General features: G+C 39.5%; 6 protein-coding genes across 6 annotated transcripts in view; 3 read left to right on the top strand and 3 right to left on the bottom strand.

Moving 5' to 3' along the window:
• The window catches only part of LOC106947850 (serine/threonine-protein kinase 35-like), an 11575-nt gene extending 6734 nt beyond the window's left edge, over positions 1 to 4841 (top strand). The window contains exon 2 of the mRNA XM_015033126.1: positions 4165 to 4841. The gene's annotated coding sequence lies outside the window, so the exon portion shown is untranslated. The remainder of the gene's footprint in view (positions 1 to 4164) is intronic.
• Positions 4842 to 20820: 15979 nt separating this feature from the next.
• LOC106947848 (mitochondrial carrier homolog 1) lies at positions 20821 to 28240 on the top strand. Its single transcript, XM_015033124.1, has 12 exons — positions 20821 to 21243; positions 21581 to 21665; positions 23050 to 23156; positions 23480 to 23539; positions 23700 to 23757; positions 24278 to 24329; positions 25748 to 25807; positions 25886 to 25979; positions 26467 to 26514; positions 26599 to 26666; positions 27365 to 27440; positions 27523 to 28240. The coding sequence occupies exons 1-12, from the start codon at positions 21142 to 21144 to the stop codon at positions 27595 to 27597; spliced, it is 885 nt and encodes a 294-aa protein (XP_014888610.1). The 5' UTR covers positions 20821 to 21141; the 3' UTR covers positions 27598 to 28240.
• A 2569-nt stretch (positions 28241 to 30809) lies between these two features.
• Positions 30810 to 33503, bottom strand: ndufb11 (NADH:ubiquinone oxidoreductase subunit B11). The gene is made up of 3 exons (XM_015033125.1): positions 33286 to 33503; positions 31320 to 31450; positions 30810 to 31015 (listed from the first exon to the last, which is right to left on the bottom strand). The coding sequence occupies exons 1-3, from the start codon at positions 33457 to 33459 to the stop codon at positions 30886 to 30888; spliced, it is 435 nt and encodes a 144-aa protein (XP_014888611.1). The 5' UTR covers positions 33460 to 33503; the 3' UTR covers positions 30810 to 30885.
• A 1481-nt stretch (positions 33504 to 34984) lies between these two features.
• tbc1d25 (TBC1 domain family, member 25) lies at positions 34985 to 48891 on the bottom strand. Its single transcript, XM_015033120.1, has 7 exons — positions 48639 to 48891; positions 46311 to 46420; positions 46048 to 46202; positions 45800 to 45927; positions 44180 to 44368; positions 43048 to 43323; positions 34985 to 40813 (listed from the first exon to the last, which is right to left on the bottom strand). Exons 1-7 carry the CDS (start codon positions 48681 to 48683, stop codon positions 39176 to 39178), a joined length of 2541 nt encoding a protein of 846 aa, XP_014888606.1. The 5' UTR covers positions 48684 to 48891; the 3' UTR covers positions 34985 to 39175.
• A 905-nt stretch (positions 48892 to 49796) lies between these two features.
• Positions 49797 to 60989, top strand: ccdc22 (CCC complex scaffolding subunit CCDC22). Its single transcript, XM_015033122.1, has 16 exons — positions 49797 to 50242; positions 50323 to 50500; positions 51156 to 51288; positions 52370 to 52476; positions 53495 to 53573; positions 54231 to 54400; positions 54680 to 54895; positions 54968 to 55138; positions 56665 to 56784; positions 56861 to 56977; positions 57051 to 57152; positions 58596 to 58703; positions 58875 to 58970; positions 59125 to 59184; positions 59280 to 59354; positions 60372 to 60989. Exons 1-16 carry the CDS (start codon positions 50193 to 50195, stop codon positions 60483 to 60485), a joined length of 1896 nt encoding a protein of 631 aa, XP_014888608.1. The 5' UTR covers positions 49797 to 50192; the 3' UTR covers positions 60486 to 60989.
• Positions 60990 to 62239: 1250 nt separating this feature from the next.
• The window catches only part of slc38a5b (solute carrier family 38 member 5b), a 12786-nt gene continuing 4560 nt past the window's right edge, over positions 62240 to 70465 (bottom strand). The window contains exons 5-16 of the mRNA XM_015033123.1: positions 68429 to 68502; positions 68243 to 68335; positions 68056 to 68137; positions 66960 to 67042; positions 66434 to 66492; positions 65854 to 65970; positions 65598 to 65677; positions 65192 to 65292; positions 64139 to 64263; positions 63898 to 64042; positions 63067 to 63170; positions 62240 to 62972 (exon numbers count right to left, since the gene is read on the bottom strand). Coding sequence (XP_014888609.1) covers positions 62868 to 62972; positions 63067 to 63170; positions 63898 to 64042; positions 64139 to 64263; positions 65192 to 65292; positions 65598 to 65677; positions 65854 to 65970; positions 66434 to 66492; positions 66960 to 67042; positions 68056 to 68137; positions 68243 to 68335; positions 68429 to 68502 — 1168 coding nt within the window. The 3' untranslated portion in view covers positions 62240 to 62867. The remainder of the gene's footprint in view (positions 62973 to 63066; positions 63171 to 63897; positions 64043 to 64138; positions 64264 to 65191; positions 65293 to 65597; positions 65678 to 65853; positions 65971 to 66433; positions 66493 to 66959; positions 67043 to 68055; positions 68138 to 68242; positions 68336 to 68428; positions 68503 to 70465) is intronic.

The raw sequence follows: 70465 nt of genomic DNA, 5'->3' as shown, positions 1-70465 counted from the left end.
TGTGAATAATAAAGCAGAATAGCCGTCTCTCTAGGTGTAAATAATTGATGAAAAGGGGAGCTGGCAGCATTTGCTGAAATAAGGAGGGATTTGGAAGACCTGTGTCTCTGCTGAGTGTTTAAACTGGAAAAATTATTGTATATTTTCATGCTTTTAATGTTCAGCTAAAAAAAAAATTAAGCTAGACTGTTTTTGCGGTTGTTTGTGCCCCAAAAATTAAATGGGATAGTCAGATTTTTTTTCTTTTGTCAACATATGGCTAGTCCATTGGGTTTACCAATCTTTTTTTCTCTATAGTTAAGAAATAAGAGACTTAACACTTATTGCCTGGTTTTACTTATACTTATATAAAAATTAGTTGCATTTTTCTGCCAAGAAGATCTACATTTTGTAAATATTACAACATGAATATTACTTCAAAACCCAGGTATGACGTAAGATGGCGACAGTCATAATTTGACATTGTGAGAATGAAAAGGGTAGAGTATCTGTTCTGGTTCGGGGAAGAGGTCCTGCTCCAAGTGGAATAGTTCAAGTATCTCAGGATCTTGTTCACAAATGAATGAATGAAAATTGGAGCCGCGTCTGTAGTAAAGCAGGCGCTGCAATGTTCTGTCATGGTGAAGAAAGAGCTCAGTCAAAAGGCTTGACTTTTCAATCAATCTGTTTTCTCTACTTGGGCTCCTTCCCCCGCGACCCGACCCCTGATCAGCAGAAGAAAATGGATGGATGGATGGATGAGATTTTCCCAGTGCAATAAAAATTTAATTTTGAGTGAAAGTGTAACAGTTTTGTTGTGATCTAGTTGTTTAGACGTCTTTCACGCCGGATCGTTTTGAAACCAGATCCCCCACGGAGGCGTCTGCAGGCGTGAAAGCGCCCAGGCGCAGAATGAATGATTGCAGGGTTCATTCTGCACATGCATAGGTAGATAACAAAAACAATGGCGGACAGCATTGTGCTCTGCTCTGCTACTTAACCTGTTGAGTTTAACACAATCCCTGCTGTAGAATAGATCTGTGTTGCTTGGTTGGATGGGTTGCTGTTTACGATGAAGTGGAAGCGAGTGAAATGGAAGCTAAGAGTTAAAAGTTCATGCATGTTCAATGATGTGCAAAAATCATAGCACCATTTAGCGGCTTGGCATGAACAATACAGCTGACTTGAGGCGTCTCAATGGTCTCAACATGGAGCTTTTCCCCAATCAACATCCGAAAATACCAGCATTTTCCAGACAGCGGTCTCGTGGAGACGCAGCCTTTAGATCAGGACTTTAAGCTGTGAAGTGCACTTGAATTGCGAGATGAACTGGAACATCTGCTTTTAATTTGAAAGCCTCTTATTTGTGTGCTAATGATGCTAATAGTTCCCTTCATTTCCATTAGTGAGGGAGTGTTGGCATTCCTGCTGGCTCTCTGTTGTTTTGAGGTCGTAAAACATGCAAATCAACACATTCCATCAGCATTTCTATGAAACTGCTGATGATGTAAACTTGGCTTCATGCCATTGAAAGGCTGGTGATGCAGAGCATCGTCATAAGCAAATTTAAACGCAGATAAGAGGGAATACTATTTTTGCAAATGTTCTCTTCCACTTTTTCTTATTTGGGCTTCTTTGGTTGTTCTCCAATCATTTCTTCTTGCAATTAAGCAAAAGACATTTGAAACATTACATCAGAACTGGTCAGGTCAGGCATTAGTTTCAGACATGAGCAGGACCAGTTTATTGGAGGAAAGAGACAGTACTCTGAGAACATCTGACAATGCTGATCTTGTTGATACTTACTGAAGAACTCTTTGCAGGCGATCAGATCGTGACTAGTGTTCACCTAAAATAATCAAAATGTTCCTGAAGCTCTTTTAATTGCTGCTGAAACTTACGGTCAAATGGAGACAGTCTTGTTTTTCTGTTGGGAAGAAGTGAACTAAGCCAAAAGTTGATGTATTATACTATATCCTCAAATTAGATTTTTAGTATCTGGGTTGCTTGTGTGCACTCTGTGTGTTTTTTTTCTCTATTGACAGATTTAAACAAAAACTAAGCGCACATTTAGAGGTGTTGGACTAGAAATCCTGAGTCAGCAGTATGGAGTGGATGCTGTAGTTTTGGATGAGGCTCTCCAGCTCGCATGCCTCCTGCTGAGCTTGTGTTCCTAACATGTGCACTGCTGTTATGCAACCTGTAAAAGGGGAACGAGCCGCTGCATGTCGGCCGCTGGGCTATTCTTAGAGCCGAGCGCTGAACCCAACATGGACGCAGGTTCAGCAAGATTCCCTCCAGGAACAAACTGCGGCTGAGACTCTACCCCACAATAACACTTGGTCTTCTTCCCTTCTGTTCAAGCATGGCCACATATCCTGTTTGATTCCACACATACTAACATGATGGATGATACATACATGATGATTGATATATGGTACATGATGGATTTAGCATTTTGGTGATATATGGTGCCAATACTTGTACAGTTGGTTAGGACCATTCTAAACTACTTATTAGAGATGTGGCCTATGCATGCAACAAATTTATGTAAGCTGAATGTTTGTTTAAAAAAAAAAAAAAGTCTATACCAAGAAGTTTCAGAAAATAATTTCACGTGAAAATGTAGATGATTTTACTCTGGAATATTGAAATCTCTTTATATGTAAGTTGATGTTTCATCTATATCTTTAGATGTATTTGACAATTTTCTCTGCCAGTCAGTCTGTTGTCCAGCAACACCGTCTTTGGAGATGTTCTGGAGAAATCAAACCTAAATCTGTTTATGTTTTGTGAAACCATGGTTTGAAAGTTTTGCCCGAACATCAACTGAGAACAACACAGATCAGCTCTCACAATGCTAATGAGGAGCATGAAGTCCATGGTCTTCATGGAGCATGAAGTCCAAAACTTTGTTGACATTCCGCTAAAAACCCCACAATTTTATAATTGTGGGGTTGTAATTAAACAACAAACACAATTAAAATAACATGTGAATAAGTTTGTTCACGAAATAAAAACCCTGCCATGATGTTCCAACTATTTCCTGTTGTTGTCTTCATGGTTTGCGCCAGTGACAATATCCGGTTGTTGATCACATGACTCGTGATTAAAAAAAAAAAAAAAAGGGCTTCCATTTGCAGTTTTACAAAATAAACTACTTTTGATACAGCTGAAAAATCACTTCGTTCTAACACAAAAACTTTTATTGAGAAACGTGTTCTGTTGAAACTGTAGCCATTAAACAAATTTACTTTTGCTATTCTAATTTTTGTAATTTTAAGGCCAATGGAAGCACAGCTGTCTTATTTTTGCTGTACATATATTACTGTATATTTATATATAAGTGGATCTATATACATATTGTTTTTGTACCTTTTTCACCTACCAAGGGGTGTGATATGAATTATTTCTTTTATAGGGCTCAAAATAAACAACATGGAGCTTGCCTTTGAATATGTAGGGTTTTCTAAAATGACTGTGCCACAGGACTAAATATATACACAAAAATTATAGCTGGATAACTGGACAGACTATTGTGGTTGATGGATATTATCTCACCCTATACCAGAACCAAAACCAGTTCTTGAAATGTAAACCTGATATTACAATTTTAAATATTAAACGTCTAAACAAATCCTAAATGCACAAGGTGTGGCAGTTTCTTTAGTTGCACCTACAGCAAATCCCAACATTATCGGTTCAATGAACAGAAAACAGGACATTTGTCCAGGAAGGTGATTCCAGTGGAGCTGCTCCTTCCTGAGGTCGTCATTTCCTACTGCTGCTCCTCTGCAGGATAATACTCGAGCAACCTTGTTTTGACGTCGCATCCTTGTTCAGTTTTGATTTTGAATAACTGCAAAGGGTAAAAAGGAAACCAAAGACGGATATTGAAGCATCATTTAAAACCACTTTTTACCACATTAGAGGGAAACCTCTCTGCCTGTCAAAAAAGAAAGAAGATTTTTGCTGAGTAAACTCACAGGGCTCAAGGCTTTGAGGAATAAAAATTTAACTATGGTTTCGGATACTGAATGAGACAAAGCAAAGCTGAAGGTGGATTGTAAAAGTTGGGTTTCTTCCATCATAAACAGATTCTTTGACAGCAGGAACTGACAGCCTGAAAAAGTAACTGTGTGTGTCGTCGCCTCTTTCTGACCTCTTCACTCTGTTTCTCTGCAGACTTGTCGTCTCCATGGCGGTGGACGGGGAAGGAAAAAGGACTGACAACCTGAAATGTGAAGACTCATGATCTAGAACTGAGGCTGCAAGACAAACTGGAGCATTATTCCAAACCTCTGGGGCAGAAAAATATGCAAATAAACTCGTTACAATCTCATTTTTATTTTCTATTAGCTTACTGGGGAGATGGACAATGTCAGAGTGAAGTCAGAGTGCTGGCTGGATCAGAAAGCAGCTTTCATTTTGTAATCTAGTTTGTTTTATGAGTTTGTTCTTCCTTAACTTTTGTACTGTACTGAACTATGAGGCAGGTTAGCTGTGTTCTCACTGATTAAAGCATTCGTGGGAGTAATAACTCTGAAGAACAGATGACTGCTACCCTCAAACATCCCTGTGCCTTTAAGAAGATTCACCCCCGAGTCGACTGGATCTGCGGGAGAATCCATCCTGAAGGTTCTGAACCGAGATGGGAACCTGAGAAGTCTGTGAACTTGTGAAGTTTCAGGCTAGCAAAATGTGCAAACACTTTTGTTTCTAATGTTGTGACACTTTTTGAATGATTCATCAAGCGGGTATGATATCAGAGGAGACGGTGAGGGGTCTCTTGGAGTTCAACACTGAGGTGCAATTAGGAATCAGAAAAATCTCCCACTAGCTGAAATACAGAGAACGACAGCGATGTGTGCTGCTAATGATCTGCGCCACATTCCAGAAGTAGAAGGATGAAAATCTAATGGGTTTTCAGAGTTGAGATGAACTCGTCATATCAGGCCTTTCAACCTGTGCAGGTGTAACCAAACAAGAGAGTTTAAACTTGTCTTACTGGGCATTACTTCCTGTTTCAACCAAAGAGCCCCTCATGGACCAAGTGCACACGGTTTTTCTTTGCCATAAGAGTTCTTCTTGACCAAGGAATCGGTTTCTGATTATTTTTTTCCAGCGCTAGCAGATGTTTTAGCAACTGAATGTTTTTTTTGTTGAGGTTGAGTGTGGCATTTTGGACAGGCTGACAGAAAACCTCAATATACATTAGAAAATGTGCAGATTTCAGCCATTTCCAGCATTGCACCTTTTATATTTTCAAGCTTGTAATGGGTTTGGATGGTGTGAAGTGGGTTACTTTGTAGCTTTTACAACGTGAGCAGTATTGAGTCTTTAAATATTTCACTGTCTCTGCCATTTGGGGGTTTCTTCAGGAAATTGGAAGCTGTACCATCTGAGAATGATTCCAAAGGCACATGGAGACACTCGTCCTTTTCTCTGGCCCCTTCCCTCTTCTTATTGAAGTGATTTGAACTCTTTCGGTTGTAGCCTGCTGACTGGTTAGACAGGAAATCAACGGTTGGACTTGTCTGTTATAGAGCCCTAAAGGCAAATGAAAAATCCAGAGCTTGAAGGACTTCCAGGGAAATACGACTGAACAAACAGCCTACACAGAGAGAGAGAGAGCATGAAATGTCACCAGCCTCTCTTTGGGACACGAGTGTCCTTCAGTGACTTGGCTCTGCAGCCACAGCAGTTCTGAGACTTGTTCTAGTTCTTCTGTAGCGTGATCCTACCTCGTGCTTAACACTCGTCACCCTCAACTGTCTGTAGTAACGTCTTAGGTGTGAGGATAGGATGCACAGTGGCTGAGTAGGAAAGCATCTTACCTCATAGTGTCTTATTCTTCCTTCTGTGGTTCTGGCTGGAAGCCAACACCCGTCTTTTTCCCAGAGTTTTGACTAAATGTACATCTCACCTAGGAGCCACAGTATGTTCATTTAAAAACTAAGGCTCCAATAAGGGTTTTTACCAGGAGTTTATTTAAAGGCAGACGGTGGTATTTTACTCCCTTCTGGGTACATCTGGATGCTCAGACTGGCATGAGATCGACAGGAAGATTGAAAATCATATGTAGATTAATTCTGCATGGAAGTCTGAGAAGGCTGCTTTTGTTTTGAAAGGCTTCTGTAGTTATTGGGAAAGCTTCAGTGGGCCAAAGTCAATGACTGATCCAGAATGTACCATAGTTAAGTCTATAAGCTCAGGTTGTTGAGAACAGCAAATGAATTACATAAAAGTTGCAGTATGTAACTCATAAAAATATTTTTAATATGCATTTAAAACTGTCACCATGTCGTGAAAGTCTGTTATGAGACAGTCTGTTAAAAGATTGATCTCCTCCACCTCCTTCCTGTGCTGCTGTTGCCGCCTGAAGAAATGCCGACCAAAAGCGACCAATCAGAGCCAGGAGGTGGGTCTAATGGCGGGAAAATAACTAACCGGTACAATAAAACCTTTTATCCGCCGTCATTGGTGGCTATGCTAACAAGTCTTAGCATTCACAGGAGGCTCTGCTAATGGGGAGTAGCTGTTGATTGATGGCGCTAACACCGGTCTTCAGGTTCTGATTAGTTGTTTCTAGTTAGCATTGGGAGAAGGCAGGAAAACTTTAATTGTTTTTTTGTCCCTCCACAGATCATCTCTTGTATTACACTATCGCGACTTGGTGACAGTTTCAACAGATATGTAACAAAATATTTTTTTTAATAAAAGTTATATACTGCAGCTTTTAATTCAGCATGGCGGGTCATGTTTTCCTGCTCAGCTCTAACTGTGTGTTTGCTCTCAGTAACTTGTGTGGTCAAAATGTTAAAGGGTACCAAACATCAAACTGTGAAGGTTTCAGTTCTACGATATAATAGAGATTTTTTTTATTTTTTATTTTTTTTTTACCTGTAAGGTGTTAATTCTGTCCTCTGTTTTGTGTTTCATCTTTATAGCCACCAAACGCAGTGAAAAGTCATAGTTCATGTCACAGTTTGTGCTCACTTTCTCTGCTGCTGTTTTTCCATGTACCTTTGTTGCAGAATATTGATAACTTCACTTGAACACTATGCAACAAAAGATTTAATTGCCTCACTGTAAATGCTGCACAGAGCCACACCCTCCTCGAACTCTTGTGGATGATATCTTGAACTCTTTCCATGTTTTAGTGTGTACAGAATTGTCTTTCAGGTGTAACATAGCAAATTTTTTGTTGTTAATAAAGCTGGCAGGAGCCATTAGATGTTTGAGGAAAACATCTGTTATTTTGCTGTAAATATCTTTGACAACTTTTCTGCAAATAAAAGCTTAAAATGTGAATTCGTGGAAGTCGGTGTGTGATTCGGTGATGACATCCTAGTCTGGCAAGTAGAAGATTGGTTTGTTTTACAGCGACTGTGACCAGCTGTGTGTTTTCAAGCAACAGGAGGTTGAATTCCTGCTGGATTAATTAAGTTTTATCTGCCTAGAAATACCAGATGGCCTTTGATCGCTTCAAGCTAAATCCATCCTGTAGTCTGGAAATTGTTTTCAAATGCAAATGGAAGATCTTTTCCAGATTCCACCAATCGTTCTGGTTGCATTTAAATGTTTAGAAAATATTAGGTAACACTTTATTTGAAGGGGGGTGAATAAGACTGTCATGACACTGTCATAAACACCTGTCATGAACATGAATAAGCCTTCATGAATATTTATGACTGTTATAAAGCCTCATTCGGTAAATTATGACACTTTTAATACAAAGTTGACATTATTCAAAATGTCGTTGTTATGACATCTTGACATTAACCAGGAAATCATTACTTATATCAATTTGTTCTAAAAGTATTACTGATTGCACTATTTTTTTTGTTATTAAAGGTAAAATTTAAACAGTAATCACAATTATTCAATCAAAAAACCCGAATCTCTAATAAAATAATAAATAAAATTGTGATCAAAACTTTTAGAACTGTAATGATTTTTTTTAAAAACCAAAAAAATTATTTTTAATTTTTTTTAAATTAAAATCTCAAATTTTTGTCTCATGAAGTTAAAAAGTTATTTGCAAAATATAAACTTTTATTTGCGCGTGTCATAAATCTTTGGTTGCGATTTTCTTTTCTTTTTTGGTTGCGCTTCTCCAACTTTTGCTTGCGATTCTGTTTTTGTTTGCGAATCTACGCAGCCCCCTTTGGGACATGGGGAATTTATTTTTCATTTGTGTTTTCTAGCAAACATATGCGTTACATCGCAATAGGTTTTGCGTTCTCTCGCAAGAATACTGTAAGGCTTTCTTATGTGTCTATTGTACTTTCTGCTATATGGTTACCTATGTTAATATCTCGTTGTGAAGTTTCTGAAGTTTTATCTTTTTCTTTAGGATAGAAATGCATCACAAACCTACGATATAAACAGAAACTTCCCGTAAAAAGGAAATAAATAATAAATAAAAAATACTTCCACACTATTTGGATCATTTCTGAGTTATTTTCACGGGGTAATAAGTCATCTGACAGTTTTGATTGTGTCTCTTTTGTGTTGGTTGTCTGAACGCTTTAAATGAATGTTTTCATGTTCAGTTCCATCTCAACTATGCAAACAGACATAAACATGCAGTGAATAAATCGATTTTCAATCAGTTTTTTTTTTGCACCAAAGAGTTAAGAGAAAACACTGAGGCTCTTTAAATGTGTATACATTTGAAATTTTAAATTGACATTTGTGACTGTATACAAAATAGACCAGCAAATATTGCAGTAAGCATATTGTGAGGGAACGCAGAAGTTTTGAGAGGTAACGCAAAAGAATATTTTTTCTCCATGAACCCCTAAAGGGCACCGTACATTACCGCCACCATCTGGTCTGGAGTGTGAACTGCAGCTAATGCCATTCACTGATAGAATTTACATCTGAAAATGGATTGGGTAAATATAGCCTCCGTGTTTTAGTTAAAACAGATCATATTCGGAGAAATGTGAAATTGAAGATAACTTCTATATTTAGTATTAAGGACATGTTTAGTGTTTTTGCTGTAGAACCTCTGTGTTGTGGAAAAATTACTTTAACAAGAGTCTGAATGAGAAGAAAATAAGAAATGTATTAAAACCTTGCAAGGTGAGAACAAAAGTACAGAGTCAAACAGTGAATCTGGCTTCTTTTTATAGGTTCTGGTCAGAGAAGAGAGATTTGATTGGACAAGAGGTGTGGATTCCTGATTGTGATGTGCCAGAGATTCTGTGGAGCCCCACACAGATGGTCTTGCCATATATTGTTAAAGATAGGGGGTTGTTCTTTGATGCTAAAGAGGGCAGATAAGTTCTACGTTTGGGAAGTAACACTTTAGATAGTCTCCAGGATCAAGGAGCTTTCCCCTGCTGTTATATGACATTGCATACTGTAAGTCTTGAGAGCAGCTTGACCAATCTAATGATAAGACTATGCAGAAATGCCTAAAGCAGGAGAGAAGTGAGGAGCACATTACAAAATTTTCCATTACATTACAACGTACATTTAAAATATACATGTATTTGAATGTATTTTAAAAATGATTATCCAAAGTATAACTTTAGTAATATATTTAATTGGAATTTAAAGTATATTTTAGAAAAAATATACTTTTAGAAAGTGTATAAAAATACATTTAAAAAAAATACCAAGCATGTTTTAAAAAATGTATTCATTTTACATTTTTAGTATAATCTTAGCTTAATAGCATACTAAAAAATGTAATTCAGAAAAATACAATGTCTACGCAAAAATATATGATCACTGAATCTAATCAGATAAAAACTAAAATAAATGTAAACTGACTGACGTAAGCTGGACTCCAGTGAACAGATTCATCATAAAATATTGAAATACTAATTTTGAATGGAGAACTGAGATGAGCAAGACAAAATGTCAGGAGTGTGTGGGTGCTGGGAGAAGTGACAAGTAAACAATAATTAAAAAAAAAAAAGCTGTAAATATCTAACATTTTGAGCTCCACACATGGGCTCAGCATATTGATTCCTGAAATATATTTGTTTTTCTTTGTCTTATTGATCATCACGTTTTCCATTAGATTCTGTCCTTTCAACCATATGCCGTCTAATGCGTGAAGACTTTGTGATCTTTCTTGTCAGTGTGGACATGTAGGAAGCCAAAACAATATGCTCGGCGTCCTGTTTGATGCAGTTGAGTAATCTTTAATGAGCCTAATGGCTTCTGCCTTTCTGTTCAGGCCTCAGCTTCTCATAAAAGACTTATTGATCAGTTCCTTTATCTGCTCTCGAACACTGCACTCTGACGGTATCAAGGTGTTTCAAGTATGTTTTAATGAGTCATTTTGTGAAAGGGAAGAAGTCCAAGATGTAACTGATGCTGCTTTCGATTTTTATGGTTGCTAAAATAGATAATGTCACCTTTTCACATGAATCCTAATAATGCTCTCTTTGCATGTTCTACTTTGTCCCTTCATAATCTACTCTGGGCAGAGCTCACCTAGCCAGCAGACTAGCTAGCTAGCTAACGTTACCCTGAAACGTCGGGTAAAAACTTGCTAGTTGTTTATTACAAAACATTTTTGATTGACTAAAAAGGCTTTATTAGTGTTTTAATGATGAGAATTTCAAAATGTCTTCAGTTTTAAGGTCTGCGAGGTTAATATCTAGAGCTAAAGTGCTAGAGCCATTCCTAGACATGCCAATGGACAGGACAAAAACTAGCCTGCTCTGGTGGTCAAGTTTTGGCTGACAGGGTGGCTCAAAAAGCTTGGACATGGAAGTAATTTGGAGCGAATATTTAAAGATTTCCTCTTTGAAAACGTAAAATAAGGCAATGGTTTAGTGCAATGTTATTCTTCTGAATTATTTTTCCTGCTGTGTGTTTTGAGCTCCATTCATAGAAATAGTCTGTTTACAACATTTGGCCTAAAATCAGCTTCTGTAAGCTATCTGTCTGTCTGTTATTTTAGTTCATTTTAAGCAAAATGAACTAAAATGTTAAAATATATCAATTTTAAACAGATCATTTCAGCGATGAATATAAAAATGTGTTAGTGCTCAGCCTCAGCATATCCATGAGGAGATACTGATGACTACACAGAGAATCTTCTATTGTCAGGTCTGCTGTGTTTTTATGCGACCCCTATGTGAACTGTGTGAACTCTCCATGAACTCCTCATCAGAGATTCAGAGTGGATAGAGAAAAAAACCTATCCTGTGCATTTGGTAGGGGAATGGGGAAGACATGAAATCTTCAAGATACAGATCTGACTAAGATAGACCTACAAGACATAGATCTGACTTTAATCGTAGAAGAAAATAATGTAGACATATTTCATTTGGGAAGGCTCACTGAAGACTGACCTTGCAGTAAAATCACAGAATTATGTAAAAACTTTTATGTGCTCTCCTAATCTGAGCCTTTTTGTTTCTGAAAGGATCATTATAATCGAGGCTGCAGAGTGGAGGAGTTTAACATCGGGTTAGAACCACGCAGACAAGCTGTCCTCAGAGTGTCTGTCTCGCTCAGACCAGGCTGACCCAGTTCTGCTGTGACGCCTTGTTCCAGGAAGGCACGTGGCGCCGACCGTTCACTGTGACGTAAGCAGAATCCAGTCTTAGGAAGGTTCCTCCAGAAAAGCCTTTCTGGAATATCTGTCTTTATTTCAAAACTCAAAATTATCTCCAAACTATTAGCAGATTTTAACTGCAGTGCTGAGGGATTGATTTGTGCCTTACAGATTTCTTTTGTTTGTGTTTTTTTCCCCNGCCTTCATGAATATTTATGACTGTTGTCATGAAGCGTCATTCGGTAAATTATGACACTTTTAATACAAAGTTGACATTATTCAAAATGTCGTTGTTATGACATCTTGACATTAACCAGGAAATCATTACTTATATCAATTTGTTCTAAAAGTATTACTGATTGCACTATTTTTTTTGTTATTAAAGGTAAAATTTAAACAGTAATCACAATTATTCAATCAAAAAACCCGAATCTCTAATAAAATAATAAATAAAATTGTGATCAAAACTTTTAGAACTGTAATGATTTTTTTTAAAAACCAAAAAAATTATTTTTAATTTTTTTTAAATTAAAATCTCAAATTTTTGTCTCATGAAGTTAAAAAGTTATTTGCAAAATATAAACTTTTATTTGCGCGTGTCATAAATCTTTGGTTGCGATTTTCTTTTCTTTTTTGGTTGCGCTTCTCCAACTTTTGCTTGCGATTCTGTTTTTGTTTGCGAATCTACGCAGCCCCCTTTGGGACATGGGGAATTTATTTTTCATTTGTGTTTTCTAGCAAACATATGCGTTACATCGCAATAGGTTTTGCGTTCTCTCGCAAGAATACTGTAAGGCTTTCTTATGTGTCTATTGTACTTTCTGCTATATGGTTACCTATGTTAATATCTCGTTGTGAAGTTTCTGAAGTTTTATCTTTTTCTTTAGGATAGAAATGCATCACAAACCTACGATATAAACAGAAACTTCCCGTAAAAAGGAAATAAATAATAAATAAAAAATACTTCCACACTATTTGGATCATTTCTGAGTTATTTTCACGGGGTAATAAGTCATCTGACAGTTTTGATTGTGTCTCTTTTGTGTTGGTTGTCTGAACGCTTTAAATGAATGTTTTCATGTTCAGTTCCATCTCAACTATGCAAACAGACATAAACATGCAGTGAATAAATCGATTTTCAATCAGTTTTTTTTTTGCACCAAAGAGTTAAGAGAAAACACTGAGGCTCTTTAAATGTGTATACATTTGAAATTTTAAATTGACATTTGTGACTGTATACAAAATAGACCAGCAAATATTGCAGTAAGCATATTGTGAGGGAACGCAGAAGTTTTGAGAGGTAACGCAAAAGAATATTTTTTCTCCATGAACCCCTAAAGGGCACCGTACATTACCGCCACCATCTGGTCTGGAGTGTGAACTGCAGCTAATGCCATTCACTGATAGAATTTACATCTGAAAATGGATTGGGTAAATATAGCCTCCGTGTTTTAGTTAAAACAGATCATATTCGGAGAAATGTGAAATTGAAGATAACTTCTATATTTAGTATTAAGGACATGTTTAGTGTTTTTGCTGTAGAACCTCTGTGTTGTGGAAAAATTACTTTAACAAGAGTCTGAATGAGAAGAAAATAAGAAATGTATTAAAACCTTGCAAGGTGAGAACAAAAGTACAGAGTCAAACAGTGGATCTGGCTTCCTTTTATAGGTTCTGGTCAGAGAAGAGAGATTTGATTGGACAAGAGGTGTGGATTCCTGATTGTGATGTGCCAGAGATTCTGTGGAGCCCCACACAGATGGTCTTGCCATATATTGTTAAAGATAGGGGGTTGTTCTTTGATGCTAAAGAGGGCAGATAAGTTCTACGTTTGGGAAGTAACACTTTAGATAGTCTCCAGGATCAAGGAGCTTTCCCCTGCTGTTATATGACATTGCATACTGTAAGTCTTGAGAGCAGCTTGACCAATCTAATGATAAGACTATGCAGAAATGCCTAAAGCAGGAGAGAAGTGAGGAGCACATTACAAAATTTTCCATTACATTACAACGTACATTTAAAATATACATGTATTTGAATGTATTTTAAAAATGATTATCCAAAGTATAACTTTAGTAATATATTTAATTGGAATTTAAAGTATATTTTAGAAAAAATATACTTTTAGAAAGTGTATAAAAATACATTTAAAAAAAATACCAAGCATGTTTTAAAAAATGTATTCATTTTACATTTTTAGTATAATCTTAGCTTAATAGCATACTAAAAAATGTAATTCAGAAAAATACAATGTCTACGCAAAAATATATGATCACTGAATCTAATCAGATAAAAACTAAAATAAATGTAAACTGACTGACGTAAGCTGGACTCCAGTGAACAGATTCATCATAAAATATTGAAATACTAATTTTGAATGGAGAACTGAGATGAGCAAGACAAAATGTCAGGAGTGTGTGGGTGCTGGGAGAAGTGACAAGTAAACAATAATTAAAAAAAAAAAAGCTGTAAATATCTAACATTTTGAGCTCCACACATGGGCTCAGCATATTGATTCCTGAAATATATTTGTTTTTCTTTGTCTTATTGATCATCACGTTTTCCATTAGATTCTGTCCTTTCAACCATATGCCGTCTAATGCGTGAAGACTTTGTGATCTTTCTTGTCAGTGTGGACATGTAGGAAGCCAAAACAATATGCTCGGCGTCCTGTTTGATGCAGTTGAGTAATCTTTAATGAGCCTAATGGCTTCTGCCTTTCTGTTCAGGCCTCAGCTTCTCATAAAAGACTTATTGATCAGTTCCTTTATCTGCTCTCGAACACTGCACTCTGACGGTATCAAGGTGTTTCAAGTATGTTTTAATGAGTCATTTTGTGAAAGGGAAGAAGTCCAAGATGTAACTGATGCTGCTTTCGATTTTTATGGTTGCTAAAATAGATAATGTCACCTTTTCACATGAATCCTAATAATGCTCTCTTTGCATGTTCTACTTTGTCCCTTCATAATCTACTCTGGGCAGAGCTCACCTAGCCAGCAGACTAGCTAGCTAGCTAACGTTACCCTGAAACGTCGGGTAAAAACTTGCTAGTTGTTTATTACAAAACATTTTTGATTGACTAAAAAGGCTTTATTAGTGTTTTAATGATGAGAATTTCAAAATGTCTTCAGTTTTAAGGTCTGCGAGGTTAATATCTAGAGCTAAAGTGCTAGAGCCATTCCTAGACATGCCAATGGACAGGACAAAAACTAGCCTGCTCTGGTGGTCAAGTTTTGGCTGACAGGGTGGCTCAAAAAGCTTGGACATGGAAGTAATTTGGAGCGAATATTTAAAGATTTCCTCTTTGAAAACGTAAAATAAGGCAATGGTTTAGTGCAATGTTATTCTTCTGAATTATTTTTCCTGCTGTGTGTTTTGAGCTCCATTCATAGAAATAGTCTGTTTACAACATTTGGCCTAAAATCAGCTTCTGTAAGCTATCTGTCTGTCTGTTATTTTAGTTCATTTTAAGCAAAATGAACTAAAATGTTAAAATATATCAATTTTAAACAGATCATTTCAGCGATGAATATAAAAATGTGTTAGTGCTCAGCCTCAGCATATCCATGAGGAGATACTGATGACTACACAGAGAATCTTCTATTGTCAGGTCTGCTGTGTTTTTATGCGACCCCTATGTGAACTGTGTGAACTCTCCATGAACTCCTCATCAGAGATTCAGAGTGGATAGAGAAAAAAACCTATCCTGTGCATTTGGTAGGGGAATGGGGAAGACATGAAATCTTCAAGATACAGATCTGACTAAGATAGACCTACAAGACATAGATCTGACTTTAATCGTAGAAGAAAATAATGTAGACATATTTCATTTGGGAAGGCTCACTGAAGACTGACCTTGCAGTAAAATCACAGAATTATGTAAAAACTTTTATGTGCTCTCCTAATCTGAGCCTTTTTGTTTCTGAAAGGATCATTATAATCGAGGCTGCAGAGTGGAGGAGTTTAACATCGGGTTAGAACCACGCAGACAAGCTGTCCTCAGAGTGTCTGTCTCGCTCAGACCAGGCTGACCCAGTTCTGCTGTGACGCCTTGTTCCAGGAAGGCACGTGGCGCCGACCGTTCACTGTGACGTAAGCAGAATCCAGTCTTAGGAAGGTTCCTCCAGAAAAGCCTTTCTGGAATATCTGTCTTTATTTCAAAACTCAAAATTATCTCCAAACTATTAGCAGATTTTAACTGCAGTGCTGAGGGATTGATTTGTGCCTTACAGATTTCTTTTGTTTGTGTTTTTTTCCCCGTCAAACGCATTTTAATATTAGACAAAGGCAACTGCACATCAGCTGGAGGTGCAAATACTAAATACTGACTGGAAGAGCTGAATAAAGGCTTTAAAATACAATTTTTTTTTTATTAAATTGTCATTATTTTTTGCAGAAATCAGTGACAAAGTTTTTTGTTTTGGTAATTTGTTTTGTCAAAAAGCCAGATTTGGTTAATAATAACTGATTTTTTAAAAAAATAGGAAAATAATTATCCTAAGGGATGAATGCTTCATGACCTCTGACCTCACCTCAAAGACATTCTGCTGAGAGCTTTATGTAATATCCTGGGTTCTTTGTGACCTCCTGGGTCAGTAGCCAGGGTCATTTTGGTTGGTCCACTACTGGCAAGACTAACCACTGTTGTGTGTTTTCTCTGTTTGTGGGTCTCTCACTGTGGATTACTGGAGTCAAAAAGCATTAAAATTATTTTGTAGACGTCAGTTTCTCAACTGCTCTTAAATTCCTGTTGATCGGGGAAATGCTGGGTTGGGTTTTTGTTTTCAGACCTGTAGATTTCCTGTGAGCCTACTTTTTGCAGTCTTTAACATATTTAAGAGATTTCCTGTCTCCACACGTCTGTCAATAAGAAGACCTGGGATCTGCTCATGAGATTGAACTGAAATGTGATTAGTCTCTCTGTTTCTCTTTGTGTTTCCATAAAGATCTTCATCACAGATCTGACATATTTAAATGTAAAAAAAAAAAAGACATTATGCAAAACACGCAGCTGGAAGAACCTTGCAGATATTTTATAATTGTTGAATTCATATGTTTACAATATATTTATTGAATCCCAGAACTTCCTGCTACTATCAGACCCAGTCAGACTGATGTTGACATTTCATGACCAGCTCTCTTTTAACATCAGATTGTGACATCATGTGTGTTTGCGGGGTGTGTGTGTGTGTGTGTGTGTGTGTGTGTGTGCAGTTGGTCTGTCCTTTGACCAAAGTCAGGGCTTTAATCCCAGCGCTCGTCACTTCCTGACCTCTCTTCTCCTGTGAGGCAGCTGGAAGTGTACACAGACACACATGGATCTGAGTAATCCTAATCCACCTGCCTTTAATCTGAGAACAAACTTTAAATGCCCTGTGGCTTGCTCCACATAGCCTGGACTGGCCTAGTTGATGGTTATTCTTTTAAGGTTGACACGGCAGGAAAAACCAAGTTATCGCTCCAAACAAGTTTGCATTTATGGCACAGTTTGTCTCATTTCCTATGGATTCACCTTGCAGTGCTTTATGATTTCAACGGAGTACCACGTTTTTATATTTTCCTTTCAAGCAACCAGGCAATCTTTTCAATTCATTTCAGTTTTCTTTTCTACACCACCAGTATTCAACAAATGTTGCCTTGAGGCACTTTACAAAAAAAATTCATTCCATTTGATCCTAGTTCTCAAACAATGCAGTAAGTTCAGTTCATTATTAAAAATCCTTTCAAAGGTTTTCTATCTAAGGAAACCCAGCAGTCTGCATCGAGTCATTGACTTGCAGCCTTCACTCCTCTGAATCAGATCAGAATTTCTTTATTGTCGTTGTGCAGTAAAAGGAAATTTAAAAAATAGCAACTCTCAGAGGTAGTGCAAAAAAAGAGAATAAATAATATTGCAGAGACAAATATAAACAACCAGGAACAGAATCTTAATGTTATTATTTTCATCCCCTTGTGCTGTATTTATCTGCACTGACTTATATCTAACTCTGGTCAGCTCAAGTGGCAAAATTTGAGATGACTGGATTCATTGGATTAGGTCAATATCCTTAAAGAAAACTGAAGAGTGGGTCGACAAAATGACAAATGACAAAATGATTTGTGATATATTTATTTGGCTAAATTATGACGGTCCCATGTCAGTGAATGGAGCAATGAACAATATGCCAAAAGGCCGCTCATGTCCTGGGTAGAAGGTAAAATAAATGCAGCAAAAACTAAAAACCATGGAGGAAAATGAGCTTCCATTATAGAGCGACGGCTTCAGATAACATTTACCATCCAGCCAGAGAACAACCTGAAGCATCCAGCTAAACCTAGGGTTTATTTTAGGTTATATATTTTTTTTATCTAATGTTCATTATTTTGTATAAATCAGGTTTTTTTTTACATAATTTTTTTTTTCTATCAAAAATGTCACATTTTGCTGCTCATGACTAATTTTAAGCACAATAAAAAGGTAAAACTTTCTAAGGGCCTATGCTTTTTACAGGCATTGTATTTTTGCATGGTAAGATTTTAAAACATGGCAGACATTGTTGTTTTGCACACACAGTGTTTGCAGCGACTGACCTCGATACGAAGCCAGTAGACATAATTTCACACATCCAATCCGCCGATGAACTGAGGTGCCGGAGTGAATGCATTGCTTAGTTTAACGGCTGACTTTATAGGGTTCGATGTGGCTCGGTCTTTTGTTGTGGCACACTGTACAGAAGCACACAATGTTCGGGACATGATGTCCTGTCACATTTACAGCTGCGTCCTAATCCTGGGAACTCAGTGTTGTAGAAAAACATTCAGCCTGAAGGAAGCATTGCTGCCCTCCGTCGGCTGGAAATCAGTTTGACACTGAAAATTACCACCAACGGCAGTATGGCAGGAAGTATTTTTATTTTAAAAAAAGTAACAATAATTTTTGAAGTAATAGTAGTTTTGGTAACACTTTATTTGAAGGGGTTTGCATAAGACTGACATGACACTGTCAAAAACATGACATAACATCTGTCATGAACATGAACGAGTCTTTATGAATGTTTATGACAGTTGTCATGAAGTGTCATTTGGTAAATAATGACACTTTTAATGCAAAGTTGCTCTAAAAGTTGTATTGAAAGTCCATTAAAAATGCCAACTTTGCATTAAATTATCATAATTTACAAAATCACATATTTACTTGGATAAACTTAATTACTTATGACAAATTAAGTTTTATTTAAGTTAGAACTACTGCTTCTAGTTCGATATACCAACCTTTTTCAAACCAGATAATGACGAGGGTCAAAAATCACAAATACATTTAAGCCATTCCATCCCTTCCCTTGACCTGGAGATAAAGCAGATCTATCCGTGGGAGCTCCAGATATTAGCCATATCCTAAATCACATGCTCTGCAGACGAACCTAAAGCATTAGTTTTATGTGTTCGAAGATAAGGGTCAATATGCAGGATTAGAGCAGGAAGATACAGCTCTACTCAATTTATATGTTCCATTAAAATAGGCCTTTATGGCCTGCACTCTATAAATAACACCAATAAATATTTTGATGCCGTGATTCCTTTAATACAAAGATCTATAAATGTCTGACAGAGAAAAGTCATTTCTGCTGGAGCAGAAACAACTCCAGTCATTCTGACAGGGATTCTTGACAAAAATCCCTGTCAAAAATACAGATTTTTCCTTTTTTTTGAAAATAGGGAAAAATCCATCTTCCCCACAGATGTAGCAGTAACCTGGTCACAAAAAGCTGCATTTTTCTGAGAGGATTGAGATGCACATTTACTAGTATGTGGGGGCTGACTGAACTTGCCAACATGGATAGATTTAGGCAAAACAGATTGTTTCTGACCAGACTGAGCAGTGGTAAGAGCAGCCAACTGTTTGTGTACATTAGCTAACTGCTTGAAGGTGTTGGCTAGTCAGGTTATCATAAGCACTCTTTTGTTCAGCTGGTGCATAAGCATGATGTGAATGCACGCTAGCTCTGGGTTTCATACGCTGAGCTTTACCAGCTTCTCTGTCTTCTTCTGTTCTCAACATTAACAGTTCTGCAAAAGATGGTGGTTTTGACTTGCGCTGCTTCAGTTGTCGTGGCTGTTATCCCAACAGCCACGACAGAATTGATTCAGCAAATGTTTTTCAAAATCAGCAGCTAACACTCCACCCCTCCTTACAGTATAGTTTAAAGTCACTTGCAGGCATTGTAAATAGACTGATGGTTTTTCACCTGCATCTTGGAATTGCTCCATAAGCTTTGCATACAGTTCATCACTGTCTTGGATTGTTCCATAGACAAGAGTCATGAATTTTGAGATAAACTTAAAGGGGGGGTATCTGGTCAAAGATGTTTAACCATGTCTGCAGCTGGTGGTAGTAGACTATCAAATATCTTTCTGGAATGCTGCAGGCCTGACACAGCAGGATCTTTTAACAGAAGGTCAACATCAGAGGATCAAGTTTCAAAGTCTATTTCATGTTGTGGTCTTGGAGTTCAACCAGAAAATAAGTTTTAATGAGGAGATATGTATTGCATTGTCATTGCTTTTTTCATGATGTGCTCAACCACATACCTCTGCACTCCAGGTGGGTTGATATTTGAGAAAGACATGGCTAGCAAAGGTCTTGAAAGTCATGATGTGGCAGCTCCAGAGACATCGTCTGGTTTGAGATGAATAGCACTCATAGTTGTCATCTTTGATGTTTACTGGGAGCAGCCAAGGCCAAACCCTCTTCATCTGAAGGAGTCTTCAAAGAAGATGATGCTGGACAGAGTTCAGTGATGGACTGGCCCAGTGGAGACATATGTAGCATACTGTATGTGATAACAGTATAATACTGTTATTAACAGTATTATTATACTGCTAATAACAGTATAATAATACTGGTAACATAGTAATAACAGTATTGTTATCTTAGTAACACAATAGTATGTTATTAAGATAATATATTATCATATTATGTTATCTTAATAACACAATACTGTTATTAAGATGACGGTATTAAGATACTGTTATCTTAATACTAGATAACAGTATCAGTGATCAGTGTGTTTAAAGTTATAATGTCAAAATTGGTACAAGCATACTGTTAGTATACTTCATTTATATGTACTACACTTAATAGTTAGTACTTAAAATGTACTTACACAAATGTAAGTATGTTTGAAATATACGAAAGTATATGTATTTATTTTCACTAAGGTCTGAATGTAAACCAGACGCGCCTGACGCGAGAAAAGCCTTTGGTGAATGCACCATATATAACATCTGGCCATCTTGACGACCGAACGTCTGGCCGCCTGAGATCATAAATTATGTGACGTCAGCGGATAGACTCCGCCCAGTTGTTTTTGTTCCGCCGAGAGACCCCAGCCATCTGTTTTAAACCTAAATATGATGTGATAAAGGATATAAGCTACTTTTTGTTTTGCTTTTCTTTTCTTTTTTTTAATTGGACACATTAATTTAGCTGAACTCGGTTTCACCTCAGAGTTTGAGACTGAAAGCTCAGAGCGGAAGTCATGTTAGCTCCAGCTGATTCTCTCCGGAGATGATCCAATTCTGTGAATTTCGGTGACCAAAGATGGATCTCCGTGAAGTCGATCCCAAACTGGAAGCCTACCTTGACCAGGATGTCCTCTACTCCCGTGGAAGTGGACGCTGCCGTTGTGCTGCTGGGGGCGAGTGTTACTGCCATCACACACCCGCTCCTTTACGTCAAACTGCTAATTCAGGTAGCTGGGCCGACCGACCGAACGAATATATATATATATATATATATATATATATATATATATATATATATATATATATATATATAACATCTTTCTTTGTTAAAGCTGTTATAGATCATCAAACACATTCGATGAGCTCATCCAATGTGTTTGATGATAATACTGTATCATAAGTATGATAATACTTAGTGTCCTTAAAATGTACTTATGCAAATGTAAGTATGTTTGAAATATACTAAAGTATATATTTTTGTTTTCACCTGGGAAGCAGTGCGAGTATCACCTCCGTTTCCATCTCAGATCAATTTGTATTTTCTCCCTTTTTTCGTTTTTCCAGGTGGGACACGAACCTCTTCCTCCAGCTGCTGGGACAACAATGTTTGGAAGACCAGTTCTATACCTGCCTGGTTTCTTTAGCTATGGTGAGTTATGGCTGCATATATGGGACATCCAAAGACCAAAACACTCTTTTGTGGGGGCGACTGTGGCTCTGTGTGTACAGTAGCTGTCTTGTGATCAGAAGGTTGTAGGTTCAATTTCAGCTTCCTCCTGTCACATGTGCAAGGCACCTAACCTTGGTTGGATATAGTTTATGAAAATATCAGTATCAAAGCACTGGGATACACTGTGCCAGCTACGTCACACTAGTGACCTGAAGAAACTGCTACACAAGAAAAAAGTAAGGGAGAAACATGGGCAATTACTGAGAAGTAAATGAAGAAGCTGAAGAGTACCAAGCAAGTATTCTTTTGTGCATCTCTAAAAGTCAGGTGAAGATGTAGCTGAGCGAGCCGGAGAATATCAAATATATTTTGTCAGAGATGAGGAAGATCACAGTCTTCAAGCAGAATGTCTGACTGATGGAAGTCTAGACAGATCCAGTGAACTGAACAGGTTGCAAGATCGGCATCTCCCTTCCTCCCCCCAGCCAAAGATACATCACACCTTTCTTTGACCAACAGCTCGTCTGTCACCCAATGTTTTGTTTTTCACCTTGATTATGGACCCTTTTTCTTACATCTCTGTCTTTAACAAAATCAGGAGATGCTGGAGCTCCCTTCGTCTCATCCTTCTTTATGCCCATCTCTAAAAGTCAGGTGAAGATGTAGCTGAGCAAGTGAAGTGGAACCAGGCTGCAGGTCCAAATAGTGTCAACCTGAGTCCTGAAAGCCTGCGCTATGCAGCTCTGTGGAATTTTGCAACATTTCTTCAACCTTAGCTGGAACTGGGAGAAGGTTCAAGTGTTGTTGCCCTGCTGTGGCACCAAAGAAAGCTTACTCATCAGTGATCGGTGACCATTGACCTGTTGCTCTGACATCCAAAATTATAAAGGTCCTGGAGAGACTACACTTGGCCCACCTGAGTATTATTGCTTACTTAAGTGCACATGACAATATCACAACCCCTTGCAGTTTGCTTATTGCTGTTGAGGTGGAGTTGAAGATGCAGTCATATGCCTTGACAAAGGACAAAGGAGGCAACACTGTGAGGATCATGTTCTTTGATTTTTCCAGTGCAATTCAGCCTGATCTGCTTTGTCCGAAACTCCAGAAGACACAAGCGGAGGCCTCAACAATCACCTGGATCGATGACAAGCAGACAACATTTTGTTCATTCAATACATTTAATTTTCTTGTGGGATTAATAAAGTATTTTTGATTTTAAAAATGGCACAGTATATGACCTATGCATGCTGCGGCAATATTCTGTCGCAGCATGTTTAACGTGTTAACGAAATGTGCTAACTAAAAAATAATTATGCCACTGTAGTTCAGAACAGCTAAGAGGAAGTGTGTTTGTTTTCAGCTCAGTATATTCTCAAAGTGGATGGGAAGCTGGGACTCTTCCGGGGCCTCTCACCTCGCATAGTATCCAGCACCATCTCTACTGTGGTCAGGGGCAAAATTAAACGGGTAAGAAAGACACTAATATTGTGGTCATATTAACACAATAATCCATACTTTACTCCCTGAGATAGAAACTAATGGTAGTCACTTTTTATATACTTGGAAATAATGCTGGAAGTAATAGAGCCTGGAAGTTTTTCTGTACAACACCAGATGGACTTCTGTCCAATGTTTATTTTCATTTATTTAGATGTGTTCATAGAGATCTGAATGCTTTTTTTTACTGACATTCACTGCAGTTCTATTGTATTAACAAACACAGATCTTATAGCAACAATTATTTTCAGATGCAACTTTTTATTCAAATTGTAACTTTTTTCTATAACCAGAGAGAGCTCCAGTCCAAAAAAGATGAGCACCAAAATTCCATTAGGAAATTGGTCCAAGAGGTGAGAGGTCAATGCTTTCTGAAGAATCATTAGCATTACAGTGTTTTCTATCTCTTTAATCCAAGTAAGACGAGGGTTAAACTGACAGTTCATATGTTTCAGTATGCCATGTTGAAATCAAAAATCATAATGACCTTCTTCTTTCAACTTTTTTTCTCAGACGTCACATGAGATGATCTTTCAGTGCCTGTCCAAAGTGGCCACCCATCCTTTTCACGGTATGCCCTCAGTAAGATGGCTTCCTCGGCACAGGTTTTGAACTTTCCTCTGAGCCTCATATCACCAGTAGGACCAATTAAAAAAAAAAAAAAGTCTTCCCCAGTTCAGTTTTTTAATATTGTAAAGTGCCTTGTGTCTTGTGATGATGGGAATCCATTACCAGAGCTGTAATCTTCACAGTGACAGTATTATTATTTGTCATTTGAATACGAGAAAAACTGCACAACATCAGTAGAATCTTGTAAAGCTCTACTGATGGTAAGAATTTACAAGGTTTTGCTTGGATGGCCCAAACGAAACAATTTCAAACAAAACAAAAGAAGCCAATGTGGCATATTGTTTTCATGCAGGACACAATTAACGCTCAACTGGTGAAACCAGCAAAATGTGTCTCCCGCTTTCTAGACTACGTGCCCTGTTACCAGACCGATAAAAGCCAAGGTGATGTGCGGTGTTGCTTCTGAATGAACACCAGAGTCAGTAGATTATCTGATCAGCTGTTTTGTTTTTCTTTGGCAGTCATGTCAGTGCGCTGCATGGCCCAGTTCGTCGGCAGAGAGACCAAGTACAGGTAAGGTCACAAGATCTGGTCCAGGTACAGTACAATAACTTCCTATAAAGTTTTTCAAGTCAACACAGATGTGGGAACAGCAAGTCACTGATGGGGATCCACTTTGAGGGAGATTGCTTTGTGCTGTCCCTTGCTTGGTCCTTCTGAGTTCTGGCCATAGCAGACTGACTCCTTTCTGGTGACTTTTAGCAACTTTGTGCCCCCACAAGCACATCACCCTTAACAAATAAGGTCATACAAACAGACGTCCCTATATTCCATTGATGTGATTTGCTTATGTTGAAGTCAGAGGCAGTTTTGATTTGATAAACTCACTCACACAATCAGGATACCATCTCTCGATATCCATTTAGAGCAGTCTGTCCTGGCACAACTAGCTTTTCCATGTGCTTAAATAAAACTGGTGTCGCCAAGTGGGGGATGAGGCTTCAGCAGCTGTTACTTGTTTTATATGTAAGTGAAAAGTCTAAAATGACACAAATCCCAACAGAAAAAACTAAATGAAGAAATATTTAGCTGGTATGCTTATTTTTATTTTTTATTTATTTAGTTATTTATTTTTTTAAGCAAATTTGATTAGTATCCTCCAAAAAGGGTAATATCAAAGCAGAAAAATACCAAGTGATGTGAATACTTTTGCATAATTTAATTTTGCATAATTTAGCATATTTTGGCTCAAACATGCTGAGCTAAAACTAAACTTCTGGTAAAATTTTAAGCCACCTTAACTTCCAGTAAACAGAATATCTTTTTTTTTTTTTTTTTACAAAAAACCGAAAAGTAAAAAAAGGGAGTTGAAGTTGGTCAAACATAATTTGTACCTTAAAGTATTATTACTTTAAGGCAGTCCTTCTCAAACTGTGGTCCCCGGACCACTGGTGGTCCACGGGCGCCCTCTAGTGGTCCGCGAGGTACTGCATGTAAACGACCCTTTATTTGCCGTGACATGAGTTCAAAGTACCACGCTACAATTAACTTGCAAAAGGATTGTGTTAAAAATAACCACGTAAAACTGGCTTAAAACCGGGTTATTAAAAAAAACAACAACTCCAGGACTACTCAGAGGAAGCTAAGTCATAGGTGCTGAATGTGGATGTGTTGTTCATTAGTGATTGGATTCCGGTTATTGGTAGGAATCGCTTCATAGTCAGAACTGTTCTTTGTTTTAAGATAAGTCAGAATAAGTCTTTATGTTGACTTTATCTTGACTTTAACATAAAGTCAACATGTTAGTTTAGTTCAGACTTCTTGTTGAGGTTTTCACAGATTATTCTAGGTTACATTTTGCAGAGACATCTGAATGAAGACATCATTCCCTTCATCCCAGCAGTCAAGTCTTTAAACGCTAATCCTGATGTAATTAAATGGTTTCATTTGTGTCTGGTGAAATGTTGCTGAATGCGTTTTCTCGTTTGCAGTGGTCTATTCAGTTGTATCATGAAGATATTTAAGGAGGAAGGATTGTCTGGATTTTATATGTAAGTGGGGCTCCCCCCCTCTACAGTCCATACGGTATGTTTAACTCCTTACGGTCTGATCAGTGTGCTTGTTTGCAGTGGTTTTGTTCCACATGTGCTGGGAGAAGTCCTTTTCCTGTGGTGCTGTAACCTGCTCGCCTACTTCATCAACACCTATGCTGTAGACGACAGCGTACGTATACCAGCTGTTTGTATCTAAGCTGTCTTATCCATGCCTAAATGGACTGAGTTGCTGCCATGTTATTGGCTGATTCAACATTTATGTTAATGAGGCGTTGGACAGGTGTACCTAATAAAGTGGCTGGTGAGTGTATTCACAGCTTTTGAAGCTGTTTACCTCCAGCTTTAAGACCGTTTTCCACAAGCTCTTAATTCTTGTGTTAAAGGTTACCTGAAGGATCATGAACTCTGTGAACTCTTGACCTCTTTGTATCAGTTCAGTCTGTCACATTTTGTCTCTTTCTTTCTTCTTGCTCCATCACATCATTGGTTTTAATGTTTCTGTTAGTACAGTGCTCCATTTATTTTAGTATTGTAGCATCAAGCTGTCAGGGACTCCACATGAAATTTGTACTAAATCGAAAACTTTAACATTCTCACTAATGTGCATTGTCCTCTATAAGTAATTTATTGGAATCTAACTCCTGTTCTTGTTTTAGTTTAGTCAGGCATCAACAATAAGAAGCTACACAAAGTTTGTGATGGGCGTAAGTTTACTGTTATTACAGCACTTTAATTTTGACAGCTATTGATGGTCCGCAGTTACATTAACATCGACTGCATTTCTCCAGATTACGCTGAGTGTTCTGACTTACCCATTCACGCTGGTTGCTGATGTAATGGCCGTCAACAACTGTGGGTGAGTGACAGAATGATTCACGATTCACTGTTTCCTGTCTGATGAGGTCTGGCAGATTGTTTTAACAATCTGGAAGTTTGTCATCTGCATTCATACCTGAGATCAGTAAAAAACTTATGAAGTAATTATTTAAACGTCATAAACTCTTTAAACCTGGGATTAAATACAGAAATAATTTATTCAAAATAGAATTAATTATATGTGCCTTTGTTGAACGTATTGTGGGCGGGACTAGGGCTGCATCTAACGTCTGATTGGCGAGTTTGTGGTAAATAAATTGCAACAATTTAATAGTGTTATTGAAGTTTTTTTCTGAACTTTCCAGCGGGGATATTGAACTGACATTCAGTCGAAGCAAACTTTGATGGGTGAAGTGAAATAATTTATTGAATGATGAAATATTTTAAATAAAATGAGTACATTTAATTAAGACATAATTACATATATATTTTGATACATTATTTCTGTATTTATTTCTAGTTTTAATAAATTGACACATTTACATAAAGTTTTTTCATTTTAATTTGGTACTCTTCACTCTGATTCCTCAATTTAAAGCAACAAATTAAAGTTGGACTCTATTTTATTCCCCGAAGGCTTTGGACAACACACCCTGAACTGATTGTTAGAATCACAGAACGTAGAATCTGATCTTGCTCCGTGCTGCCGCTCTGACTCATTCAGCTCTGTGTTTCCAGTCTGGCTGCAGGTCTTCCTCCTCGGTTTCCCGTCTTTAAATCCTGGCTGCACTGCTGGAATCATCTGAGTACCGAGGTATGCAGACATCCTGACCACACGTCCATCTTCCTGTCCTCAGAACATGTAGAGCTCAACTGTTCTCCCCAACCTCCTTCAGGGTCAACTCTTCAGAGGCTCCAGGCTCTTTTTCCGCCGTGCGCCCGTGACTCTACCGCCTTCTGTCGAAGATTAACGTAGTCATCACTTGCTAGGATGAAACTGGAAGAGATCTCACCCCCGAACTATGTTCCAGATCAAGGAGAAGAGGCAGTGCTGTTCATGGTCCATCAGGGGCCTCATGCATAAAAGACTGCGCAGTTTTCACACTAAAACTTGACGTATGAAAAAATTTAGAAAAGTGCAGCGCACAAAATAAAAATAATAAATTGGATGCCTAAAGCCGTGTGCACACATGTGGCCGCACACCTGTCCTTTATAAATCCTAATTTGTGGGAAACAAAGCGCAGCTGCTGGTCCACCCTCAGGGCCGGCCCAAGCCTCCATGGGGCCCTAAGCAAAATTTGGTTTTGGGGCCCTCTAGTTCTGCTAATAATGGGGGCTGGCTGCAATCAACAGTCATAATATTAGATCATTAACACACCTGCTATAAACTTACTGCATCTCTGACAGTGCTGTTTACATTATATTCTATATGCACGTGTATAGTATATATACATATATAGGATACATTTATTGGCCGATTTATCGGCGCCGATTTCCTTAACTGTGGGGGATTTGTGATCGGCCGATACTTTCATGAAGCCCATTTTATTCCCTGATCTCATCTTCGTCAGCAAAGGTTTAAAAATCAGTCTCTGTCCTTTTCTGCTCTGTAGTGAAAAGTTTGACTGACAGACTGGCCCACCAGGTCATGTCTGCATGTTTGCAGCTAACAATATTCACCCCACTGTTGCCAACTCAGTGACTTTCTTGCTACATTTAGTAACATTTCAGACAAAAAAATTTGGTATCGGCCAAAACCAAAATTGGCAGGTCAGGCTTTTTAAAGATCGGTAACCGGCGAATGGCCAGAAAACTGCAGTCGGTGCAGCCCAACTTAAAATGGAATACATGCACACATATTCATGACATTCTTTGTTTAAATTAATTTTTTCTTAGGTGTAATTACAATAGATACAATTTTAATTTATACCATGCGAGTCGTTCTCACTTGAGAATGTTGACTGGTACCGGGTTGATTCTGTGTCTTCAAACAATTTTAATTGGAGAATTTTCACATAACTTATAAGTTGATGTAAAAATACTGTTTGTTTTAGATGCATAAATTATCATGCTCAGCAGCAAACAATATATCGCCAACTACAGCTTAGAGCAGCTCATTGATATATTAATGCAGTAGCTATGCAGCCTGATGTAAAAACATTTTGCTAGATAATGTCAAACATTGAGAAGTTTTAATTATTGTTGTCAAATGTTATCAAACACGTTTTGAAGGCAAAAAAAAAAAAAAAAAAAAAATCTGAAATATACAGAGCCACGCATGAGAATCAATTCATTTAAAGTTAAAACTCAGCTTCACCTAAATTCAAACATTCTAGGATAAATGTTTGGCTGTTGATCTGGACTGTTGCAGGTCGCTATCAAGCTAATTTTCAATTAGCATCTCCAAATCTTTCTGAGAAACATTACCAAGATACATTAAAACATACCTTTATCTTGACTTTTTCCTCTTTCTTTTCTCTCTCCCTGAATAATAAATATTTTTTGAGACATTGTTTTAACAACTTATCTTTTACTGATTCTTTGGAGTTTTGGATGTGCTCTGCACAGCCATTCATATTACCGTTCAGTGCGGGACATACCACCAGGGGGACCCCAAGAGCAATTTATTCATTTATTTTTCTTTTTGCCGATATAAGAAAGATTTATACATACATTATCACTTTATCAAACATATATTATTGTAAAAAAAAAAAAAAGAAAGAAGAAAATTACAACTTTATAATGAATTTATGTGCTTTTGTTAATATAATCACATAGAAATCATTGCAAAAAAAAAAAAATAAATAAAATAAAAATCAGTTCCATTTAGAGGGCCCCCAAGTAGCCCTGGGGCCCTAAGCGACCGCTTAGTTTGCTTATGCCTTGGGCCAGCCGTGTCCACCCTGTCGCCACCCATAAGTACATATGTAAAATAGTAGTTTACCACCACACAAAGCAATAACCATGGCAACGTCCTTGTTTGTAGCAGTCCTTGTTTGAGCAGAGGCGCTGCCAGGAATCTTGGGCCCTCTGACAAAAACTTTGATTGGGCCCCCCTGCGCAGCTTCTGTTACAACTTTTTGAGTCTATTTGACCCTTAAAAAGCATCACAATTTTAAAGGCTTGCAACCGCCTTGCTTTCTTTGGTTCAGTACTGATACTAGAATAATATTTATTGCTCATGAATTTTACATCCAACAGTCTACATACAGTATGCAAATAGGTTGCTTAAATGTTTTTCTATTAGTTTTAGTTTACTGAAATATCTCTCCCCATGATCAACAGTCATAGGCAACCATAAAGCAATCCAGACTTCTCAAAAATGATATTTAGTTGCATTTTATTCAAGCTTCAGTATTTTTCACAGATCCATCCTGACTGAAGCTCTTCCACAAAAACGTCAGTCTTGACGTGTCGTAGTTGAAGTAAGAGCTGCGATTGAATCAGGAAGACTGAATATAAATATTCACACTTTTCAGATTTTTAGGCAAACATTCTGAAAAGGACATTTTTCCATCCACTTCACAGTTTTGCAATATTTTAAACACACTGAGGAGTGAAACTGTGCATTCCCAGTTCAGCATGGCCACCAAGGATCAGAGCGGCAGCATCATGCTGAAGCCGACCGCTGAACGGACAACCAACCACATTAAAACTCTGAGCTCTCATGGACCCCAGTGTTAAAATTTACAACAGGAAGAAACACATTTACAGCCCGAAGTCTAAGATGAAACATTCATAATTCAATAAGATAGTGCAAAATAAAAATGCAATCCATTATTGATAAAAAGGGATCACTACGAGTCAACCTGGGATGTGTTCTGAATCTCTAGAAAACCTGCAGTTTTGGGGTTAAGGCACAAGAAAAAAAGCTGTTTTTTTAATGTTTTGATGTCTTTGACACTGTTAAGGTGCTTCTATTGTTTATAGAAAATAAGATAACAGAATTTTAAAAGGTTATTTGTCACAACTCTTCTACATTCCTCCTTCATGTTGGTTTCTGATGTGAGACTCTGAGATCTGGTAATTTTGGAGAACAAAGCAGGACTGAAAAACGGACACCTTCCCATTACATCCATCTAACACTTCCACAGGAATACGAGGTTCAAAACTATAAAACACCAAAAAAAAGCTATATTTTACCATTGAAAATCAAGATGTGGAGGCAAAAAACCCAAACATCATCCAATAAGAACATAGTTTATTTAATCAGTGATTTACAACAACCATGAAATAGAGTGGGACAGTGCAGGAGGGGTCAGTCCTCGTTGGAGGAGGGCAGGATGATTTTGCTGACGTCGTAGTAGTTCTCCTCGATGAGCGGCAGACCGTCTTTCTCCCTGAGCAGAATGAGTCGTTCTGCTTCCCTTCTGGCCCACTTCCGCATGCTGGACGCCACACAATCACAAACACAGGTTAGCCTTCACTAAAGTCAGTGCTTGCCTTGTTCAATTGTACTGGATCCTTATTTAACAGTCGAACCAAACTGCAGAGGTAGTGAGGAAAACTCTTTCCTGCTTCCAGTTAAAATACCAAAGAGGTAGCAGCCAGGAGCTGTTGCTCATCAATTTGTGAAGGGCTATGAAACCATTTCCACCTTTTTGATGCACACCATTCTACTGTAAGAACGTTTATTGTAATGCATGTCACCTCACATCTGAGCAGGACCAAAAAAAAAAAAAAAAAACATACCCATGGTCTGGTAAATAGTGGATAAAGGTTCCTCCGATAACTAGAGCCACAGAGATGCCCAAGAAGAAGCCCATCTTCATGTTCCTCACATCCTCCTCCGGATCGGTGGAGAAGCCATGGAAGTCTGGATTCTGATCAAAATAATAAATAATACATTAGAAACTCTTTAAAAAAAAAAGAGAAGGCTGTCGAAAGCTGACCTGAAACAACTGTTATGGGTTCTGTTATGATGGATAAAATGACTTCAAAATGACTTGAATAATACAAGTTACAATAACATTAGGCTATTGTTTTCCTCTGTCTCTTATCTGCTTACACACACAGTGCTGCTGCTCACATAACCATATCACATAAGACTGGCTAGTCACACATAAACAGACTGAGACTGATTACGCAGCCCTTTAGGGAGGGCACAGACTGCAGAGAAGAATGAAAACTAAACTCGAGCTACAGTCTGTGCCTCACTTGGTTGCATCCATCAGGTGAGCTCAGCGTGGCTCCAGCGCTGGACAGTGAATGTAACTCTGTGTCTGTTCCATTTATAATATGGCTTTTAACATTTGATAATTTTTCAGCATTAAAGGCTGTTTTATACTTAACCAAATCTCATTATTTCTCAAGGTAATTACACTGAGGGGTTCTGGTCGGGTCCTGAAGCTGGTAAATGGAACTTGTTGGGGCACAGAGATAAAAATGAATGAACCACAACACAACAATCAAGCTGGAGCACCCTGACTGACTCACACATTGGTCCTGTAGGAGGTGAATGCCTGCCTGAGTATCAGAGGTCATGGGAAAACCCAGGGAGGTGAACGTTACCCCAAGTTCCGCTTGTTTCAGTATAATTCCATTGAAGTAAATAAAAAAAAAAATCCCAAAGGGAAATGAAATGTTATTGTAACTCATATCATTCAATTATCTTTAAAGAATCATTGTGGATGGTGATGCTATGGGCAGGATGGATCTCCAGTAGCAGTCAGTGTTGCGACAAATCTGAAGAGGCCTCTGACTGAAGATTGCTGCTGTGTAACAGACTCATCTGGACAACTGTCTGAAAGTAATAAAGAGCAAAACTCCTTTCAGCTGCACAGCATTTAGAACCAGAGGGAATAATTGTCCAAAGATACACTAAAAATATATATGTAAAACAAGAACAGCAGCAAAAACACTACAACAGATCAGAACTAAGGTACCAGAGATGCTACATGCTGCCATTATGAATGTGACAGAAAAGAACTAGTGATTATCATCTGTTAGTACATCTAAACTTGCTGTGCTTAGTTGACGTCGGTTTAACATACCTGTTTTTATTCAATGTTCCAAATATTTCGGCTTATATTATTTAGATTTAAGAAATACTGAAGAGCTCAAAAAATAAATTGTGCAATATGTGACAAAATAATCTTGACTTTACGTTTAGTTGTCCGAGTTGTGCCTCGCTTCATTTAAAATTCTATTTGGAGTCAAATCTATAAATACACATTCATACCTGAGGGATAAGATGTATCTGTTTAAAATAAATATTTCATCAATTAAGGGGATTTGTTTTAAATTAAAGTCATTTTATCCATCGTAACTGTAAGTTTGAACTTAAATGTCTTCAGGTTTTATTACATTTTATTCTATACTTGTTTTCTTCCTATATAGAGACTACTAATATAAAACCTCATATTGTCTGGATAAAATGTGGATTTACAATTTTATACTTCGTTTTATGTCTTGCTGTAACTTCTGTACTTTTGTCCAAGATCAGCTCACTGGTTTAGCTAGTGTTTGTATAAAAAGGGTTCTCTCAATAAAGGTTTAATGTTTCATATTTAAACATTCAGCACAGCGCAAACCCACCTGAACAAATAATAAACCTGGCATTGAACTGGACTGAGTTGAAAGAAAACAGAACACCCCCGCCAGGACACAGTCCCGTCAGCGCAGGCTCGTTCGCTGGAGGTCCAGTAGCTGAACTCACCTTGGAGAACGGGCTGACCTCGCCGTGTCCAGACTGATTCACGGGCTCGTACATCTCCGTCACAGCGGTCGAGGAGATGGCGCTGTCCGCTTTGGACTGCGATACGAAGCGGGTCGAAAGGACAGAAACAGACCGGGGCAATGCAAGCCCCAGCCGTGACAATCGGGACAACATTTCTCCTGCCCGAGAAGGATACTGCGCCACCGGAAGCGGAAATGTTACCTCTTTTTACTTGCCTTACTACGAGCCGGAACGTTACCGCCATCAGGTGGTGGTCGATGGTAATGCAAACTGACCAAATATGAAATAAAGAAATACTAAATTCCAAATGACAACTCAATAATTAATAAAAGGATAAAAACCGTTGGGTTTCTGATTAAAGCACTTTTTTAAAATTTAATTTTCAAAATACTTTATTTTTCACAGAGGTAAAATACATATCGTTGTAACTCATGTTATGCCATGTTCTTCAACTAGATAGATGCTGGGGGTTGTCGGCAGGAAGATCTCCTGTAGCGGTCTGTATTACAGCAATTCAAAAGAAGACTCTGACTAAAGACACTTTGTTGTTGTATAATGGACTTGAGGAGGTTTAGGATTATCCATAATGTATTAACAAATATTTGAGGGAAAGGAAGAGAAATTCACAAACACAATCAATTTCTGACAGATCTAACAAATGAATTAATATAAATGGGAACAAACTTAAGTTTATTATTTTCCATTTTATTGTGCAACAGTTTTGAGTCTCAGTGCCAAGCTTATTAGTGTTTTCTGCTATTATTCTATTTCAGAACAAATAGTTACTTTATTTCAATGAAGAAAGGTGGAATGTTCTTCAAGTCTTGTCTTACACATTTATTTTGTGTAGTTTCTACTACGAAGATTACTGAACATTTCCAAAACCTTTTTGTATTTTCACTTTTTAACAATGTGTTGTTTCTGGCTTTAAGTCAACACAGAATCTATAACACAGATTCTCTTGTTTTGAAGAATCAGTCCATTGTCGCTTAACCTCTTTTATAATGATACTTTTTAGTATTTTGAAGATTATTTGTCATGTTTTGCTTGGCAAAATTGTAATGTATAACTTTTAACTAAATTTGGATTTTGTCAAAAGTTTATGTGAATTTTAGATATTCAGAAAATGACTACACAACAAAAACTGACCAGTAAGATGCATGATTGTTTATTTGTGTTCAATATACAATAAACAACATTAATATGTGTTTAAAAGATGAACCTGTGTGAAGTGACATCAGTTGAGTTTGAACCAACTGCATCTCATCACCAGCTCAACGAAGTCCATCTGCTCACTGCACGTCTCTGCAGACAGAGGCTGCTCTCCACATTATGAAAAGAAACAATCAAATGGGGAAATCTGAAGAAATAAGATTTTGCTCTTGAGCTCCGTAAATCATTCTGCCCCACAAAGAGAAGCTGCAGACAAACTTTGAGTGTTTCGTAAGACAGTAAAGCTGTTAATGTTGAATTGTTAGCTGCATTCTTGAGTCTCTGTTTGGTAGAGAAATCATACATCAACAATTCCTGCTGTTCTATTTCATCATCACTGTCACCAGTCTTAAGAAAAACATTTTAAAACAAAAAAATAGACGTGCCACAACAAATATTTAATGTTTTGTTGTTTTTTTTTTGGGGGGGGGGGGGGGGGTTGTGTGAGATGGAACATTTTAATGTCTTGCTTGGTGATACATTTTAATGGTGACTGAATGGTTCAGGAGTTAAATTGAAGAAAAAGCTCCAGCAGGTGAACCTGCACCGCTTAGACTGCCAATCCTTGTTGCAATGAGATCTGTCAAACTCATTTAAGGCATGTCACCATGTATACATCATTAAAAAAAGGAAAAACTAACAAAAGATCACCTAAAAGAACAAGAAGACATGCACCATCTGTGCTCATTACAATCATGAGAGAAAAACAAATAGTTCAGATCAAACATTGGAATCACAACATGATGCAGTTCCTGGTTTAATCCTGATAATATTGAAATAATTTTGCAAAAGTTGATCTATTATTATTAGATTAGGGGGCATTTTCTCTGCCTTTGTCCTTAGTCAGCATTGTTTGCTTTAGTTGATTCACCTCTGATTTTATTTAATTTAGTGGATCAGGGATAAATGAGGCGATTATCTTTTAGAATAATTCTTTTTGGAACATCGTGTTTCAAAAACCAAAACAAAACAAGCTCATTTGTTATATTTGGAAGAAATTCAAGATCTCTTTTGGGAGATTCGTTTACAGCCAAGGCAGGTTGGGTTGTAGAAAGTCCTCTTTAGCTCAAAAGTTAGAATCTTTATTCAGAGATATATCTTAGAGATACCTTTAAAGAAATAATTCAGGCAACATAAAACACTTAGTAAACATAGACTGAAATCAGAACATGCTCTCATTAACTAAATCATGCAAAAAGTAGGAACCAAAATCCTGAAAAGGCTGGAGCAAAGTTGGATCACAGTCAAGCAAGACAATACCAAGGTTCCAGAAATTTGTTCAAGTTTTTCCTTAAAACAACTCACCTAAAGGTTAGATACGGACATTTAAAAGTTGCCGAGTAAGCAACTTTTCAATAGAGCACCAAGTGGTTCTATTGAAAATCTGAAGTTATTCCATCAATATAGTCAAATTATCAATAAAACTTTAAACAGATTCCAAAAATCACCGTGTCCTTAACTATATTTGACTTTGTTTAGTTTCACCCAAAGTGTTGTAAACTATAAAGAGCACAGAAAGAATAAGTCAAAGTTAGTGATTTAGAAGCACTTGTGCTCCAGACTGTTCTGCTGTTGTAGTTATTTTACTGTTGGCTAAAAAACACAGCACATCATTCAATCTGGGATCCCCTTACAATAAAAGGCTTTGCATCATTAGTGGAAATTTATCATGAATTGTATATTCATTAATGCGTATCAATACAAACAATGTCTTGTACGGTCTACCCAGCTCTTAGCATAAGATCCTGCAAGTTCTATGTCATACAGCATGAGGTTAACGCCGTCATTGAAATAACCCAAAATCTCCCAGGTTCACATATGCTAAAACTTTTGATTTGATTTTTTACAGGTTCTCTCATATCTTCATGTTGATTCTAAGTCAGAAGCACCAGGTCCTTTTAAGAACAACTGACCTCTAAGGGCGACAAAGCAAAAATATCAGGCTGTGCAGAGCAAGATGAAAGGCTTCAAAAATAACACACCAATGCTTTTGTCTCATCAGTATACAGCATAAGCATAGGTTTAAATAGAAATCTAGAAACACTGTAAGGTACAACATGACTACTCTGAACCATACACTGTATGCTAAAGATGGACGCAGTCTCATCCAAGTCAGGGTTTCCATGTTGGTGTGGCTCTGACATCCGTTGGGAACAGCCTGGAAGAATCTTTCAGGGCTCTCGCAAGTTATAAAGACACTGATGAGCATTAAAAAGTTGGCACCAAAGACAAGCCAAGTATCAATACAACCCAAAGAAGGAGTGCAACAAAGCCGGGATCCATATTCTCGACAAATCCTGATTAAAAGAGGCTTCTGGAGATGTCACTGCAGGAAAATTTCTTAGCATTTCTTGAATTCAAAGATTTTTCTTAGAACATTCCTTCTGTACAATAAAAGTTAGGGGGCATTTGGTCCAGACTTGTTACTAGTTGGTGGCAGTAATACTCCATGAAATTATTTACAACGCTCCATTAAATACTAGTAAAAGCCAAATAATCAATCGAAGTCTATTGTCCAAGTGTCAGCGTCACCCATAGCAACAGGGTCAACCACACCTCATCACTAAGAGAAGAATGTCAACCCCAACCTCAGCAGCTGAATGAATCACCCTTACGGTATTATGCATTTCCAGGCACATAGTGGCATTTTATAGCAGTCAAATACCTACGTTACCTTCAGCTGTTATGAAGGCAACATGACTTGAAAGAAATTTGACGCCTTAATATTGGGCTTCTGTCTCTTTAAGAAGCTCCTGCTCTTTCCTAAACTCCGCCTTCAGCACATCATCACAAACGGTGCTATTCATTATGGCGCTTACAACCGTTCTTAGGAGCGCTGAACTGAGAGGCGGTCCATGTAATGACCTCAGCAGACGCTGTGCAGTTCCACCAAGTGTTTTACTGCTGCAGCCTGTCTGTAGGAGCTGAGCGGGTCAGACACGAGGAAGGGCAGCGTTGTGAGGCAGAAGCTCGGCTGGAGACTGCAGCTCCAAGGAGCTTTGTGGGAAAAGGTGGCGCTTTGTACGAGCAAAGCGCCATGAATGGTTGCCATGGGAATGTAAGGATTTCTCAAACAACAATCAAAGCAACACTATAGATAGGTTTTTGATGAGGGAGTAACATTATAGCATGATGAAAAGCTTTAAAAGGTTAATTTTACTGCCACTCTTTTAAGCCAGCAGTCCTTGGCAGGAATTTCTAGCTTAAAGTAGAAGCTCTCTGAGAGGAATCTGTGAGAATATGGACCCTGGGTTATAAAATGACTGGTAAACAACATTAAATTGGTTTATGTCGTTTACTCCTGTATGCCTCTACCTAAAGGAGTAAACTGACCAACTCTAGGACGACCAGGTGTAAGGCTGGTTGTCCTCGGAGCATGGATCCAATTTGACGAAAGTCCAAACCACAGCCCCACTGATGACCGCAAAGTCTCATTGAGAAAAAGTATTTAACAATATATAGTCACGAAATGTTTTCCCACTACTTATTGCAGTAAACTATTAAAAGAGCTCAGTTTTAAAGCACACGATAAACTAACCAAAATAAAAGAACAATCAGTTTCCGATGTCTATGAGAGCAGCAAAAATATATTGAACTGTTGCAGTATCAATGTATTCCATATTGCAATCACAAAACACTGCTTGGATGCAATATTTGATAGGAAATATTTAAAGTGCCATGCATGCAAATTCAGCAATCCATTAGCACGGTTAAGCCTCAAATTACTAATACCCCTGAGATTTAGATTTCATTTGATTTCATTCAGCCAAATGAATGAAATGAAATTCATTTGGCTGAATGAAGCCAAGAGAGGTTTTGATAGGAAACGAGACAGACATCTCTAAAAGTTAAGAAAACACAGGAAAAGATATACCAAAGGTATGAATAATTTTGTGTTTAGCTGAATACTGACCTGCTGGGTGGATTTTTACTGCTACTGATGTCAACACTTGATGGATCCTAAAGCTCACAAAGAGCAATGAGAAAATTACCAAGAAATAAGAAAATTGAGTCAGTTTTAATAAGACATTAATATATTGCATATCAAATTACATGTGTTCCTGATATCCTACCACCCCCATAATGTAGAAATAGAATTAAAATAACACAAAGCAATAGTTGACATCACAGTGGCTACGTCCATTTTTTGCATACAGCCTATGAGTTTGACCCAATGCAGAGTGCTATCAAAACCAACAATACAGCAGCTTGGATACGTATCAAAACAGGAGAAGATATAAGACATGAAAGTTTGTTTTAAAGAGGAACAGACAAACGTTTTGTGTTTAATGAAGCCAGATTGAGGATATTCTCTGGTGACTTTGATCAGGGTTCCAGGTGAGACACTCCTGAGACGACTGCAACCGAACTTGAAAGCAAAGCTACAAAGAGGCTGAATGAGAATTTCATGCTTCATCAGCCTGTGAGGAAACAGCCGCCACCGAAGCCGTCTGAGCCCATATTTCAGACAGATTAGCAAGAAAGATGAAGCATTATGATGCAGACGGATACAGGGAATACATGTAATCAGGCATACATAGCATGGGGAGATTGGTAACAGACCAATTCAGCAGGAGGGAAGGAGCTGTTTGAAAAAAGATCGCCAACTGGTTACCAAGAGTCAACTGAGAAATCCACTGAAAATCCAGTGAGGGACTCAGGACACAGAGGAAAGGGAGACTTGAGCTGAAGGGGAGGGAATGGTGGTGGCCAGGTTGTAAGTCGAGTTGGGTGATGATGGAGGTGAGGCTAGCGGGCTGTAGATGGGCCTCGCGGAGATGGTTGAAGAGGGGGATTGTGGGGCAGCTGTTGTCGGGGAATCTGAGCTGACCTCGTCCCCTTCTTCCGAGTCCCAGACTTCGCTCTGTAAATAGTCTGCAAACAAGGCCTTGGCTCTCTGCAGCACCCTGCTGAGGTTGTGGCGTCGCACCAGGCGATCAAAGTGCATGGCGATCTCGTTGTAGTCCATGTTGTTCTTCATGATATGGTCCCGGTGCTCCAACAAGATGGACAGGCACAAAAACAGCATGAAGGGGTTCCCTTTGCCGAACTCGTGAGGAGGCGGCAAAGAGCAGGGCTTGATGCTGGTGCTTTCAGCTTTTAAAGAGCTTGGTGTGTTCGCTTTGGTGCTGGGGGATTTGTTGCCAGGCGAGGGGAGGTTGTTCGCCGAGGAGCCTCCACCAAATGACAAAATGGGCGAGGAGAGAACGGATCTATTCTGAGCGGGAGGAGAGGCGGCTGATGTTTTCGAAGTACCAGTTGGAGAGCTAATACCTTGTGCTGAAGAGGTTGGTACTTTAGAGCCAGTTCTTGGTGAGGTCTCACTTAAATTGGCTGCAGATGAAGCTGTAGCCACCAGAGGAAAGTCCAGAGAAACTCCTGGCCAGCTGGAGTTTGTAGGTGAAGGTGTGGGAGAGACGGATGAGCCAGTTTTCCAGACTGGAAGTCCTCCAGTGAAGTGAGTGTGTGAAGTTATTGGAGACAAACTGTAATCAGAGTTTCTAATGAGAGGTGTTCTTTCTCCAGGGTCGTCCTCGCTGTCAACTGTCGACTGCCGCCTTGGGTTGTTTGCTTCCGAAGTCGCCGAACCCTGCGGCTGCTCCTGATCCTCCATATCAAAGCTGCCTTGGCTTCGAGCTGTGTAGTATTTAAACTCCCCAAAACTGAGTTGTCTCTGAAAGAAATGACCCTGCAAATTTGACTTCTTTGACATTTCTTCAGAATGACCATCTTCAACGCCCTCCATTTCTACACCAGAGCCTACAGTTTGATCGGCCTTCCCTTCAGTGATGGGATTCCTCCTCATATCCGTTTCCTCTCTGGATGGTCTCAGCATATGTCGTCTACGCTGCTTCTCCTTTTGTACCTCCTCATCTTTAAGGCAGTTAACAGCCTCGTCTTTGCACGATGTCATTTCGTCTCCCTCTAGCAGTGGCCCCACTAGTTCCACCTCGGTTTCTGGAGGATCTGGGGGCAGGGAGCTCCAAGTTACCTCCAGCATCCTCAAAGCGTCATCAAATGCAAACTCTCGCTTGAGCTCCAGGAGGAGCCACCGATAACAAAAAAAGAGGTCGTCGGCTCCCCGGGACACCAGATAGACGTAGAACTCAGGATCAGAGTACTGCAGAAGCAGCTTCAGGTGCTGGAACTTAATGGACATGAGCTGCCCGTCTGGTCGAAAGTTCCCCTCCAAACGTTTCATAATGCCACAAAAACAAATGAAGGTGTGTGCTTCGTTGTCCATTACTGCAAGTATAGGTGAGGCTATGTCGCTCATGCCTTGGCAGTAGGAGATCTGAAAAACAGCATCAGCAGAAAGTTAAACACTTCTTTAGTCAAATATGCTTACAATATGTGCTTTAAACAGTGATGAGCACACTCCCGCTAATCTGCTAACAGTGCGGCAAATTATTTGTTTAGCGCTTTTGTTGCTAACTTTAAAAACTTTTAGCACACTTAGTTTCCCCGAAATTTAGTTTTACAGATCAATTCTAAAGCGCCAACCTACTTTGAAGTTTTGTAAACTTTTATTTGAATAAAGTTCGACATCTGTGTAAAAGTTTTGGTTACCGACTTTTAAGAATTCTTCAAGTATGCATGCTCTTATTTTGAAGTGGTGAAGTTTGTTTGTGCAGCTGTTCTATTTCCCTTACTCTCCTCCTCAATCCTGACGTGGTGAAACAAATTACTGTACTCTGTACCAAGAATGCATCGCTGTAGTTCTACACTAAACAGTTTAAAATTTATTTTAAGTTTTATTTAATTTCCCTTTGGGGTCAATAAAGTATTTGTGAATTGAAATTTTATCTACTTACGTCGTGTGGTCAATTAGGCAAAATCAACAAAAGAGTTAGCAATACTCAACTGAAACCACAAATGATTCTTTGGAACAGACTTAACGCTCAAAGCGTACAGCAAGGTGTGCTCAGGGTGAAGCTAAGTCAGTATGCAGTCATTCAGAACAGCTGCACTTTGAGTCAAATTTAAAGGGTTTTTTGGCTCAAGTGGCATTTATTTGAAAGTGCTATGACAGGAAAGTAACTTAATGAGAGAGAGGGAGGAAATGCAGCAAAGGTCACCAGGTCAAGAATTGAACCTGTGACAGCAGCATTGAGGACTAAAGCTTCCTTATGTTGGCTGTGCTTAACCAATGCGCCACCACAGCACCCAAATTGTTTATCAGTGTTTATACATGTTAGCAGAGGTGGAAAGACTATAAAAATAATGTAGGCTACTCAAGCAAAACGAGAGCTTTTAAAAAAAATCTAAATTTGAACTTAGTACCTCATTAAAATTTTACTTTAGTTACTTTATGATGTGCAAAACAAAGTTCAACTCATTACAAAGGTAATGAGAACATGTTGGTGTCACGCTGTTATTTAAATGACGACATTTATAAATAAACAAGCAACACAAAATATGTGTATTTTTAACAGGACATTAATTTCCAATATCTTATGTCAGCTGTTGTTACTTCTAATAGTTTTAAATAAAATCCACACTGGCTGAGAGGGAGGGGAGATTGGATTCTGTTTGGGTTTAGATCGTTTTAGCTTTGAAATTGTTAAAAGCTAACTGTAAATTTGGTAATTTTTTTTTTTTAAATTAGTTAAGTGTTTGTGTCTATTTTTATATAGATGTGTAAATGTTGACTCATTTACAACAACTCCTCATGAGTGTTGACTCACTCCACCCCTCAATTAGAAATGGTACAGGATAATGATTGAAAAGCTGGGTGGTTTGGGACAGAGAGTGACTTTCTTTCTCGTGTTGATGGTGGAGGAAAGTGTGAATAATGTCCGTCGGCTGGGAAGCAGAAAAACATGCAAGCCGTGTTTTTGAAAAATGTATATATAAAAAAAAGAATCAGGGCTCTGCAACGTTTGTTTCCCGTCTGATTTTTCTTTTTGGTGTGCATCGTCTTGCTTTATTTTGTATTATAAACCTGGTAATTTTATTTGAAAGGTTTCATACAAGTTTGCTGATGTATTTGTATTAAAGTACAGCTTGCTTAGTCCGCCCGCTGTCAAAAGAAGCCAATGCTCATCCATCCCCTGCTAAATTCCTCTGGAGCCAGAGCCGTACACAACTCTACATTACAATGTTACCAGTTGACCACAGATTCATTCAAGCTCTGAGAAAATGGACCAAAGAAGGAGCGATGAGTAGTCGGCACACAGCTTCAGCTCTTATAGCCTGAAATCTGCGTGTAGTGAATGGCTGGCAGAGTTCAGTATACAGAAACTTAGACATCCAGAAGACTGCAATTCAGGGAAACAATTGAACATTTCAGATTGAGGAGAGCTGACTCACACAACTGACACAAACACTTTGTACAGTATACATTCAGCACCTAAAGTGACGTACAAAAAGGTAAGAGCACCATACAGTGTCCTTCCCTTTAGTAGTGTTGCATTTATTTGAACTTCTTTGAGGGATGGGGTATTTTTTTCATCTATTTTCAGAAGATTGCTGCACCCGTTCAGCCACAAACTGCAAAAACTCATAAAACAGAGCATGTCTCCACACCTGAGGATGTGTGATGGCAAATGTGGTGAGCAGGTCTGTGAGGGCAGTCAGGTGCGGACTGTCTTCTGAGCCTGCGTAATACGGATGAGCCCGGTCTGTCCTCAGCACGTCCTTGAGGACATTCCCACGGATAAACTCCAGGTCCTCGTGGCTGGCTCTGGCCGTCCACTCCCTCTTCAGTTGCTCGTACTCCCTCGTCTTCTTCTTCATGTAGTCCATTCTCTCCTGACCGCTCAGTCCATCGGGGTACACATTAAGGAGGTACCGCCAAACCACCTAACAATGAAATATTCAGAAATTATGTATGTATGGTATATGCGGGCATGCCTTTTTAAAGACAAACAATTTAGTCAAAAACTCATAAGCATGGGCAACTAAGATCTGACATGCACAGTAAAGAATGACTAACTCATGAGATGTTTTTGAACTATTTTTTCCATTTCATTTTTGTTTTCAATTTTATGTGTACAGCTGGTGTAAAATCATGGCCACAGTCTCTATATTTAGTGCACTTGCTTTACCACTAGACTATGCGGTGCCACAATGTGTAAATCAATTCTGCAAAGAAGACTGGTCCAGAATTCCTCCACAATAGACCAACATACATAATTAGTTCAGAAGTAGTATTTCATGACCACATTATGGCCGACACAATCACGAGGAATACTGTCGACTGACATCGGTGATGTCATCCTCAATGAAGTTAAGCCACAAATGGTCATTACTAATGAAGCTGGTGGCTTAAAGAGTGTAATGAAAGCCGAATGGAGATCCGACCAAGTATTGAGTTTATATAATGTACAGTAAATTATATACATTTCCAGTTGGCCCACATTTCTGAACTACATATTGGTCTGATGTTACATTCAAATTTATGCTTCCAGTCAAGTAGCTGGAAGCCATAAACATCCAAAGTAGTAGAATTAACGCTCATTCTGTATAACGTATCTATAGTAATAGAACAACAGAGCTACCGTAGAAGGTTAACTCCAAAGAAAGAAAAGGTTAATAGCAAGAAAAACGCATAAAGGCAACTTAAATTTAAGACTGTTAGTAAAGAGTGTGGAGAAAGGTAAAGGTAATTTTATTAATTTAGCACATTTTCAGCAACAAGGCAATGCAAAGTGGAAACCTTTCGCAGCGACGGTTCCACGCCACCGTGGTAGATCCGCAGTCGGAGTTCTTCGGGCCGAGTCAGCTGGCCCTGTCCGTTAAGGTAGCTGTGAAACTCTGAATCACTAAGTGGAGGTTTGAAAGGCTTGATCTCCTCTCCATAAGACCAGGTGAAGGCCTGCTGGACTCGGGACAGGGTCCGTCCCACCTGAACACAACCGAGGAAACAAACACTTGGATTCAACAAAGAACTATTCTAACTTGATCACTTCTTGAAAATAAAGTCAGTGTTTTTTGGATTGGATTAGATCCTAGTGATCCTAGGAGCTATGCTGTCACAGGCTTTATGGCTCTGGTAGGACCACCCGAGGCAGACAGGTGCTAGGTGAGGAGCCAGACAAAGTGCAGCCCAAAGACCCCTTGTGATGCACACAATCGTTGGAGACAGTGTTCCCTCTCCTGGACGGGGCCGCACTCTGGAGCCAGGCCTGGAGGTGGGGCACGTTGCCGAGTGCCTGGTGGCTGGGCTTCAACCCATGGAGCCCGGCTGGACTCAGCCCAAAGAGAAAACGTGGGTCCCCCCTCCCATGGACTCTTCACCTGTGGGAGGGGCCAAAGGGGTTGAATACAGTGTGGGATGGGTGGTGGCCAAGGGCGAGAAGGGCTACAGAAGCTGGCTCTTGGGACGTGGAATGTCACCTCTCTGGTGGGGAAGGAGTCTGAGTTAACATGCGAGGTTGAGAGGTTCTGACTAGAAATAGTTGGTCTCACCTCAATGCATGAGTTTGATTCTGGAACCAGTCTCCTCGAGAGGGATTGGACATTCTTCCACTCTGGAGTTGCCCATGGTGAGATGCACCAGGCAGGAGTGGGCATACTTGTTGCCCCCCATCTTGGTGTCTGCACACCCCCTCTTCCACCCCAATGAGTGAGAGGGTAGCCTCCCTCCTCCTGCGAGTGGAGGGACAAGTTCTGACTGTTGTTTGTGCTTACACGCCGAACAACAGTTCAAATTACCCAACCTTCTTGAAGTCCTTGGAGGGGGTACCGGAGAGTGCGCCTGCTGGGGACTCCCTTGTTCTGCTGGGGGATTTCAACACTCACATGGGCAATGAAGGTAAAGGCTGGAGGGGCGTGGTCGGGAGGAATGCCCCCCCTGAACTGAACCTGAGTGGTTCTGTGTTCTGTTGTTGGACTTCTGTGCCCATCGTGGATTGTCCATAACAAACACAGGGAAGCTGTGGCTACTATCCAGTAGTTTACCACCATTGGTGTGAGGGTGTGTGTATGAATGGGTAAATGACTGTAGTGACTTGGGTAGGCTTTATAGAAGTCTAAAGCCATTTACCATTTTCTAGTCAATCATCTAGGCATTTTTGGCCGATACTAATTTTTTTTGCTGAAAAGTCAGTAAATTAGCAACAGAGATGTGACTATTGATTTTACTCAGCCTCACGCAGACATGACTTGGTTGATGGGTCAGTATGTCAGCCATGCCCTCACTCATGGTTGATTGATACCTTTTGTGGTCTGAAAATCAGATCATTAATCAACCAAAATTAAGGAAATTGAGGCAGATTTATTGGTGCACCCTAGAAAATACTGAATACAAAAAAAATCTGAAACAAGATGAACATACCTGAGACAGCAGAGATTGAGTGAAGGGAAGTGCTGCAGAAGCCAAAGACTTGGTCCTTTCTCCAAGCAGCAGCTCTGAACCAATCACATCTTTTGGGCTTATGATGTCCCAGTCTTCCATTACTGGACCTGAAGCCCGGCAAAAAACAGATGAGACTCACTACACTTATTTTACGCCGAGTAAATATTACAGTACGGCTCACTGTCTTTATGGCATGGTTTGCTTTAAAACTGAACTGCTGTTCTTACTGTCCTCAGAAGGCTTCACATCCATTTTGAGCTGCAGGAACGGCTTGGCTGCACTCATAAATGCAACGTCCAGATCCCAGTCAGACAGGAGAGACAGGTACATCTCCACGCTGCTTCGATCTCGAGACAGGTAGCTTACACTGAAATTCCGCTTCCTAGTTTGTTTGTTTTTTTCCAATCAGATAACAAACAAAAGATGCATTTAGTGGAACCCGTTCAAGTCAACTCTTGAGAGTAGATCTACTCAACCTGATGCTTCTTACCCATTGAAGTCGAAGGCTCTGATGAGGATATGCTGCAGGACCTCCAGTGACGTTATCTGAGGATCAACAGCAAAGGAGCGAGACTCCACAGGAAGTGCCCCATCGCATTTCTAGAAGAAATCCCAACACAATTTCTAAAGTGTCAATTCAACAAAGGTTTATTTGTCCAACATATGCAAAAAACATGGCAATAAATTTTAATCAATATAGTATAAAACATCATTTGATCTGAAAGGAGGTGACTTTATTACCACTCAACTGGCAAGTATTCACCAGCTTCATTACTGTGCCAATCACTCAGGTGAAACATGTTTTTATGCACAGATAGAATTTATTTTTTAGGTTATTTTAGTAGTCGATCATTAAAATGTTTTAGTAATCAATTATTCTGACTAGGGGTGCACCGATTGGCCAATCGCAGATTACCAGTCTTTAAAAAGCATGGCCTGCCGATTCCGATTTTTGTCAATACCCCAATAACAATTTTTCTTGTCTGAAATATTGCTAAATATAGCAAAAATAGTCACTCTGTTTGCAATAGTTGGGTGACTATTGTTAACTGCAAACATGCAGAATGACCTGCTGGGCCGGTCTGTCAGTCAAACCTCTCTCGTAGGAGAGCAGAAGAGGACAGAGGTTGATTTTTAGACCTTTGCTGATGTAGATAAGACCAGAGGATAAGATTGGCTTCAGATGCAAGTATTGGTCGGTCACCAGTCTTCAAAAATTAAGGAAATTATTACCTATTAACTTTTGTTTATTATTATTTTTTTTATCTCTTTCTCTTTCTTACTGTTTATTCAATGTTACATGACTCTGTGTTTCTGTTTTTAATTATGTAAAGCACTTTGAAATGCCTTGCTGCTGAAATGTGCTATGCAAATAAAATTTGATTGATTGAGACCTGTGCTGATAAATCAGCTGGTCGATAAATCAGTGCACCCCTAATTTTGGTGATTAATCTGATAAAAATCAAGACTAAAAACCTGATTACAGATGTTTTAGAACCATAATAAATGGAACATTGGCCAACATTTTATAAGTGTACTGATGATTTTTATGATGATACTTAACATGTAACGTTTGTTATTGGTTTCTTAATTGTTGACTATATGTTGTTTTTTTAAAATGAATTTTAATTTTTGTGCTTTGAATTGCATTGTTGCTGAAATGTGCTATGCAAATAAACTGATTAAATAACTTGGCACATTCTGCAAATTACTCATTTAAGCACTTAAGCCTTTTTCATGCAATATTAGAAATACATTAAAAGATGCAAATAAATAATTACATTATTTTTTAAATAAACATTTTATTGCCTAAATGCAATAACAGTTAACCATTTGCCACAAATAAATAACTGTAGCAAATGTTGTGCGTACTTTGCTACAAATGCATACATTTGTAGCAAAGTACACATTTGCAGCTAAAAACTACTTCTTATGCCACATTAGTTACTTTATGAAGCATCTATTTATTTCCAGTTTTACTACCAATTTTGACAGGATCAGTCATCCATAGTGGTATGCTACACCATCCTACTAAGATTTATATCTCATGGCAATTGCTAAAATCTTATTGGTCTATAAAAATTACATCCAAAATCCAAAGGCCATCTGTACCACAGACCTTCAGAAACACTGGGAAGCTATTGGCCAAAGCCATTTTGAAAAGGACACAGAAGTTTGGCAGCTTGTAAATAAAGAAAGAAAAACGAAGAGGGTTGAACGAGGACCTCACCCTCACTGATTTAAGAATCTGAATAAATCTTATAAAATATCCTCATCGTTTTACAGAAGTGCCTCTTGGTTCGAGCTCCGGGTTGTAACAATTTCTCCTTGATTTCTGCAGCCAGTATTAAAGCAGCATCACTACAACACGCCTCTTCTCCGGGGGTTGGCGGAGAAATCACGTCACACAATTAACTGTGCGCGCGCGCGCACGCGGTTTCTGACTGAAGAGGTGACGTCAGTCCCCAGGTTCAGTGTTTGGCTAAGAGAGTTGTTTATTGATCCCTGATAAACAGCGTTAAAGCTTCAGCTGTGACCTGTCGACATAATCTATAAAAGCAGCTAATAAGAGGAAAGAGGCAGGAGCTTTGTGGACCTTATGCCTGACAATCCGCGACAGTAAACAAAGCCGGCGAGAAACAGACAGCACAGACATAGACAGTGTTTAGTTCTGAGCTCATTTTCTCAGCCCCGCAGAAACTACTGTGTCCAGGATAACCTGCTGTGGGGTCAGCTGCTCTGACAAAGACGTAAACACAACGAGAACCGGGTTAACGGCGCAGCTAGCCGCCAGCAACCACCGCCGTTCGCAGCCTACCTTGACTTTAACTCGAACCACTCCCCTCTCCTCCTCGCCTGCCATCTTAAGGATTCCGTTTAGGAACAGTAAGGCCCCTCTCAGGATGCTGTCCCTGTTATACGGCCTCGGTCACCGAGACATGATGGTGATGCTAATTCCAACCGAGCTCCTATAGTCCGTCAGTTCCTTCTGCTTCGATTTTTTTACGGGAAGTTTTCGTTTGCAACACCGCCATCTGCTGGTTCAGGTGGTTATGTCATCGATTTCTTTCTTTTTCTTCTCTTCCATTTTTCTGTCTTTATCTTTCCTTCTTTCATGCTTTCTTTTAACTTTTTCTTTTCACCCTTAAGAACAACCAGCACCAAAACCCCCAGGATCCCCAACTCTTCTTCTCTCTATACTCGGATGATAGGACCTCAGTGACCCATGTGAAGGTCCTGAAGTTTGCAGATGGCACCACTGTTATTGGTCTGACCTTGGACAGTGATGAGTCTGCATAGAGATGAGAGGTGGATCTGCTGGTTTACTGGACCAACAGAAAATCCCCCCAGCCCACCCCTCACCATCTTCAACATTGTGTGACATAGACACTGTTCAGAAGAAGACTTGGTGATTTGGTTCATCAACAGCACAGAACCGGTCCAGAGTGCAACAATCAGCATTGCAGAAAGGATCATCAGGGCTGACCTTCTCCCCATTCAGTTCTTGTACAGGTCAAGGGTCAGGAAAAGGGCAGCTGACATCTCCTCAGACCCCACACACCCTGGACACAAACTTTTAGAAATGTTACCTTTTGGTCGGTGCTACAGAGACAGAATGTCTCTTTAATGAACACAGTGAACCTCTCACAGCCTCATTGGTAAGGCTGTAATGTTATGTAAGTTACATAACATTGTAGGTTATTTATTAACCTACATAAACATATTGGAACAACTGTCACAACCTGCCTTGTTTCTGTATGTAATACAAAAATAGTTGTACATACTATTTCTTTTATAATTAATTTTATTTAATCTAAAGTTTTTATATTTATATTTAATGCCTGGACATTAAACAGAACTGAAATTCCTTGTTTGTAAACACGCTCTTAGCCAATAAAGCCGATTTTGATTCCATCAGCTGTCAACGAACACAGCATCAGGTCACAAGACTCTCTGCAGTGGTGCATGCTGGGATATGTATTTCAACGTTGTGAACGTCTTCTTGATTCCCAGCTGATACAGACTCATTGAAAACTCCGCTTCCCAGAAAGCCCTTCTGTTCCTGTCGACGATTACTTCCACTCTGAACAAAAACTCCCAGCTCTGAGCTCTGTTAGAGCCGGTTGCATCGGGTTGGACGTGATTGTGGAAGGGTTTTGGACTGTTTTAGAATATTTTGTTTATGTACAGTCCTTTAGCTAAGCTAATAGGGAAAATGGAAGCGAGGAATGCCGTAGTTGGTAAATAGGAGCTAGTGTGTTGCTAGCAGTCGATGGAAGCTAACCCATGTTAATAAAGCATCTGTCTTTAGTCGCGCTGTTTTGCTAGATTCCTGCTACTCGGTTGGAATATTTCCTGAGAAAGCTTAGCGATGGAGGAAGTTGATAAAATCCTGATTCACACTCTCAGACAAGTCGGAACGTAAGTGTCTTCAGCGTGTTTCTGCAGGTCAGAGTTGTTGACAGCTCTCAGGCAGGTTCTGTATGGTTTGTGTCCCACAGGGAGGTGGGTGAGGACGTCGACAGGGTGAACCAGTTCACCAGTGAGTTGATCGTGGAGGCGGTGGTCAGATGCATCCGGGTGATTGATCCGACCCTGGGGGAAGGGCTGCCCACCTCCCTGCCTCCGGGCATGTCTGCCCGCTTCAGGGTGGGCATGATCCTGGCCCAGGCCTGCCAGGTAAGACCCCCTGATCCGCCCACACATCATATCTAGGGTTCCCCAGCAAGTTGTTTCTAGAGGGACACGTGGATAAATCACACTTTGTGACGGATGAGTGTCATTACATGCTAACAGATCAAGATCTGGCCAGCAGAGACAATATTCCACAGTAAAAGAAAACAAACTCCTTCCAGCTGCACAGCAGGTTCTAATGTAGTTGCTAATATGGTATTTTTGATGTTGATTACATGGTGTCTTCTGGTTGGTCTTCTCTTAATTGATGCTGGTGTGGTGATGTTGCTGGAAAAAGACTCTGCATGCTACAGGCTTTGGTTGGTTACAGTACTGCAGATTATGTCAGCATGCAAGGAAATCTTGGCCCATTCATAGTGAAATCAGCACCCCGTTTATAGAGTATCTCCTCAAAGTTAACATTATCATTATTGCCTGTCTTCCTGATATGGGCATGTTCAGGTCACAGTGTCTATATGTCTGCTAATGCATTTGGAGTCCATATATGAAACTTGTTTTTTGAACTCAAGGTCTCTTTTTCTCAACCAGTGCTTTTGCACAGAATGCAAGTCATATTACAAAGTTCACTAACATTCTCACATGTTGCATATTTTCTTCCTATTGTACATTATACTATGCTGTATACCTGTGTTGTTTCCAGGACGTCGGCTATAAAGGAGAGATTGGCTACCAGACTTTTCTATACAGTAACGAGCCAGAGATTCGCTCGCTACTCATGTATCTGGTGGAGAAAATGCCCAGGGAGAGCTCTGAGGCCTCGGACCAGCCCACAGGTACAGCTAGACGGCTAACGATTTAAAAACAACAAAAAAACAAAAACAAAGCTGTCATCCATAAGAAGTCTAATATTACAAAAGTACAGGCCGTGTAGCTCTTCTGTTCTCCTGGGGCGTTAAAGCAAAAGGAACAAAAATGGAAGCTGTGAAATGTGTGAATATTTTTGTTCCTTTTTATTTGAGAAAAAATATGACAAGTATCGACTATCACTTAGTTACAGTTTGTCATTTTGACATATTTTATTAAAATACAGACCACGCTTCATAATGACAAACTGAGAATGGTTTGTTTGAATATTAATGTTCTGTACACAATGGATTCACAGGCTGTGTGCAATATTTTGCTCGCGCTCCCATGGAAACAGGAATGTGCAGGGAATTTCTCTTAAGCTTCATAGCGTTGAACTGGCGCATTACTTCAGTCAAGGCCAATTTGAAACTTCAACAGAGTCCACGGCTATTTTTTAGATTGAATGTTTTTTTCCAGTTTCAAACTTCTGGCCTTGTTTGGCATGGGGGCGGGGCTTCAGATGACCGGAGAGTTGAATCAGCCACATTCTGTCTTAAAATACTGCTCAGATTTGTCAATGTCATATTTCCGTCCACTGAGAACATCCTCATCGATCTGTTGGTATGATTGATTTTTGAAAAATAACATGCTTTACTGCATATGTAAACACACGACACAACAAATCCCTTGAATCTGAACTGTAATTTTGGACCTTGTTTTCTGTTTTTATTTTTATTTTTTTTTACAATTATATGAGGCCAACTTGGCTCCACAGTTTGAACCAGAATGGCAAAAGAATGTCATCCAGGGTAGAAAAAATTACATTTAAGCATCACACAATGGTGTTAGAAAATATATTCTCATCTACGCATTTTACACCAGTTCTTCTTAATATCCGATTATTTCTGATTATAAAATGAATGAGAAAGAATTGAAAGTCATAGTTTTTTGACAGGGAGTAAAAAAACAGACAAATACTACTAGCTTAAAATCTCCTCTTTGTTTACCTGCCTTTACAACGGCATGTATTCATAACTCCATCACAGTGGTTCTTCTGTCTGACTGCAGGTAAATCGGCTGTCCTCCATAGAGCCATTGCTGCTGCAATCAAAGGCCAGCTGGCTGTTTCCTGGGTGCCTCTAAACTGCAGGTTGCCATTACACTGTGAAACTCAGGTATGTCAACATGTGAGAGCAGTAGCTGATAATGCATCTGCTGCACACAGCTTGACTGATTTACCCACCAGCACAGGCCATTTCTTCACACTTCCTTTTAAACAGTTTGACATTCTCATTTTTCAAGTGGTCTTGATTAATAACCAATACTGCTGTGTTAAAAGATGACTAATACCGATATTTCTGCCGATATATTGTGCATCCCTAGTTGTGCTTGGTCTTCAGTCTGGTGACTTTATTCTTACTTAACCTTTTATTTCCTTGGATTTTGTGAGCCCTGTTCTTTCAACATGTGTTCATAGCATATTTTTGTAAATGTATGCTCTCACGTGCAGATCAGCCAATCTGTACGTGAGAATCTGATGTTATTTACCTCTGAAATTCTAAAAACATAGCCACTGTCCCCGTCTGCTTGTATTGAGAGAGATGCTGACTGACAGAGCCGCCCACCAGGTCACATCTGTAACTCAGCTACTTTGTTGATAAATTTAAGTTTTCTGACGAGATTCATTATCGGTCAAAATCGGAATCGGTGCAGATTTTTTTTCTGTATTAAATGTTCCACTTATAGGCTTGTCATCTTTTTTTTTCAGTTTCTCCATTTTATATGTTGTCTTTGCACATAGTCTGAATGAAACAAAGGTTTTGAATTTTGTATGTAAATTTGCTGAGCATTGGAACTTTGTTGAAATAATTTTTTTAAGTGTTTAAAATTTAAAAGTCTGATCTGATACAGTGCAAAAAGCCAAATGGAAGCTTCAGAGGTCCATGTATTTTCATGCAGTTTGTTTTTTTATTTTTTTATTAAACCAAAATGAGAAACCGGATCACTTGTCGGGTCAATCCCAATCCGTTATCCAATTTCTCATTTTGGTTTAATAAAGAAAAAAAGAGTCTATTTTTGTTTTTTTCATTTTTCATTTCAAATGAAAAAATTAACTGCCTGAAAGTACACGGACCGTCAGAGAAGGATGGAAACATTCCCATCTTTGCTGAAACCTGTTTTCTTGTGTTTTAGAATAAAGCAGCATCGCACAGCTTCCACGTCCGTCCACTCAGCTCCCCTCACTGCATTAACGGCCAGAAGTATCTCAAAGGTATGTCCTCTGCTGCAGACACTGATTCAGAACAGAGTTTATGTTCAGTTAGCAAAATGCTAAATAATCCTTTCAGTTCTCTTACTATGTGTTCAGTATGAAGCACAAAAACAATTCTCTACATGGTGTAGCCTTGGGCTGCGACGTCATTCATATGGGTTTGAGTTGTACTCAATGATGCAGGTTTTACCACCTCACCTTAAACTCATCATGGTTTCTTCTTCAGTTGGAACCATATCATTTAAAAATAATTTATCCCTTTTCATATTCCTTTTGATTTGGCTTTCATGTCTCTTAAATGTTTCAGATCATTAAAAAAAAATAAAATCTGACAAAGTCACTCGTCTAAATCCAAAAACTACTTTTGACATGATTTGTGAAAAATTGAATGTCCATAAACCTGATCACTGTTTGTGTCACTCTTGGCATCAAGTATTTAACTTTACTTTTCGGATCTGCTCTGTTTAAGATGATGCTACTGAAATTCTGTGGGATTTTAGTCTGGACTTTGTCTAGGCCATAGACCATTTGTTTTATTCAGTATAAATCTTGCTGTGAAATTTGACATCTTATTTAGGATAAAGCATTAGCTGAATAACAATGCTAGTCTATTTCCTAGTTGAATGAAATGAATGTGGATGTGCGCTGCGTTTACAGAGGTGAAGGACTACCAGAGAGACTTCCTCCTTCCCATCACCGCTCAGTGTCCCAGTCAGACCTCTATGATGTCGTCCATCTTGGAGCAACACACGGCGGACTTGAGCAGTGCTCAGGAGTGGGATACCGAGTGGAAAAGTCAGGGCCTGCTGTCCCGCCTCACGCCACAGGTCAGGGCCGACTCATATCAGAAAATCCTTCCATGTCCACATGTTTGAGAAAAAGTGTTGTAATGTTATCAAATGATCAGCTGAAGAATGATGCCTATCTCAGGTCTTCTTTCAAACCTTTGAAATGTCAGACTTTAAATTCTGCAGATGAAAAATGTTTGAAAGTCACTCTATGAAATGAGAATAACACACACGTGTGTGTGTGTGTGTGTGTGTGTGTGTGTGTGTGTGTGAGATGTGTAATTCGCTGCTGACGGTGTTTTCCCGCGTGTTGAACAGGAGTACAGCTCCAGGAAGCTGACCCGTCTGCGTAAACGCATCGAAGAGCAGCTGCGCTCTGCTGCTGCGCCGTCTCCCGAAAGTGTCTTCAGCGTTCCCCGCTCCACCTCTGAGCTGTCTGACCTCTTGCACACCTTCAGAGGCTCCACCCCTTCTGACCTCATCCTTACCAAGGGCAGCCATTTCACACACACTCAGAAGTTTACTTTCACACAGGTGAGCGCCTCCGGACGAGTAGATGGAGCTCTGCAGAACGGGCTCAGTGCTAACTGTGTGTCGCTCCTGCAGGAGGCTGCTGCGATAACGAGCCCTGTCCACACGGGGCGGCAGTCGGAGGGCGATGCTCAGCTCCGCCAGCAGGAGGAGCTGGCTGCCCTGCAGCAGCAGTTTCAGCAGCTCTCCAGTGATGTCGACCTGATGGTGGCAGACATGAAGCACATGAGTGTCACTAATGCTCAGGTATTTCACACAGCAGGGTTGTAGCGCCCCCTGTACAACATGTAGCTCCAAGGCATTGATGTGCTTCAGTTTTTCCTTTGGCGATCATGTCCCCTGTTGTCATTCTGTTGCTGACACGATGCCCCCCATCCCATGGTGGATGCACCAAGGGATGGGGAGTCTCAGAGAGACGGCAGTGAGCCCAGTGGAATCATCATAAACACTGCATCTCGCCACTGAGCCAGTGATGCAAGATTGGCATTGAGGGGACAGCAGCAATTTCCTGTGTTGGTGCTCTACATGAGATGTGGCCGCAGAGACAATCCACCGTGTTGCAAATTGTTAGGCAAATGATATTTTTCTCATCTTTTAACTGGCCATTTTGTGAAAGATTTAGCATCTAATGTCAGAAAATGGCACAGATCAAGATTTTTTTCTTCACTCTGATAGGTTGCTGTTAGGCCTACTGATTTTAAATAGCATTTTTCTTACACACTAGAAACCTGGATAATGGATAGGGGGGGGTGCTGGCCCAAAAAAGGTTGAGAAACACTAGACTCACCAGTGTCACTGTGGGTCATGTGACCATGTTGGTATAAGATACTCAACCTGTGCATGCACAACATTAATCATTCAGTGCTTTAAGCCCCCTCTAGCGGTCAGTAGATCAAATAGAACAAGAGCTTTAGGCCTAACACCTCTAAGTGAACCCAATCAGTTTTCTGGATGATCAATCTTTAAAAATCTGATGCCAGTTTTGGCCAATAGAGAACAAGGAAACCAGCTGAAATCTGCCACTATTTAAAAAGCAAAATCCTTAATAAATCCCTCAAATCTGAAAGAATCAAGGCAACACTCCAAGTATGTTTTTGATGAGGGAATAACATTAGAACATGATGTAAAGCTCAAAAAAGTCAACTTTACTTTATTTTGGTTTCATAGAAATAAAGTAAAACTGCTAGATTAGCCCAGTCAGTCACTGGACCTGTTCCCAGTTGAAAATCCTTTGAAAGAGCTGAAAACCTGACGTCCAGAGAAAGGAATAGAACTTTTAAGATTTAGATACAGTTTGTGTTAAAATCATAGAGTTGTTTAGTGTAGATTCTACTGACCTCGGCGTGGCTGTCCTGGGTTTGATTCCCAGCCGTTTGAGAACTTAAAGTGTTAAAAAATCTTTAACAATGAAAATGACCTAAACATTCACACCTTCAGAGGCGTGAAGGTGTAACAATTGTTACACATGAAAACAATGTGTCACAATTGTTACACATGAAAACAATGTGTCACAATTGTTACACAATTGTAACAACAATTGTTACACATTGTTTTCATGTGTAACAATTCACATGAAAAAAACATGTGAATTGTTACTTCATACAGCATGTGTCTTTTTTTACACAAAGAATGGAGTACATTCGTCCGTCTTCAGTTTTTGTACTATTTTATTTCATGTGTGGATTAGTTTGTGTCTGGGATAACTGCTGTAAACATCATATCATTAAAAACATTAGAAACATATTGACTGAAAAAAGTTGTTTTGCTGCTAGATATTTGATGAACTGAAGCAGAGGGAGATGGAAAATACTAAAAACGAGGAGAAGATGCAGGTAAAGAAGAAAACTATTGATCTGTTGCCAGAAGCAGACAGCAACCTGCAGAAGCTTCAGGTGAGAAAGGATCTGTGGAAACTCTTAGCCTCGGAGAAGCTCTTTCTCACTCCCCTGTTTCTGCTCGGCCCTGCAGTCCCAGGTGGAGGCCAGCGCCAACCGGGTGGTAAATCTGGCATCACAGTGGGAAAAACATCGCGCTCCACTTATTGAAGAACATCGCAGGCTAAAAGAAATCTGCAGCACCAAGGACGTGAGTGGTGGAATAAATACAACGTGTGCTCAGCCAGGTCTGGTGGTGCTGATGTTGCCTCTGTTTTCCACAGCTCGAATCTTCCACAAAGCTGTCAGAGATCAAGTCTCTGCATGAAAAAATCCGTGCGGCCACAGTGGAGGCGAAGAAGAAAGAAGAGTCATACAAGCAGCTGGTGTGTCTGCTAATTCTGCCTCATTAGTGGTTTCTTGTTATGATTGTGTGATGTATGCATTCCTGCTTGTGAGACTATAGAATATTTTTGTATCAAAGCATTCTCTCCCCCAATAGAGGAGGATCTGCACCACTCAGTTGCTCAAAAATAAAAAAGAAGCAGATTTTCATTTTGTGTTTTAGAAAAGTAAGAAGCCCTTTTTTGTTTTCATGAAATGGTGTTTGAACTTATTAGTAATTTTTAACTAGTCCAGTTTTCCAGGAGGACCTCATCTAAGGTGCTCCATAACCTACATTGAATATCTGGTTCTGTGTTCTTAGAAGTTATAAAGATTTGTGTGATCAAAAACTATGAAACCTGATGTTGGAATAATCCACAGTTATTTTTCCCAAACAAAATACTGCTAACAAATCATCTGTTGTACCGTCCAGATGCCTTTAGGTCCTGGTCCTTGTGCCCAACTTATCTACAAACAATAATCAGAATAGCAGGCGCAATCTGTTTAGTGCGTCTATCTTCATGAATATGCGAAACACATCCTGATCATCAGAAAGCTCAAAATACTGGAAGGAGGATATGCAAGGGTAATAACAAACCACATGTAGTTTGTGGAGCTGTTTTTGCATCTAAGTTCAGGGCATTTTCAAAAATAGGTGCAAACTGCACTGATGGCAGAAGACATCGTCTGTCAAATGATAGAAATACACGAGAAATATCCTGCAGGATTACGTAATAATTCCGGCGAGCCGCTGCTTTGACTTGATGCTCTGCAAAAGCGCATCTATGCAGCCCGGAAAAGATGCTGAAGATTATATTTGTCTGCTGCATTTCTCACAAATTGTACAGGTAGGAGAGGTCTTTGTTGGAAAAATGAACACAACGGGACCAGCTGACAACAACGCTGTTAAACCAAAAGAAAAACATATCACAGTTGTACTTAAACATTGTTACTTAATGAGGCTTAACATTGACGGCCACTAGAGACCAGAAGACCATCACAGAGCTGGAGGGATACTGAGGATAAAACTAATACAGAGAATCATCCCTGTGTGTGAGAGTTTCCTCCCATTGACATGCCTGACTTTGGTTTGCAATGTTTGGATCAAGGAAGTAACATCCTTTATTCCAATTTGTCACAAAAAGCTACATTTTAATTAGGTTTCATTGTACAGCTTACTATACAATGACGATAAATCAAATCTAAAACCTGAAGCAATCTTTTAGACCTTTAGTGGTGTGTAGTAGCTTAGACCAGCTGTAAGCAGTGGACATTTTGTAGACGTGGAGCTTTAAGTCGAATGCGACGTGTGGTACTGTAGGTCCGACTGATGCTGAAACGACCCCTTAGAAGTTTATTTATTCATGTATTGTTTTTTTATGTTTGACCAGATTGGTTTATTTCTGGGTGTGTTTGAGTCAAGGCTTTCTTCTCTACCTCTGAAGGTAACTGAATTGGAAAGCCTTCCCCAGGACGAGTCACGATCAGCGTACACTCAGAGAATTCTGGAGATTGTTGGCAACATCAAAAAACAGAAGGAGGAAATTACTAAGGTAAGATTTGAAGAGGTTGGTGTGGAGCACAAGCTAATTCACAGATCTCTAAGACTCGTGGAGTTGGTCACATTACGTTGAGGAGGAATAATTTGTTTCTAACCGGTAGAGTGGATTCTGTTGTGCCTCCATTGCTCTTTCTCTCACCAACTTCTCGTGGGATCCCCTCAGATCCTGTCAGACACCAAGGAGCTGCAGAAGGAGATCAACAGCCTCACCGGGAAACTGGACCGGACGTTTGCTGTGACTGACGAGCTGGTCTTTAAGGTAGCAGGCTCGTCTCTGACTTCTCATAGACACTTTGCAAAAATCTTCAATCACACCATCTTTGTTTTTCATGCAGCTGCTTCCAGGAATGGATAACATATCTCTTTTTTATTTAATTTAAGAATAAATCCCTTTGCTGTTGTTTGCTGTTTAGGATGCCAAGAAAGACGAGTCTGTCCGCAAATCCTACAAGTACCTGGCTGCCTTACATGAGGTGTGTCACTGCGCCTGAGACCCCGAACCTTCTGTCGTCTGTGCTGGTTCATGTCAGGAAATGGTCTCCTGTTGTGTCTCTGTCATTCACTGCAGAACTGTAACCAGCTGATCCAAACCATTGAGGACACGGGAACAATTCTGAGAGAGATTCGAGATCTGGAGGAACAAGTAGGCTTCAGCAGACTTGACTCATGTTCTTTTTTTTTTGTGCTGAAGCAGTCAACTGCATCTGCCTTCACTTTCTTTCTCCCTTACTCAAATGATCTTCTGCTAAAGTTCATTAAATATCTTGAAATATAGTAACGTCCTTAAACAAAGTCTGAGTAAAATGTGTTCACCAACGGACCCCTGGTCATTTTGGGTGATGCCGACACCACCATGTGGAGCCAATCTTATCCATCAGTTTAGTATATTTCTATAAATCGGCCTCTGCTGTCCTCGCTGTGCTGTGAGAGATGGCTGACTGACAGACCCACCCACCAGGCCACATCTGCACTACAGATGCAGGAATTCAGTTTCACTATCTGTATCGGCCCCCATATTGAAAACGGTTCTAGATCGGGTATCAGTGACAGTGCGCTCAATCCAGATAATAACAACTAATTTCACTTTCTCAACCGTTTAAAAAAAGGTTTGTTGGAGTTTATTTGTACATGTTTGACCAAGGTAGTCAACCTATTGTTTTTTCAGTTTCTTTATTATTTATTTTACTCTGTTATACTCGTAATTGCACTGACTGAACAAAGTTTTTGTGAAGCTATTGGTGTTTGTAAATGTGCTGTACTGGCGCAGAGTTATCAAATAAATGTGCAACTCAGCGCACTTAATCCTTTGTTTTAAAGAAACAAACGTTTTAAGTTGATTTAGCTTAAGTTTTTCTGTAATGGATCAGTATCATCAGACACTAAACCTCGTGTGTGTGTATTGGTTATTGGAAGTGAAAAAAGTGGATCGATACATCCTTCAGTCACCAATTTAGCGACTTTATTGTTATATTTAATGCCTTTTCAAACCCCTCTAGCTACTTTTTTTTTAAAAATCGTCAAGTAACGAATCTGCCAAAGTTTTTTGTGTTTTTTGAGACTGACATTATTTTTGCTGTATATCCAAATTCAAGCATACAAAACCTCAAGCGGCGGCTTTTGCCATGTGACTGATGTGTTGTTGTCTGACCGTTGTCTGCAGATTGAGACAGAAACCTGTAACAAAACCGTGACCAACCTGGAGCGGATCATGGACGACTACAAAGCAATCCGACAGGAGAACTCTGCGCTAGCCGCCAAAGTCAGAGAGGGCTAAGAGGAGGCACTGCTCCACCGACGCCAACGGCCGGTGGCTTAAAGCAGTCTGAGCAGCACAGGAGCAGCTCTTCAGGTAGATGCTGCAGAGACTAAGGCTCACTAACATGCAGCTGGTTTTTGTACCGTTAAGAAAACCAGTCATGCTAATGCACATCGTGAATTAATGGAGAGATGGATTTTGTCTTGTTCGTCTCAAACTGAATCTACAGAGGAACTCTGATGGTCCATCCACTGGTTTGATTGTTTTGTGAAATGGGACTCTGGACAGCATACGGCGGCTTCATGGTCTGTTTGCAGAGGCTTTTCTTTAGTGTCAAATTGTTTGATACATGAATTGATGTTTGATTTTCAGACGTTACGTGTTCTTTGTTGATCACCTTTGAGCATAAAATGTTGAACAAATGGAATTTGAATGTAGTTAAATGGAAATGTTTTCTAGATTCATCGGCAGAGTATTGTATACATGGTACCAGCTTAAATAAAGATGCCTTACAGATCCATGGACTTACTTTTTTTGTTGTTTTTTTTTGATGCAGTGACAGTTATTTGAAATTTACGTTTAAACCCCAAAGTTATTCATGCTTGTGGCAGATTTTGATTCGGTATATTTCTGCCTTCAATTGATAACAAATGTCGTCTCAAGGTTCCCTAGGAGATAAGTCCAAGTCTTTGGAAGAATTACATTCCCTAACCTTTTGAATCGACGATTAATAAGAGAAACAGGGAACGAGCTTTAGAAACGTTGTTAGCATGTCAACCTCTTCTGCCAAGGTTCTGACCTTCAGGTCAGACAGACTTCAGAGGAACCCCTGATTTGGTCCACAAGGCTACTGGACGAAGGAAGACAATAGTAAGGCATTACATTGTCTACCAAACCTTCTGGGAGCCTCTCAGTTGATCTGCAAATACCAGAAGGTGGCCATAAACAAAACAAAACAATCCATCTCACTTCCTGGTTCCATGAGTTTCCAGACTTGGGCTACAAGGGAAACCTCATCAACCCCAGATTAGTAAAACAATTCCTCTGCCATGCCCCGTCCATGCATCTCCTCTTGACTGTAATCCTTTAATCATCTTTACACCCAAAACCAAATCACTTGAATTATTCACTTCAGAAACTCGTCACAAGAAGATTGCCTTTCTTGTCTTTCCCTCTTCCCAGTCTTCCTTGGTGTTATGCTAACCCTGATTGGTTCACCATAACCCAGGCCTGAAATAGCAGAACAAAGTGGAGTCTAATCCCAGTTACCATCCTGTTTCATGTTTCTCTGATTAAAACTGTGCTTTCATTGGCTCAATTCACAGCTGCAATCTGTGCGCTCAAAACAAGCACACATTCTCAAACATGATCATCCTCTGGATTCATCCAACCACTTCCTCTTTCCCCCTACATCTGGCCACATATTCACTGTTATTTATGTGGTCTACTGTGGCCAGCTGTCAAACTCACTGTACTTACCGTCTCAACCTTATTCTCTCTGAATGATTTTTGCACGTGGGTCAGAAAGTTGAAAGTGGACATGACAACAACAGGCTTCATTTTAGCAACAGCTTTAAGCTTCTGCTCATTTATTATTGGTTGAACAATTAGTTGTGGCTCTAGAGCAAATATTATGTATTGTAATTACATCTTTGCCACTTTGACTCAAAGACTGAATTTGCCTCTGGTGATATTCAGACTAACAGTATGTAGATTCTTCGGTGCATAAAGTGACATAATGCAGGTTGTAAGCATACTTTAATTAGACAAGTGTTTTTTATACATTTTATTTAAGAATATTCACAAACAAACCAAATCAACACATTCACAGTTCCTCAATGGTTTTTAATTTTTGGCTCATAGACAGTTTTCTTGTAGTGTTTTATGTCTTTTTCTACAGAATTACAAAACGAAGACATTGATTTCTTCACAGGTGCGTAAAAGCAAATGCATTGACCTAAGATCGCCCTTTCCTCAGATTACTTTAAGGTCCACCACGTTTTAAGCACCATATTGGATTGATTTCACAGTCATTCTGGAAATAAGCAAATTTTTGTCATGAAAAAAAAAAAGAAAAAAGATGGCTCGCCGTTTTTTGTCGTAGAGTTTTTACTTTTAAAACCGTTGCTAATAAAACACCACGTTTAACCTCAGGAAAAGCACTAAGCTTTCTGTGGTTGAGGGTCCGTTGGAATACCGCAAGTTAAACACGAGCGGCGAACATTATCCCAGCATCAGGGTTGAAATTTCCCCCCTGCCACAGTGGAGGAGCAGCTGGTGCTAACCAGAATAATGTCAGTCTCACAGACGTTTTCATCTTTAGATGAAAAATTAGTTTTTCTTTAAGAGTCCTGGAAGAGGGGGACACAGCAATAGGTTAAAGGTCAGGGTGGGAACGTTTTAATGGCCACCGAGACTTCGGTTTTCTCCGCTTATCCAGTCAAGTATGATGAAGGTCAGACTCATGATCATGAAGATGAAACCCAAAGTGGTGAAACAAGCAGCCTGAAAAACAGCAGATAACCATTAACAGCAAATGTTTTACTGACTGTCACTCTGAGCAAGTCCTCTGCTCAAGACACGGCTCAGAGAGATGTACCTGGATCTTTGGCCTGGATCTCGTGGGCTCCTGGTTTTTGGGAATGATTCGAATGTAGAAGAGCCCAGGAAGGATGAAGATCAGAGTGGGAGCAGTGGTCGCCCCTGCACACGAGGATTAGACACAACAATTCATCGTACTGCCACAAGAAACGTTTTAAGAGCTTAGCTTAATAGATAGCTAGTTATGAAATCACAACGCAACTGTTTAATCCGTTTTAGCTTATTCACACCAGCCCTACTTAGTCCAATTTAATAAAACTCTAGTTTGTTTGGCTAAAACATTTTGTTGGTTTGGGGAAGTGAATGTGCAATCTAAAAGGAGTAAACGTCCGCCAGAAAAAAATCTAGACAAAACAAGGAAAACAGGGGGAAAAAATGGAAATTTCATTGTTTGACAAATTTCCATATTTTTTTCTTGAAACTTTTCAAAGATTAATCTCAAAATTTCTGAGTTTATTGTAAATTTACTCTTACTCTTTCCTGTCTACAATGGCCCTAATACGCTGCTATAGCAATCAAACTCTGATGGTGACCAAAAAACCCAAACTTCTGCTCCTCCTACAAACCGGTTCAGTTCAAGTGAACTCTGGTGTGCAAATGTGAACACCAAGCAGACCAGAGGGTGCTCCAAAAGCAGGAATCAAACTGCTTTTGCACGGCATTCTGGGTAAATACAACCAAAACAAACGTGTGACTCTAGAGATTGTAGGAGAAATGGATAATGGTGTTTTGGCAGATGTTGCCAGATGTTTTCATGAAGTTGCAGCTGTGTTATTCTGGTGAAGCAAAAGCATTAGTCTTTGTCTTGCTTACGGCTCTGTTGTCTCACCTGTGATTCCAAAAATGTCTCGAATGTTGGGAACAAAGATGACCAGCAGGTTCACGGCGAACAGCAGGCACACAGCGATGGCGATATGACGTAACCAGTGGAAGGGTTTCTCTGGGAACAGCAGCTGCTGGAGCGCGCGACGAATCTGACACAAGTATGATTATCAGGAGGCTTACATTAGATTATTCTAATAGTATAATAGATTATTATCACAATCTATTGTGTGCCAATAGATTTTTACCGGAAACAAGACAACGGGCACAGTGAGTGTGACGGCCACCAGCACAGCCAGTCGCACACACAGGATCAACGTGTCCAGAGGATCCACCCTGCTGTAGGTGTGGAGGAGCTCAGCCTCCGTTCCTCCTGTGAAATCAGACACAGAGTTCAAGACATTCACTCCACAGGCAATAAATCTGTCAAATGAGACACATTTAGTGTCAGCTTGCAACATGGGTTTGTTGACTTAAGAGAAGTTGGTGTCATACTTGCTATAAATATCAGTCAGAGCAAGATCGGTTTGCAGAATAAGGGAAGGATTCCCACTGAGGTCAAACGGGTCATTTAGGATCACCCAAATGTTAAACCCCCCTGGTAGTCTGAGGAAATACGTTTTAGAATTTCACACCTTATCAGTTCTTAAAGGAATGTACGTCTTCAGTTTTGATTTCAGGTTTTAATTCAAAGCTATCAGTTTTCCAGGTGAACAGCGGTCACGCTGAGGACCTGCGTGTTCGCGTCACTCTGAACCTCACTCCCGCTCCTGTTTTAATAGATGTCATTTTCTGTTCTTAAACCATCTATCTGTTAAATTGTTTGGTCTGGGAATCGTAGGCTAAGCTGGGTTTTCCAGCTGCTGGCTGGTTTGTGACTTCTCCCACTCTTTTATTTTGCCTCGACTCCCTGTACCTCTGTGTCCAGACTTGGGTTTAATAAAACCTCTCCGCTATATGTAAATTGGTCTGGACTCCTTATGTCGTGTGTACTGTGTGAACCGTAACAGTGATCCATTTGCAGGCCACAATCAGAACTGCATACAATGAAAATGTGGAAGCTATTCCTCTCAACTATGTTTGCTCAGGTTTAGAGATTTCTGCACAGTCAATGATTTGCTGTAATATTTTCTTTTACCACTTAGCACCATAAATTGATTTAGTCCATATCAATACAGAATGTGTATTTGTCCAATTGAAAATAATTTTTTGCTCTTATAATTGACATTTCTCTCAATTTAAATGCACAGAACATAAATGAATTGTTTTGTTTCTGTTAAACTAAACTGAGAAGTGCTCACCGTAGAAGGTTAGGTAGCCAAAAATAGCTGTGAAGAAATACATGATGAACATCCCGAAGACGGAAACATTTCCAATAGTCTGCATTCTTCTCTTGGTTGGACTTAAGGGAAAAATACGAGAGAAGTTTTTAATTAAAAAACGGAGTTGAAGAAACCTCCTGAGAAGTGCCTTGGTCCCAAAAAATGACGATATGACAGAATTCAACGTCTTGTTCTGATTCAGCAGGTTAACACACCTTCAATCTACATTTAATAGTTTATAGTTCAATTTGCTGTCTAGAATATATTGTTTTCATCAGTCAATTCAAGGGCACCATTGCAGAATCAAGAATGTAACTTCATAAATCAAAAATTCATGCTATATTAAATTATTGGTACGGTTTACCATCTGTTTTGTACGTCTTACTTGCTCAGCTCTGTGTAGACAGGAAGCACTTCAGGGTGACATACAAACGCAAATGCCAGGATGGGGATGGTATACGCTGTCTAGAAAGCAAGTGGAAGATTAATGGGCATGACTCGAGGAAGGTGTAACATGAGGCACACACACGCAGCTTCAGTCTGCATGTGCTCAGCCTCTGAGCTCTAAACCCCACAGCTCATAACAGTCCAAATGAACATGCATGTGAGTTTCCTTCCCATCCATCAAGACGAAGCTTCACCTCGTGGTTGATGGTGAAGTATTTGGCAGCACAGGTGTCCTCGGAGATGGGCGGGGTCGCAGAGAAGTTACCGAATGTCTCCAACGGGCAAGCAATGTTAAACTTCTTGTAGATGACCTGACGTGACAAAGGTAAGCAATCCCATTAAGAAAATGATATTTCTGGAAACGTAACATTCTCTGGATGATTGTTAAAGTTCGTAGAGGCTCTCTACTTGGAGCTTGTTTTTCTTTAAAAGTGTGATTCTAAAAGTGTTGCTGTTAACCTTCTAAATGGATTTTAATAACAAGCCCAAAGATAAATGTAGAATAACGCCAGGTGTGTTTCAATGCACTTCATCTTAAATAGCATGGTTATCAGTCTATCGTTAGTAGTGAGCCAGGTTGGGACGTAACTAGAGCTGTTTGGACTTGGGTCTCTGTTGAAAAGTATCCTCCAGACAGGAAAGTGGGTTAGGATATCAATTCATATCTGTATCTTCACATACTTATTTGCTTGTTGGTGAATTGAAACTTGAGCTGTGGTGAATTTGGATTTTCCTGACATAAAACCCACAGAGTTCGGCACTTTGACAGCTCACCGCAGAGAGGAAGAAGACCATGCAGGAAAGAGAGAAGCCACTTGTATAGCCGAGATATCCTGCAGAATGGGCAGGAAACGACACACTAATGAAAAATATACCCACAGATATACAAAAATACATTTACAGTAAAGACAGACCAATTCTGACTTCTGTTTGAAGACTAGAAATAATCTGTTTCATATAAGCGAGATCCAAATGAAAACTTTGTTGCTTTGATATTAGCTTTGAGGTTTTGGGCTCATCCTGCAGATAAAACTGAACAGACTGGCAAGAGCTTGGAAATACTGTTCAGTTTGTGTATTTCAAAAGTTTTTCACTTGCGTTTAGTTTTCTGTCAGCAGACTTGACATTAAATTGATTTTCCTCCTGATTTTCAAACCCTGACAAATAATATCCAATAATATAATTACAAAAAGTGTTTGTCTAGCTTCATAGAGACATTTTGGGGGAGACTGTCCTTCTAATGTTTTGGGCTACATCAACCTTTAAAACTGCTAACCATTGTTAAGGGACAGAGACTTACCCAGATGTTTCATCGTGGCTAGTGGGAAGATAACGCAGATGGTAACAATAATGATCAGGTAGTTTCCATTCATAAACCAGTTCCTAAGACCAGAACACAGAACGACACATAAAACACGATGCATAAAACAAATAAAAGTTATTTATTATTTACAGATTTAAAAAAAACATGCAGGCATTCAGTTTTGACAGCTTTGATACTTTTAGAAACATTAAGACACGCAAACATGATGATCTTCTGCTTTTAATAGATGTCGATTCAGCTAATTTGCAGATCCTTATTTTCATCCATATTAATAAAAGTCGTGATTACATTTCCTTTTGCTCCTATTTCATTGTGTTGTTTTTCACTAGAGGGGTGGATTCGAGTCATTTAACTTGGAATCGAGTCAGACAACTTTCATGAATAAAAATCACAAAGAGACTCAAGTCTTGAACTTTCACATCAGTGAGTCATGACTTTGATTGGACTTGGACCATTTTCCTTGAAAAAGTGTGATATTTTTCCAAATAGAAAGTGTGTTACAAGTGGAAATGCCTTCGCAGTATCCAACCGACTGCTCAACCTTAGCATGAGCGATAACTCTGCTAGCTGGTTCTTCAGTGTGTTTTGCTCTTGTGCTCTGTTTATATCTACATCTCATCATTCTGCTTGTCTACCTTTACGCAGATAAATCAAATATCAAAATGTCCTGCTTCTTTTCTAACATTTTACTAATGAACTTTTTCAAATATTTCAGGTTTTCTATAAAGTTATGCTTCTGTCGAATTATGCTATATCTTTGACTGAATTTTAGTATTCAGCCAAAGATTTCTACCATATATGTCTGTAGCTTTCTTCTGCTTTTTTTTCCTACTTCTTACGCTTTGTTGTTGCTACTGTCACTTGCATATTCTGCAGCAGTCAATCTGCAGATTTGCATTCTCACGGCTCATGCCAAGTGAAAAGAGGGGCAATCACCTTCCTTAAAATTGTCAAAACGCCATTAAAAATCTTAGGACAAGGTATTTTTAAATTTGTTTATTGTATTTTTTCTTGTTTAGATTGACTATGTGGAATTAAATATATTTTAAAAACTCTTTGGCTCAATACTCACTCAGTGATAGATGTTTGTCCAAGAAAGGCTTGAATGACCAATGGTAACTCAGATTTTACAATGAATAAGTAGCTGGACATGGCTGCAGTTAAAGACAAACATAGTTAACCACATTCTCATATGACATAATGTAACGCCATACTTGCCATAGGTGTTGCAACTGGTCATACACTTTCCATGGTCTTACCCCCAATGTTGTGGAGTGTTATGATGACAGCCGCTAGGATCTTTCCTGGATGACCAAAAGCTCTCTGGCCTAGCTGCTCATAGGCACGGATCCCTGAAGAGATGAGTAATTAACGCTGAGATCCTAAGAACATTCTATCCGATTCAACTTCAAACATAAAGAACTGAAGAGAGAAAGATCCCTCACCAACCACTCCAGCACTGCAAAGCAGAAGGTGGATCGAATAACAAGATAAACAGGCAATACATGTAAGCAGGATCCTGCGGGAGACAAGAAGTCAAGAATTTGTCCTCTGAAATTTTTAATTCCTGGGTTTTACAGTCAAGCTTAATATTTAAAATTTGTTCTGAAAACATGAGAGGAACAGGTTAGCCTGGCCATTGCCTTCTTGTGCAATTCCACTCAAAAACAGTTCTAGCTTACAGCACAATCTGGGGTTTCTCCCCTTGACTTGAATTCCCTCCAGTCGATTTTTGAGTGGGCCAATTAACGAACTGAAGGAGAAGTTGTGAACAATGATGTCAATTTTCTGCACCGTTTTTACAAATGTAGTTTGCCTGTAGTTTTAGCAACGGCAGCAGAAGAAGTGAAGTAAACGGTTCAGTCCGTGTTGGCCACACTTCCAAATATTGAAGGAACATGAATAGCTGCGTTGTTTGGATTGGCTCTACTCTCTTCACAGTGGAAGACTGTTCTTTACAGCGCAGGCATTTTCTGGTAAGATTCTTAAAATCAAACTGGCACATTGCATATGCCATGGGCAAATGTTAGCAACTGGATAAAATTTATAACCTCAACACAGTTCACACCTCCAGAAAACAGTCGTTTCTTAATAGCTGAGAGACCAAAGTGTAGTACAAGTGACCGGTTTTTACTCTCCCCAGACTTTTTTCTATGAGGCCTACTGCCTGTTTAGTGCTCATCAGAGACATTTGAATTAAAAATGTCCCTGAAACTTTAATGTTGCATGTGGGTGCTTACTTTTTCAGTGTCAAAATGTATTCAGGACACATTTTTGACCTGAAAAGAAAATCTTTGTCATTATTCCTATGTGGTTGAAATTTCATTTGTTACTTTCACTTCAAGCTCAAAATTTGTATTATTTCAAAGTTATCACATTTTCCAGGGTTTAAAATGTCCATATATATACAAATTCAGCCTTTCAGTCAGTGTTATAGCCATCACATCTGATCTGCAGCTCATGTCTTGGACACTCAAGTGAAAAGAGGGGCGAGGTGTCTCTTGAACACCACTTGGTGGTGATTTGGCACATGATGGGTGAGAATACCAGACAAAATTAGCAGGCCCAAATGTATCATAAGGGTCTGCTGATACATTTGGGTCTGAGGCCATGGAGAATGACATCCGTACGCTGTGAGTAGATTCTGGTCTGCCATCCAGTGTCTCAAGAAGAGGAAGCAGTGAGTACCGTGTCCAGGTTAGGGAGGAGTTTCTGCCCCAAGTGGAGAAGTTTAAATATCTAAAGGTCTTGTTCACAAATCATGGAAAAATGGATTGAGAGATAGGTGGATTAGTGCTTCGCCTGCAGGGATCTGGACACTGTATGAGATGAAGTTTTTGATTTACCAGTCAATCTATGTTCCTACCATCGTCTACAGTCATGAGCTCTGGGTAGTCACTGAAAGACCAAGATCATGGATGTAAGTCACTGAAATGACTTCCTCAGCAGAGTGTCTGGGCTCTCCCTTACAAATAGAGTGAGAAGCTTCGTCTTTGTGGAGGGACTCAGAGTGGAGACACTGCTTCTCCACATCGGGAGGAGTCTTTTAAAACAGCTCGGGCATCTGGTTAGGATGCCTCCTGGACACGACCCAGTACAGGTGGTCAGGACACATCTCACCACTAGGAGACCCAGAGGAAGATTAGGGACTATGTTTCTCAGCTGGCCTGGGAATGCCTTGGGATTCACCTGAAGGAGCTGGACTTCTCCAAGGGAAGTCTAGGTGTCTGCTTACTATGGGCTGCTTCCCCAACCCGGGAGGAAGGGAGGGATGGATGGATGGATGAATGAATGAATAAATGAATGATCTGAAGTGTATACATCAGCCAGATAGTTTGCAACATAACACTGAGACTGAGGGAACTCATAAAATGACGATATCCTGGGATCGGAGGTTGTGACTAAAGTGCTTGGATGACATATGGAAAGATAACCATGAGAGCAAACAAAACTGTTCCAATAGAAAGCTGTGTGGACAGAGA

This window comes from Poecilia latipinna, unplaced genomic scaffold, assembly GCF_001443285.1.
Source record: "Poecilia latipinna isolate Pla-1442-1.1 unplaced genomic scaffold, P_latipinna-1.0 Scaffold257, whole genome shotgun sequence".
Lineage (NCBI taxonomy): Eukaryota > Metazoa > Chordata > Actinopteri > Cyprinodontiformes > Poeciliidae > Poecilia > Poecilia latipinna.
This window is presented reverse-complemented; position numbering and strand designations above follow the sequence as displayed.

Coding starts and splice junctions, on each gene's coding strand:
- ndufb11 (XM_015033125.1), bottom strand. CDS start 33,459: ATGTTGTCCCGATTGTCACGGCTGGGGCTTGCATTGCCCCGGTCTGTT. Junction 31,451..33,285: donor AGGTCAGCCCGTTCTCCAAG/GTGAGTTCAGCT, acceptor TATTTTGATCAG/AATCCAGACTTCCATGGCTT. Junction 31,016..31,319: donor CACTATTTACCAGACCATGG/GTATGTTTTTTT, acceptor TGTGGCGTCCAG/CATGCGGAAGTGGGCCAGAA.
- tbc1d25 (XM_015033120.1), bottom strand. CDS start 48,683: ATGGCAGGCGAGGAGGAGAGGGGAGTGGTTCGAGTTAAAGTCAAG. Junction 46,421..48,638: donor TGGTTCGAGTTAAAGTCAAG/GTAGGCTGCGAA, acceptor GATTTCTTCTAG/AAATGCGATGGGGCACTTCC. Junction 44,369..45,799: donor CTCAATCTCTGCTGTCTCAG/GTATGTTCATCT, acceptor GGTTGTGTTCAG/GTGGGACGGACCCTGTCCCG.
- ccdc22 (XM_015033122.1), top strand. CDS start 50,193: ATGGAGGAAGTTGATAAAATCCTGATTCACACTCTCAGACAAGTCGGA. Junction 54,896..54,967: donor AGAAGTTTACTTTCACACAG/GTGAGCGCCTCC, acceptor TCGCTCCTGCAG/GAGGCTGCTGCGATAACGAG. Junction 56,978..57,050: donor AAATCTGCAGCACCAAGGAC/GTGAGTGGTGGA, acceptor TGTTTTCCACAG/CTCGAATCTTCCACAAAGCT.
- LOC106947848 (XM_015033124.1), top strand. CDS start 21,142: ATGTCCTCTACTCCCGTGGAAGTGGACGCTGCCGTTGTGCTGCTGGGG. Junction 23,758..24,277: donor GGCCACCCATCCTTTTCACG/GTATGCCCTCAG, acceptor TTTCTTTGGCAG/TCATGTCAGTGCGCTGCATG. Junction 27,441..27,522: donor GGAATCATCTGAGTACCGAG/GTATGCAGACAT, acceptor AACCTCCTTCAG/GGTCAACTCTTCAGAGGCTC.